The sequence below is a fragment of the Anopheles funestus genome, chromosome 3RL (assembly GCF_943734845.2).
Source record: "Anopheles funestus chromosome 3RL, idAnoFuneDA-416_04, whole genome shotgun sequence".
NCBI classification, from domain to species: domain Eukaryota; kingdom Metazoa; phylum Arthropoda; class Insecta; order Diptera; family Culicidae; genus Anopheles; species Anopheles funestus.
In genome coordinates, this window is record NC_064599.1 from 13,760,278 (window position 1) to 13,832,366 (window position 72,089).

At 39.5% G+C, this 72,089-nt stretch overlaps 2 protein-coding genes across 7 annotated transcripts; both read left to right on the forward strand.

The window, feature by feature from the left end:
* The first annotated feature begins 5,568 nt into the window (after positions 1-5,568).
* Positions 5,569-36,920, forward strand: LOC125769986 (glutamate receptor 1-like). 4 transcript variants are annotated; one of them, XM_049439110.1, is made up of 9 exons: positions 5,569-5,828; positions 6,130-6,572; positions 14,644-14,901; positions 20,790-21,043; positions 28,456-28,842; positions 29,564-29,906; positions 31,560-31,822; positions 32,084-32,536; positions 34,963-35,013. In XM_049439110.1, the coding sequence occupies exons 3-8, from the start codon at positions 14,676-14,678 to the stop codon at positions 32,183-32,185; spliced, it is 1,575 nt and encodes a 524-aa protein (XP_049295067.1). In that variant the 5' UTR covers positions 5,569-5,828; positions 6,130-6,572; positions 14,644-14,675; the 3' UTR covers positions 32,186-32,536; positions 34,963-35,013. The 4 variants fall into 4 exon arrangements, with proteins under 4 accessions (XP_049295067.1, XP_049295066.1, XP_049295065.1 ...); XM_049439109.1 differs by having other exon boundaries at positions 5,569-6,572; XM_049439108.1 differs by lacking the exons at positions 5,569-5,828; positions 6,130-6,572; positions 32,084-32,536 and adding an exon at positions 35,157-36,920 and having other exon boundaries at positions 14,303-14,901; positions 34,963-35,072.
* A 2,937-nt stretch (positions 36,921-39,857) lies between these two features.
* LOC125769990 (ras-like protein family member 11B) lies at positions 39,858-47,094 on the forward strand. 3 transcript variants are annotated; one of them, XM_049439116.1, is made up of 5 exons: positions 41,949-42,069; positions 42,154-42,283; positions 44,697-44,753; positions 44,850-44,923; positions 46,328-47,094. In XM_049439116.1, the coding sequence occupies exons 4-5, from the start codon at positions 44,873-44,875 to the stop codon at positions 46,754-46,756; spliced, it is 480 nt and encodes a 159-aa protein (XP_049295073.1). In that variant the 5' UTR covers positions 41,949-42,069; positions 42,154-42,283; positions 44,697-44,753; positions 44,850-44,872; the 3' UTR covers positions 46,757-47,094. The 3 variants fall into 3 exon arrangements, with proteins under 3 accessions (XP_049295071.1, XP_049295072.1, XP_049295073.1); XM_049439114.1 differs by lacking the exons at positions 41,949-42,069; positions 42,154-42,283 and adding an exon at positions 39,858-41,608; XM_049439115.1 differs by having other exon boundaries at positions 41,948-42,283.
* The last annotated feature ends 24,995 nt before the right edge of the window (positions 47,095-72,089 follow it).

A 72,089-nucleotide genomic window follows, 5' to 3' on the forward strand; every position in this document is an offset into this window, starting at 1 on the left:
TGGCGTAAGAAGACTTTGGAGCGAAAGGCCAAATGCCACAACCGTAGACAAGATGAACAAATTGCGGAAAAGCGGTTAATACGACAACGTGATGATTTGAAAGTCGTTTTCGGATGCCATTCGGCGGAAGGTCGGATTGTCAATGTAGATTCCCCGTACCGCAGCTGTACCGCTTGTGTAGTTTTTGGGTGAAATGGCGACAAAACACCAGGTAACAAATCACCATAAAAAGAATTGACGTGCTGACGAAAGATCTTAAATTGAACCGCAATCAAGCCGTAGTTTCCGATACCGAAGCAATTTCCGTTTTCATTTCTAATGTAACACCTTCTCCGGGAGGTTTGTAAAAGTTGAGTTTGACAACATTTTTATGGGATTTTTGTCAAAGAACTTTGTGAAAACACGATCCTGCTCTCAATCGATAACATGCAGCATGCATTACGAATTAAAACAAGTTGAAACAAAAGGTGCTTGAGAGTACAAATCCTACAAAAGTGTTGAAGATGACAACATATCCTTCATTGTATCACAAAAAATGGTAAAATATTGACCAAATCTATATTTTTGCTTTTTAAACTGTCTGAAAAAGCAATCAGTTATGTCAAATTCATAATGTTTTACACTGAAATCTCCTCAGGTTTTAACCAACAAAGAAGTTTAGGTAGAAGGCAGATGTGTTCATAAAATCCATTGGAAGGTAATAGCAAACAAACTAATATGTTAGGTTTTAATAATTGAGGGTTGTTTCCCTTTGAAATTGGTATTTTAGTAAGCATTGTTCCCGCTTCATCCGATGATCGTGTCCATTTTCTCGAAGGATATTCTGGGGAAGGTTACAATTCTGTTCCTCGCAGAATACTCACAGCTGCAGCTCGTGCGGGATTATTGCTTGTAGGTTTACGAATTTATTGAGTATGCAATGCGGATTTTCCCAACTAGACGACGGAAGGTTGATATTTTCTTTCCTGTTCAAGTGGAAAATTTGTATTTTTTGTCTAGCTGTCTGCTCAGAAATTAGAGCACACCTGCAGTCATTAAGAAGCTCAACCCTAGCGAACTATTTTAACTTGATAACCAAACATATAAACTTTCCAGGAAAACAATTTTATGCAGTTGCTTGATTGCAGTCTGTGTAATTCAATACTTTTTATTGTTATGAAATGTACATTTAGGAAATTCAATTCATCCATTTTGCAGTCATATTAATAAAATTTGTAGAATGCTACATTATGCAATAAATGGATCAATTGTAATTATATCCAACATGGTTGCCACCATCAATTCAATTTCAGCGTTAATCCATCTTTCAACAGGCGGCAAGTATGGTTATCGCGTCGTAATCCATTTAGCTGCTTGTTATTGATTTATTGCGCTTAAATGAAGATTTGTTGCTTCGACATGTGCATGCAATTAGCAAAACATTTGTTCATGAGCAATAATGTTATATTTCTTATCTCTATTAACTTCAAGCCAAACTTTATCACTCATGTGATGGACCGATAAATGAATGGAGAATATTGCTTACACAAATTAGATATTTTACCTACGGTTGGAATATAGTTTTTCTTTTAATTTTCACAACTTTTTTTATATTTAAAACAAATTGATTCAAACAGTACCCCAAACACACGTGGCAATTGATTGCTTGCCAACAGATTTTTTTTATAAAATGTTTGATTTATCAGTGTTAAAACAAGAGATGCCTTCAACACGAAGCAATGGTCATTTTGATACATTTACAAAAACCTTGTTCTACAACTCGAAAAACATTACTCAGTTGTATGGACACATTCACATTCTTTTCTCAATAGAACCCAGTTTATGTATAGCGGAAAAATGAGGAATGGACTTTTCATTGGGAAATTAAAAATAAACCTGGATTTCTTCCAACTCTTTTGAAAGAGTCGCTCTTTGTCTGGACGGTTTCAGTCACTGCATGTGTAGTGTATCATTTTGTGCATGACCCAAATAGGCACAAAAAGTATGAATTCATTCAACGAAACAACATCATTGACCGGACTGGTTGAGAAAAAAGGCTCTAATAGACAATCTACCCGAAACTTTTCAACAGAATGAAGATGAACTGAAGCAGAACATACAATCAACACAAAGCATGGCATGGCTGTACTCTTTTTTCATTGAATTATTTCAATATCCCGGCAGGTTTGATTAATTTCACTCTGCAATCAGCCTTGCAACATAAAGAATGTCTGTAAGGGAATCATTTAAACTTGATGCCTAAATAGCACGTATTTCATGTTTAATAAATCGAAACTCTCTTCCTGGGGTCACCATGTGATAAGGGTTCAAAATTACGCTGCAGTATCCATATTCGTTATGTGTTGGTTTTCGAACGGCTATTAACAGCACGTGTATATACCCCGATCGCTATCTATCGGTCACCGTGCACTTTGGTTTCCGAAATGGCACGTGTTTAGTTCCGGCATTTGAGGCGTGATTTTGTGTTGCATCCTGCTGTAGTGCAACAGCATTTTAGTACGTGTAGAAATGGCGTTAACGTGACTAACTTCAGCGTGACTGCAGTGTTGCACTCTTATCGAACGGTTAGCTTTAACTTTTACATTCACGGAAGAGGATCACATGTGATCAAATAATTTATTACAGGATAAGCTCAAGTTGATTAAATGGGTTGAAATTCATAAGGCCTTTACCGTATTTTATTTTAAACATTTTTTCGATGAAACTTTTCCTAAAGAATGAAACAATTTCTTTGAAACGAAATATAAGTAATATTTTTTTTTAACTTTGAAGCGAAATGAACTGATGTCACCATTTCTATCATATTCGCTTTTTTGTTGAATTGGCTAATATTATGTATGAATGAATGACCAATCGTTCTGGTATTACATCTACATTCTCATTTTGTGACGGTATGACCTGTGATGTCATTCAACGATGATATCACAGCACATCATAGCAGTGGCATTTGATGGCGGGTACTAGCATAATTATCATATAGATTGCATTTTTCCGATATGATGCCACCGATGTACCGAACATATTCTCTGTTGACTAGTTCTTTTCCCAGTTAACTTGGTTCGTGGAAAGTAATGCAAAGAGTTGAATTTAATGTTTGGTTGTATTTACTACCATGTTTCAGTGTAGCATGTAATGATTTCACTACAGTTTTTGCTGAAATTGTTGATAAATACAACTCAAAAAGCTTTTGCACCAACCCGGAAGTCCGTTTAAACTCCATCCCTCTCTTCATTTGCTTCCAATAGATCAACAACGGTTAAAATATACGAGAAATTTTAAGCGTAAATATCGATCAGTGTATGATAGCAAATAATGTCTCATTAAATGGTTCCGGACTGGGAACAATGGCAGCTGCATTTAATCATCGGGATTTACAATCAACTTCATGCATATTTTTCCACCGATTGACACGGCGTAGTTGCACGAGAACTCATTCATTTGCGAAATTTAAGCTCAACAACTGATGCAAACATATGGTAATCAATCCGATTGAAAAACAAAAACCCATCAAGAATATGGATGAAATTTGCTGAAATCTTTTAAAGGAGCTAATTGGATAAAAACCATAATGCAACCTTTGCTTAAAGTGTGTTCTGTTCTTGAAGGTTTTGTTTATTATTTAATAAGTTTAAGTATTTTGAAATTGGTATAAATTGAATAAAGTGTCAGGATACATCGTATTCAGAGGGAAAATTTATCAAACACCACGGAAAATACATATAAAATAGAAAAGCTTTATCTCGCAAGAATAAAATACCAACAAGCAAAACCTTTCCGTCGTAATGCTCTGTCCCAACAACGATTGTGTCTCATCAGATTCATCCTAAAATATCCTTCAGCAATCGCACCTCCAACATGCCAACTGTTGTTTTCAACAGCTTTCGTCGGCAAGCTGACCAAACAGAAACGCCAACAAAATGAACCCTTGTCAAGAATTATGAAAGCATAACTGGGATAGAAATCCGACGTGTCAACAATGCAGCCTATCACTCAAATCCACCCGAAACTCATATGTTATTTTAGTGCTTGCTATTGGCATTCAGTTATTAACGCGGCTTTACCACACATCGATATAATCGTTTTATGTATCAATGGGTATTTTCAGATAAGTCTCATAGACTTCTACTGAATTCGGTTTTTGGAGGATTCTTTTTTAATATTACCAAGATTTAAGCAATTTCTGGCGTTTAATTATCAGTTGGTATCGTATTGTTCGTTTCACACTCAAGATAGATATTGAATGCGACGAGTTTGGAGCGATCGGTATCGAACAGCCAAAAGGTGCACGGTCGCGATGGCTTCAGTATCGTCGCAATATGCAATTTCGACTCTACGTGCTCCAGAATGATTTTTCCGGTCGCATATGTACTTCATTCACATGACGGCAATCACAGAATTCACCTCGAACTGGGCCTTCCGTTCGTTTGTCTTTCACTGCACTTTCGGATCAAATTCAATTTCATCAGTAAAAGCCTATAAATTATTTCGACCCTTGATTCTTTCTGTGTTGAGAGCAATCGTATGCAATATCATGAAAACAAGACAACAGTCAAATGGTTCTCTGCAGCAAGAGCTTACAAAGACGACAAAAATGCGAAATAAAATCTTAAGTGAATTGATCGGTCAATAGATAAGACTGGGTTGTGCGCGTAATATACGTTATAAACATAACAAAAATGGAAAAGTTACTCTTTTGATACAAGCATTCGATCTTCCTCCTGCTCCTTTGTACATGCTGGAATATACATGCCTTGAAGATGATTTACTTCAAATTTTATAAAAATTAAATTTCAAGAAAAACGTTTTCACAGGGATAAAGTTACTTTTTAACTTTTTGCCGCAAAACTCACCATAACTAGTTTCACCATACAACAGAGCATTTGAGAAAAGAATTTCTTATTCTAAAAAGAACCTACCCAATCATAAGAAGAAACCGGAGCGAAAGGTAACCGTAAAGCCTTTCGCTCTGTTATGCAAATCGGAAAGTCATGTTCAATAAACAAGGGCGAAAAACTCTTTCACACTTCTTTTGTTGATTTTCATCCCTAATCCAAAGTCAAAAGCTGTGTAAAATCTCATCGTACAAGCGCGCTCGCTGAAACATTCTTTAAAGGCGCCCTTTGTCTACATTAATTGAACTTCGACGGATTTCCTTTCGAAATCAATTGCAAACCACTTTGGATGCAAACGATTATGCTAATAAGGGGTAGAGGAAAAGCGAGCTTTGATGGAAAAAATGGGTTTATATTTGCTGTTCAATCTTTTAATCCCATCTTGTTTCGTTCAATATTGGGAATCTTTGCAAGTCACCGATAGTTTATTATTATGCAGCAATATTATGATAAACTGGTGTAAATGTTGTCACACACTGCTTCACAATTTTATCAAATAGAATAAATTTATGAATTTTAGAAAAACCCTCACGAGGAAGCATAACCAGGCATGTTGCTAATGAAATGTACAATTCGAATTTAAATGACATTCATTTCACATTTACTTGTTAAAGCACATAAAATCAACATTCATAGTCTACAAACCCGGAAAATGTGAAAAAGATCTTTTAAAAATAAACGGTTTTTGATTTCAAATCTGGACAACTGGAATGTTTTCTCTTATTCTACCATGAACGTTCTCATCTCACTCAAACCATTCTCTGAATGAATGTCAGATTTTCTCACCAACATTCTCTCAGCGCATGGATGGTGTGCATGTGCCTCGTTCAATCAATATTGGATCTTTTTAGTACAACTCGATGCATGTTCGCTGGTTGTATGTTTTGTGTCGTATGAGGCTGGCCTACTAACCGTAACAGACGGTTGACATTACCGGTACGGATCATGCAAGAACGAGAAGTAGTGTCCTATATTGAGGAAGTAAAAAAAATGTGTGTTCTGTGATGTGTTAAAGTGTTCCAAAAGTGTGTTAAAAAAACTGTGTTTCGAAAAAAACTGTGCTGCTTAATTGAAGCACATGTGGTGAACAGGTTTAAACAAATTCAATTAGATGAAGATATAGTTCATTGAAATTTAAAAAAGTTCCATAGTTTTCATCTTTAAAAAGTTTGAATTTCCATAACATTTTTTAAATAATTGTACTAGAGCAATGACATTCTGTTCTATCCATATGCAGAGTACTCCCCTGAATATTATCCCTAATTAAGTGTATCTTCTTCTGTGCTTCATTAAGAACTAACTGCTCACAAAAGCATATCAATCAATGTGAAGAGAACATAAGCTACCGGGCTGCCCATTGCTACTGATCGTAAAAAACAAAGAAACGTTGTTTGGTATCGCTGTGTTAAAATCGCTTAATCAAGCTACAAAAAGCACATTGCTCACTGGAAACATGAGAAAAGTGGCCAACCGTTACAGAATTAATCACTACCGATGCAAGAAGCAACGTAAGTCGTACACAATTTATTTGCAATCCAATCGCAAAGGAAAAACGCGGGTAATTATGTAGCAATTAGCTACCGATGTACTTCGAACGACATTACCGATCTTTCACTCGTCTTAGATGCAATTAAGTAAAATGGGGCAAAGCATGATCACCGATCTGAAACACCCGTCATGGTACGTATCAACAAAGATTTATCTATCTTTTTATTCCTTGTAATGTTTGTTCCTTTCTTAAAAAAGGTCTTCTTTGCTGAACCACACCAAGAACAGATTGTAAAATAAATGTTCCTTTATCTCGATATGCAATACCAGGTAACAAAGCTGTCTACCGCTTTGCATGGGGAAGAAATGGATAACAGATGATTTTTCTCACCATTTTTAACCAACATAAGGCTTATTTCAAAACGCTTTCCCTCCTGAATGTGGTACAGCAAAGGATGTCCTGTTTAGGCATGTGACATTGCCTTTACCTCCAAAGGATATCGGTTGATTTATTTCAACCTATTATTTCAAATATTTCAGATTATAGTCCCGAGCTGTTGTAGCGAATTAACTTTTCCGTCACATTGTAAAATAAACGTGTTTTGTCATTTCATTTTATCTTTTCCTTTTTGCCTTTTTGATTGAGCACTCTTTATTGCTGGTCACCACTCAAATCTCATATATCATTCTTGTTGTTCGTTTTATTTATTTTTTCAGTTGTGTAAATTAGTTACAATCACTTTGTAAAATGATGATGTCCTACATCATCTTATCGTAATAAAAAATTTCTATTTGAAGAATGAATTTTTCGTATCTGCAAAAGCGTTAGAAAGCAAAAGCAACAAATTCTGCTGGCTACAAAACAAAATAACATTTCTGTTCACCAAGCTACTTGAATAAAAGGGCCTTCAAGATGTGGTGCTTTATCATCCCCGTTTAAAGTGCTTCATCTAGATAAAACGTGATTTATACTTCAGTAATCGGCTTAAATTCTTGAAAGCTTTATCCTTTCCTATGTGTTCTGTTTCCAACATGCAGTGGTTATTGCTGTTCTTCATTTGTACATTACGGTTAATCCTTCTATTTGTTTCAGTTTTTGAGCGAGTTCAGGCAAACAGTTTCACACCCATAATGTTGTGCAACGTACATACAAGCTTTAGTCCAGATACCTGGTTGATATTTTGATCCACGCCCCAAAGGAAATATGATACTAAAGCGAAACCTCTTCAAGCGAGTCACTTTTAGGCTAGCGAATATATTTCTTCTCTTCGCTTCTTGCTTCACATTCGCTCTACTCAGAAAGTATTTATATTTATATTGATTATGACTGTTGCAAACGCAACAGGGCAACAAATAATCCGACTACGAATTCGCGCTTTTTAATATTCTTTATTACACTTTTACAATTGTTTTGAGATAACAGCAGAAGCAGAAAATTAAAAAATTTAACGTGTTCATCTGTCGGTTGTTTCTTTGCTACAAACTGTTATTTTCGTTCGCGCCCGCTCATCGCCTCGGTCATCGCCTTCGCCTGTCGGTCATCGACATAGCACTCATCTTCCTGAGTGCATACCGGCAGGCGCACTCGGGTTTGGTAAATCGGGCTCGTTTCACGCGCACGGCTGTCACCCTCCTGTCAATCGTCATCGACGTTGCTTTTGTCAACACTGGCCCCCAGTGTTTCAGCTTGTTGAAACACTTCCTCGTTGGTCGATGTCGATAGCTGCTACTTTAACCGCCGGTCGTTCGCATGTTTTTCCGGTTGCCAAACGCACATGTACTCGCCGAACTGCTCCGTCTTTGGATTGTATCGCGCGGATTATCCGACCTTTGGGCCAACAACCTCGTGGCAGATTTTCGTCGATGATCAGGACTACGTCTCCTTCTTTCAGTGGTTGACGTGGCTGGTACCACCTCGTCCTTCGGGTAAGGGTAGGAAGGTAGGCTGCTACCCATTTTCGCCAAAACATGTTGGCGTAGATTTGCGACGTTTTCCAATTGTTGCGTATCGTATCTGGTGAATCGTCAAGTGTAACGAAGGGTTTTACTCCAGCCGACGACCCTAAAAGAAAGTGATTAGGTGTTATTGGGGCATCTTCCTCACTATCAACTGGCACATCAGTCAACGGACGAGCGTTCACGATGTGCTCGACTTCGATCAGCCAGCTGTTCAATATAGCGTCCGTCGGTTGCCTCATAAACTCGATATTGCGTAGAGTTTGTTTTACCGTCTGGACTAGTCGTTGCCAAGCCCCCCCGAAATACGGTGCCGCTGGCGGATTGAAGCTCCATTTTGTGTCCGGTAAGGCCATTTCGATCATCTCATTCATGTTTACCTCTTTTAGGGCCTCTCGGAGATCACTACTTGCACCGACAAATTCAGTCCCTCTATCAGACAAGATTTCGACTGGCGTTCCGCGATGAGCAATGAAGTTTCGTATCGCTATGATGCACGAACTGGTCGACAATGAGGGGACTGTTTTGATGTGTATCGCGAGCACCGTGAGGCAGGTAAACAGTACTCCCCACCACATGCCTAGAACCTTATTTGGTGTTGAACTGGGCTCCAAGGTGAGGTGATTTGTTATGCATTCTCTGAATCGATTCCTGTTGACGTTCTTCACGTATAGAGCACATCTTGGCGAAAAGGATGCTCCGAAGGTCATTCGAAGCGTAATGTAGTCATCCGGTTCGGCTTGCTCGTTACTCCATTTGCCAAGAATCGTTGGCTTTGAAGGTCTTCGTCATTGATACAGACCTGGTGATACATCTCAGAGATGTTTGCTGCGATCACAATTCTTCGTTCACGAAAACGTTGCAGGACCCATGCCTGTGAATAGTTCGAAAGCTTTTCTACAGGGTTTAGCAAGCGGACGTAGCCCTCCTTCATTTTGGTATTCATGACGTCACGGCGATTTTTGTCCCTATTCATCTTCTGCTCGAGGCATTCCATTTTCTTCAATGCTAGGGATCGGCCTTTTGGAAGAACTGTGTCGTCATATTGCCATAATAACCCCGTAGTGTATCTACCCCCCGTTAGTTTTGTTTTGTTGCTTAGCAGTTCCAAGGCTTGTTCATCGTCTTTGGACCGGATGACCTCGTGAGATACACCCCGAGGTTCTTCTGGGGAAAGCTGGCCCTTTAAAGCGTTATCGCTTCTTACCTCGGTATCACGGCAGTCACGAAGCCGCGCTCGGTGCGATGATATGATTTCGGGTCTCCCTGGAACATGTCTGTTTACGTCACATCGTCCGGATACCACCCATCCGAGGCGCGTTTTTGTGGCGACCGGTTCATCGATATAGCCTTCTACGGTTTTAAGAGGACGGGTTAGATGATAGTTATCCATACCTAATAAAATCCGTGGTGCTGCAGCATCAAACGATGGTATTGGCAACTGAGACAGATGCTGATATTTTTCCCCAAACTGATCCATATCAAGGCTCTGAGTAGGCAACCCTAAATTACGGACCGTGCGAATTGCTGGGACCTCAAACTGACGGTCTTGTTCTCCAATGCCCGAAATGTTGATGCTGACCTCAATGGACTCCGGCTCGTCGCGTTGCTTGCCTCCGGTCCAGCTAAGGGAAAGAGGTTTCGGCTTGCCGCTTATGCCGAGCTTCTTGGCTAGGGCGTGTTCCATCAGGCTAACCGACGATCCTTCATCTAGCAGCGCGATCACGTTCACCTCTTGGCCGGGGCCTCGTAGCGTAACAGGAACGTATCGGAGCAACACCTCGCGAACCGTTTCTGAAAAATGAGAATTGTTCGTTTCGTACTTGCCAGCCCGTTCTTCGCTGTGGTAGCTGTGGAGTAGTGTGTGATGCTTTTTCGAGCATCCTACCTTTCCGCAGGATTGCTGTAGTCGGCACTGGCTTTGATGTCGTCGTAGGCAGCACTTACACACGTGATGCTCTGTGACGTACTTCCAGCGATTCTCTGCACTCATGCGCAGGAATGCATCACATTCAGTCAGCCGGTTGCACTCTTCATCGCACGCACATTTTCTCGAACCACCTTGGCTCGATTCAGCTTGAGCTGGACTCGTCACCACAACCTTCTGTCGAGGCTGAGTCGTTGTTGGATTTTGCGAGTGAACGTTGACGTGTTTCAGGACCCGCTTTTCCTCGCGCAAAGTGGATCTAGGACTTACTCTTAACGCTCCGTTTCTCACCTTCGTCATCCATTGCGCAAACTGTGCCAGAGTGGTGCTCGGAAGGGTTTCGCAGTGCATACCCCAGTTCAGACGAAGTACCGCTGGGAGGCGAGCTACCAATTCCTCGAGCAGAGGACCATCATACGTGTTTTCCACGCCACTTTTCCTGACTGTTGCACAGATTTCCTCTACTTCGAGCCCATATTCAACTAGAGTCTCTAGCTTCTCCATTTTAGGTAACGGTGCATGGCGGATTTTATCGAGAAGCGTGCCGATAACGAGCTCTGGTCGACCGTACATTGTTTTCAGCGTCTCGAGAACCTCAGGCAGGTTGTCTCCGTAGTAGAGACGGCGCTTCACGGCCTTCAACGCGTGGCCTTTCAACGCTTCTCGCAAGCGTTGCATATTTTCCCCATCACTATAGCCGCAAAGCCGGGTTGATTCCTCAAATGATGCGAAAAACATATCCCATTCATCGGGATCACCTGAAAAGATAGGCAGCTTACCACTTACTACCTTTCTTGCGGAAGCCTGGCTCCGCGTCAGCTCTCCTTCGTTGGTGAAGTGAGTGTGGTCGTACACGGTAGAACAAGGGTGCGGAAATCCATACGCCGCACGTGGTTCAACTCTGCTGCGGTTCGTCTCTATCTTTCGTTCCATGGCCGACAGTCTCTCCATTATGGTGACGATCGTACTAGACTGAATGGGCACCGGCTGAGACGCGCACTTGGAGCACTTCCATCCTCTTCCATGCGTGGTTTCGTCGTTTTCGATACACGTTAGATGGATCTTCCGAGCACACTCATCACATTTCACCATCACACCCCTGCTGGATTGGTTGCACGCGTCGCACGTTTCGTCGATCGAACTGCTGCTCTGCGGGGCGTTACACTTTTCCATGCACGCCTTGATCTCTTCGAACAGCCGGCTGATCTCCTTCATCGTGGCTGGCTGGCTTCCAACCGCTGGGGACGCTGCTATACTTTCCTCGTTTGGGTTTGGTTTACAAACCCTGCACAGCCACTCGCGATTAAACACGGTTTCATCCTCGTTTACGCACCCGAGGTGGAACCAGTCGTTGCAAGCGTCGCACGCGACCATTTTATCGGTCGTAACAGCATTACAGATCGTGCAAGGCTGTTGGTTCTCCATCGTTGAAGTCTCCATTTTTGTCCGTTTTCACGAGCGTTCCGCGATTAGTAAATGTTCCGAATTTCCTCAGGAATCTTATAATCACTCGAATCGCGGTAACCAGCAACGCACACTACGCACAGAAAACGCGATTGTAATTTCTTCCGACTTTCCTCAAGAATGAAATTGTCCGTACTTCTATCGTATGTGTGGCAAATAGCTTCCACTCGTAAGGACACAAGAAGGCTACCGAACTGGGTAAATTGAGTTAAATTTTTTAAAATGTTGCAAACGCAACAGGGCAACAAATAATCCGACTACGAATTCGCGCTTTTTAATATTCTTTATTACACTTTTACAATTGTTTTGAGATAACAGCAGAAGCAGAAAATTAAAAAATTTAACGTGTTCATCTGTCGGTTGTTTCTTTGCTACAAACTGTTATTTTCGTTCGCGCCCGCTCATCGCCTCGGTCATCGCCTTCGCCTGTCGGTCATCGACATAGCACTCATCTTCCTGAGTGCATACCGGCAGGCGCACTCGGGTTTGGTAAATCGGGCTCGTTTCACGCGCACGGCTGTCACCCTCCTGTCAATCGTCATCGACGTTGCTTTTGTCAACAATGACAATTTAAAAGTTTTCCATTGATGAGCATTTGTATTTTGGAATAAAGTTCTCTTATTCAATTTGTAGATTATCGCATAGATAATCGCGTTGATAAAATTAATAAAATGCTGAAGAGCGAGTTAAAATTCAACCAATATTTCAAATTTCTTTTTCACTTATCAATGAGTGAGTGAGTGCAAGAAACGAAAAAGTTAAGTTAAAGGTTATTAAAGGCTATTATTTATTATAATTTGTTATAATATTGTTGCTAATAAATCATATTGATAAAAGTCCACAAGAACTAGTATGTTATGCTTCCTCTTTAAGTTTAAAGTTAAACATTAAGTTCAGTTCAATTTACAACAAAAACCTGTCAGCATAGAATAAGTAAAGCAAAACAAATAAAATTCATTTGCGAACATTATACACTTTTAATTTTCCCCGAGCGTTGGTGAACAGCAAATAACCAAAAACACTAATTTTGTTTGCAGTGATACTTCGAACCGCAATCTAAACACGACTAGACTAATGTAATGTTTGTGTCTTTGATATGCTGGAGGCATATCGAGGAATCTCATAGATGCGCTCATAAGTATCCTTTCTGAAGCATGTACTGTAATATCGTCATTCCTTGTTTAGAATACACTTCACAATATTGTTCACAAAATATTGTTCATGACTTACTCGTTAACATGAGTTACTTCGCATGCGATCCAATATTTCACAGTCGCTTTCGTCAGACTTATTTAACAGTCTACTCGTAGAATAAATTAGTTTCAAAAAAGGCATTCACCTCCATAGTATCCAACACTGTTACCAAAGATAATGAAAGGCGTAAAAGTGAATTAAAGGTAGAGAGTGCTTTCGGGTACCAATGTATCAAGCTTGACAAACAAAACAATAATATATAATGAAAATGTACGAGACAATTCCAGAAAAAAGGCAAATCAAACAACAAGCGCAGGAAAGAATCCGCCTTGGAACACTTTCTACCGAACACGTATCTTCAGCTTCATGTGGGCATACGCTTTGTGCAAATGTTTTGCCAAAAGAGCGAGGAAATAAATTGAATTTTTCAGTTCGTTCTGTGTCTTTGAGCGGAACCTCATCTCGTCATCGCTTCGAAAAATGGGGGAAAAAAGGAGTAGCGCACATACGAGCCCAGCGACATTTTCATGGCAATGAAAATATTGGATACCTTACGAGTATGATGAAATTAAATTTAGGCGACTTGTTTTGCATTAATTGAGTAACGAGCACATGAACAAAAGAGTTTCCGGCTTGCCGAGCAAAAGCAATTAAGGTTGTATAATTTATGCGGTCTCACTTTGTTCCACTTTAATGATGCCACAGTAAGAAGATAACAGGACTTGTTTAATTATCAGTCTGCTGGAAGTTATAAATTTCACGAATGTGGTATAGCTGTCCAAAAGACAATTAAAAGACAATTTTTGTTTAATTAAGGCAAAACTTTGGTATTCCCAAAACAAAGCAACAATATTCAGCCATATAACACACTCCCATTTTTGTTTAAACATATTTTTTGATCAGATCTTTGGGTCTTATTTCTTTATAAATTCTCATTACATAACGCTGGATTATTTCATGTTGGCTATGACCTCCGCTTCAATTAAATTCCTGCCGACAGCTTTACCATCATCTACCACCACACTCAACAGCTAGAGTTGAGCTTGCTAATCAAGCTGCCAAATTACGCTTCGCGACAATTCAATAAAATCGATCCAATCGACCTATGATGAAACCTCCGGAGGCATATAATATTGTTTCATCAGCGCATTATGTGGTGCGAAGCGGGGTTTTTGATGTTGCCGCTGACATTTCCAACAGCATCCAAAACACATCCGTAACACGGTAATTCCCAGGCATAAATGGCGGGCGTGAACACGGTAATGGGATTACTTTCTACGGCTTCAGCTCATGTAGTGTGCATCAATATTCTAAGCCTCCGAAGAAAAACAGCCTCGTGCCCTTTAGTTTCGATGATCGGTAAAAGTCGTACCGATGGGGGCCAACGTAATCATCCGACGTGGAAGAAACACTTCATGTGGGCCTATGTTTGGATAATAATTCAATTTGTCTTACAATATTACCAAACCCTGCGTCGAAGCACCTGTGACGCAGTTGATGAACGCTTATTTACTTAAGAGAAATTCAGCTCAGTTACGAGAACCCATTTCGTTCGGTTTTTATGTGTTTCCATGTTGTTTCATTTACTCCCTCAAAAGTATCGTCTGCTAACTTTTGATCATCCTTAACTGTCTCACGTGATGCGAAGTGAATTTATCAAACATCCAGCAAACATTGTATCATGTCGTCTCATGTCTCCTCTTTACCCGTTTCCGTTCACAGTTTGCAATCAATTTTCACGCGGCGTCTTCTCAATGCTTGGAGCCGTCTCGCCGGATTCCTTCGACACGCTGCACTCGTACAGCAACACCTTCCAGATGCCATTCGTGACGCCCTGGTTCCCGGAGAAGGTTCTCACACCGTCGTCCGGCTTTCTCGACTTCGCTATCAGCATGCGGCCCGACTACTATCAGGCCATCATCGATACGGTGCGCTACTATGGTTGGGATCGGATCATCTACATGTACGACTCGCACGACGGTAAGTTAGAGTTGGTTAGTTTTTTTTCTAGCCCAGGGTATCACCGACTGCATGCTACAACTCTTCTCGTCGTCGTGTCAAGAAGACGTGTCAAACGCGGTTGGTGTATGAGTCATGCTATTTCTACACCAACCTCATAAAACAGCGTGCATTGCGGCTTATGAAATACTCCGGAAAGGAATTTATTAGATTAACAATTTCACGCATATCATAATATGCCCTAAAGCTACGAGATGGTCTCTAGTGAAATTTCAGTTACAAAGCAAATTGCGCCACAACAAATGGGAATACTATTATTTTCAATTTCAACCTCATTCGTAATGAGTTTTCGTACAAAACCCGTTCTTCTGTAGAAGCTCAGATATTTTAAATGTAATTTGTATCATATTCAGACTTTGTCAAAACTCCAATTGAAAGACAAGACTCGCAGGTTCTGCACGCAAAATATGAAAGTTTTTGGTGGGCTTTCATTTATTTTTGTTTATTCATTTCACCTACTGCAAAAGTGCAACAAAATTTAAACATTTAGGAAATATCGGGCACAAATGCCTATTTCTTTTCTTGAAACCATGATACCGTGTTAAGACCTTAAAAATACATTCTCTCAATAAATATTCGAAAACATTGGTACAAACCAATCTTGCTACCATTAAATGAAAACTTTTCCCGATAACCAAGAAGCTCGTGCAGCATCTCCGAATATGTTGATTCGGATATATGTTGATTTCATAGGGGATGAAAGTTGATTCTGTCTGTTGTTTCTACGCAGGGGTGGAAAGCTGGGGATAGTGAAATCCGTTTAGGGGAGCAAATAATTCTTTTATCATTTCATGGTAACAACCCGACCATTCACCAACCGATATCCACAAAAAAAAACAATTGAAACCTTGCCTTTGGCCTAGCGTTATGGTACGCATAGAGTCAGAGTTTATGGATCAATGTTACCAGGTGTAGATCACAAATTTATCAATATCGAAAGACTTTGGCTTCTCAAGGGAATTGGTGCGGTTCATATTTTGCGTTGCTGAGAGTTAGGGCATTAATTAAGTTAGATTACTAACTTTTTTCATTCCCTTTCCAACATACAACTGCAAAATCAAACACAAACATTAAACTGGTAAAGTTTCTAAACATAGCAGTATTCAAGGAAATGCTAACAATAACTTGAATGTAATGCTTTTTACGTGTGTTGAGCGTCTCAAGACGCTTAGTGGTCTTTAGTGGAAACGAAAAGGAAGAGAGATAATATTTTGCTTGAAAGTATCCTTTCGTATCCTTTCACCGATCCATCCTTTTAACGATTTCGTGGAATAACGTTAACAAAGCAAAACGAAACCGACATGGACTTCATGGAATAGACTTTTGTGAGCATTATTCAGAAATAGCAAGCAAACAGCGAGGGTGGTGTTAGATTTTCGCTTACAAATCGTTAAAAAGCGAATTCACAAGAAATCCACCGTCCTAACATAACCCACAATGTAAACATTGAAGGCGAAGAGAGCGTAACTGAAATCCGTCCGATAACTCTAAATGTTTCTGCTGAGGATATGCTTCGAGTACTTTCTGGTATATGATAGGTTATTATTCAATTGACTAAAACTTGGATTAATAATGATGATGATGTTGGTGATGAAGCAAGAAAAAGCTACTAAAACAAGCCATTGCAATAAGAAATTGCTTTGCGGTTGGTGGTCCAATTCAAAGCGAATGTTAACAAACCATTTGTAGAAGAAAATCCATCTTTCAGCTGAATTCATTTTGATTCATATTCAAGAAAACACTAGGTAAAGAATAGGTGAAGGGGTAGCGAAATATAACCCTTTTTAATATGTCTTCGATTAAAATTTTAGCATTAACATATAAATGGTTTCTTTGTTTGTAAACTACAACAGATAACGATTTCCAGAAACTCGTTGTAAACACGCACTTCTAAGAGGCAGTCTGTGGTAGTCGGATGCCTCCGCGTTACTGGCCGCCATCTACCAAGAACCACCATATCTACGCATCGACATACATGCACCTAGTTTTGGTTCGTACATCATTTCCTAGTTTTATGCACGACAGCGCATCGAGATAAAGCAATGGTCCAAACCCTCTCCGGGATGTGTGGGTGCATTATGCAAGGGTGTACAAAAGCTTCCATGTCCAAGTGCAACAGAAAATACTATGTCTGCTGAGGATACGGTGTGAACACTCTTCCACAGCTCACACTGGAACACTGGAAAAGGAACAACTTTTCACACCGGAAACACCATTTGCAGACCGAAACACAATGGAACCGATGATCATGCGACATACATACAGACAAGTCCTCGGACCGAACTGACACACTTACACCTTGACGCCTCTTTGCTTAGTGATCTGACTGTTATCGTCTCCCTCCCGGGGGGATTGTTCTGCTCATGCGGTGTTTTCTCGCCTGATGTAATTAGTATGAGAATGTCGTCCAACCGAATAAATAAGCTCTTTTCCGCATTCATCCGTTATTTTCCCGACCATAATCCCACAATTCTTCTTTCTTCCAAATCCTCCATCCGGTTTGCCTCGTGCTCTATTCTCAACATACTGTTCTACAAATACTAAGCCCTCGTTACTGCGTCGTGGAAGGAAATTTGCGAGCAAAAACTTCTTCCCATCGTTTGATCGTGTGTGGTTTTTCTTTTTTGCTTGCAAGCACTTTCATCGAGCTTACATAGTACTATCTACGCTGTATCATTGACACCTCATACAACTATGTCAAGTGTGAGAACACTACTGCTCACTCCAATAGCTAGTGTCGAGGTGTTAAACGAAGTGCCAAAGCTGAAAAAGCCGGATTAGGGAAACGCACAAACCACTACTATCAGCGTTGGGAAGAGAGAGTTTTCCGAATTCCAGGATAATACGTATGAGACAATGTTCTCACTTTCCCCATCGAATCGGCGTTCTATCAAGAGACCAAAGCTGTAAAGGGAGATTTGCGATTCCAACGCTTTGAGTTAAGGGGTCCAAAGCCTGGGACCGAAGTGAGGTCAAATTTGGGATGTTCTTCGAATCGAGGTTGTTTACAGGATTTGATAAGACTAAACTCGTTGTGTTTGAGTTAAGTCTTCAAAAAACATTTCTGAAAAAAAAGAATTACATTCGGTGAGTTCTATATCAGTCAATTCAAGCAAAGTTTTAGAAATAAACCTTACAAATTATTTCTTATTAGAACTTTATTTAAGGAATTTTGATCAATTTTGTTTATCCAGAAAAGTTAGATTTAGATCACACTCAATAGACTTTTCTTAAAACGCGTTTAATTAAACACACAAGTCGCTTGGGTTGAAAATATACCAACGAGCATGTATTGAATTGACATTCGCGAGATAGACAAAGCATTATTATTAATTGCATATTTCACTCTGTTGGTAACCTTTACCAAGCATAGCAGACAGTGGATGCTGTAAGAAAATATTCTCCAGGCTCGTTATCTCGGTGCGGGATTCTAGTTAGAAAAGAATTTTTAAAATTAAATATCGTCAAAATGGACTTGCTACTAAAACTCATCAATCATTACGACCTTCAGGCTTATTGCCTACAAGAGCAAAGCGGTAGACTGAAACGACATGAAGGTGAAGGACAAGCGAGAGGGATGGTCGACCGAAACATCCAAAAAGTTTAAGCAAAACTCCACCGTTGGAACCAGTTTAAATTACTGTTCGAAGAAGACCGAACAAACACAAAATCCCCCATCTTGTGCAAAATATTCTCGTCTAATGTTTTTCCCATCCTTCCGGGAAGTTTGCACGTCCAAAACGTCCTTTTGATGGTTCCCGATTCAATCAATTTCATCTTAATTACGTCGGAAAAAAGGGTTCAAATGGGGCCGTGGGGGCTCGTTGCCATCGCTAAAAGAATGCAAAAAGTATGCCTGTGATTGATATTTTAAACCTGCAGTGTTCCTTTTTTTGTCACGAACCAACGCCTAATTAATCGCGAAAAACCTACATCAGGTAAATTATTGCACCTGCTTAACACAGGGAACTCATTTTCACACTCAATTTGTTTCTGGAGCAATAGTATCCAACAAATATCACAGCTCAATTCGATATCAAACATATTTGACACAACTTAAACGAAATATTCTCAAAATTCACTAAGAAAATCGAAAAATGTCCTTTAAAGGCAAATTATCTCTACCACAACAAAATACTCTTTAATCTGGGACTAAGCCACCACTCCTGGTGACACATTAAAACCCACGATTCCCACAACCCAAACACCGCAAACGGAACCACAAATTTATTTTTTATTCTACCACGTGGATGCCATTAAAGGAACGTTGTTTTGAGCAGCCGATTCTTGAGGTTGGTTTTTTCCTATTCTCATTTTGTGTTCTATTCTCCTTCTTCCGTTTTCTCATTTTCTATCTTTCACTCTGCTGATGTTTAGCTGAAAGACTCCCTTGAAAAGGTCACGCGCACCCTTTTGTGCCATTGAGCTGAGCAACTTTTAATTCAATTTAATTTAATTTATTTCATTTTGTCATGCACTAATATTACGTATGAATGTTGCTGTTACTTCCCTTGGAACGCGTTCAGTTCCGGAAGCAAACGACCGTTGCGGTAGACAGCGCCTTTTCATATCTTTTACACGAAGAGAAAACTCTTCCGCTCTTAAAGCTCTCAAGCAGAGCAAATTCTTTATCATCCCTTTCTGTTCACCTTTTTTTTCTTTAACACCACACGACGTCCTATGCTTCTTTGCACGCGCATCAGCTTTGGGTAATTCTGGTGCCACTTACACAAGCATACCTCAAAAAAATGGGTTCTTAGAGACACAACACATAGGAAGAACTAATGCTCGAATTTTTTTTGTAATTCTTTTATTTGGCTTTTAGTTACCAGCAGCGTAAATGACTTTATTTTCCTTCGTTTATTTGGGACCTTTTTCTATTCCAGCATACCTTACCAACATTCACACACTCGATGTCAAAAACTCAGACTCGTACTTCGAATTCAAGTGCAATATTCCGGATAGTTTTTCCAACTAGATATTCTCGTCCTTGCCCAACTGTTCAACTTAATAGTGCCGGCGATAATAGCACGAGCGAAACAGAACCATCATCGAGAAAGGATGCAGCAGTTTTGAAAGGAAAGACAGAACTGAAATTTTATTCGCCCTTGGTACAAGAATGCGCCTTACACAATTCAAGCACAAGTTTACTAAGCCCTTCTGGGATTCCTTTTGTTCCCAGGAGTCACCCGTCAGAAGCTCCATTTCGCCGATGAACACTCGAAAAGGGAGCTTATTGTGGGTCGATATCAAGGAAGAGGAAGCAGTCAAGATGCAACCAGACTCAACACAAACCCTGTTTTCCTCGATCTCGGTCTATCAGATTCTCCGGGGTTCTATCTACCTATTTGGTTTAACCGGTTTATCCTTCTGTCGTTCTTTTGCAGACTTGGCGAAGGAAACAAGAGTCGAAAGAAAACAGTGCCTAAGGCCTTAATTCAATACAATTTATTCTCTGTACGTATGCCAATTTTCATTTGTCACCCTTGAGCCATAAGCCCGAGTTGTCGGAGTAAAACCCATTTGTCCCACATTCGGGACAGAAACTAAAAGCGTCATGATTGGAAGGATACGTATCCTAATGGGCCTCGTGTAGCCGCACACGGAGAGGACACTTTTACCTTTACACTTGTCAATTAACATCACCTTACGTCGCCAATAGAACTATCCACCTCGAGACCATTTGCGGGTGTCTGTGAACTGTTGAGGAGTGAGTCGTCTGCCCGAATCTGCTGATACTTTTCTGTTTGTTGTATACAAAAGTAGTGTCATTGAACGATTGTACATGTATTCTATCTTTTATCTCTCTCTCTCTCTCTTTTCTTCTATTCTTCACACTCTCACCTTAGGCCTATTGCGGCTACAACAGATCTACCAGGGACTGCGGCCAGGCAACGAAACCTTTCATGTCGAGACGGTCAAGCGGATAGCGAACGTAAGCGATGCGATAGAGTTCCTGCGCACCATCGAGGAGCTGAACCGGTGGTCTCGGAAGCACATCGTCCTCGACTGTAGTACCGAGCTGGCCAAGGACATCGTGGTCAGGCACGTCCGGGACATCACGCTCGGCAAGCGTACCTACCACTATCTCTTGAGTGGGTTGGTAAGTGTTTCGTTCGTCACCATTGAGGTTGTTCTTTTCCCCTTCTCGATTCCTTCCACTCTATTTCTTCTACCCTCGTCGAGCCAAATGGCACATCCAACCAGTAAGAAACATTTACATACAAATCGAACTTTGAGTTTGCATTCGATTGCGTAGGTTGAACGGTCATCTTATCCAGCGAATTGTCTCCTGTTTCCAATTCGCAGCAGTTAGTGATTTGGTAGAGCAATAATAATAGAAAGCTGTGATTAGTTTTCCTTTTCCAGCATTTCCATTATTCTCTATGTACGGTTGAAGCGTAAAATTAATCTCATCTCCAAAGGGTTGTTGTTCGTTGGAAGTAGGCCAACAGCGAAGCGACTTCCCACGGGTTCTAAATGTAGAAATGCAACATTCGAGGTGGCATCGGTGATTGCTCTGTTGCTCTGGTGTGACTCTACATTTACAGAAATCCTCAACAACTCCTACTTCTCGTATCCAACATTTTCCACAATTCTACAAGCCGGCAATCAATGCTCGGAGCCTTGCAATGAACCTTTTTCTAGCAGTGAGCATGGCAGGGGGCACACAGTGGGCAGTAAAACTAGTATTTCTGATTTTATGCTTTTCCACATAAGCAACCTTCCTCAGCCGTACGACTTAATCCACAGCTCGAATTACTCAAGGGCACCTCACACAAACACAACTACTCTACGAATACATCCTCTCGGCTCTCTTGATAGCACCTTGATACGTCGCATGCTCGTACGAATGCATCCCCTGAAAGCCATCAAAATCAAATTTAATGCCCTTTTCACGCCCGATGACGTCATTGATGAGTGCTTTTCAGCAGTTTCTCCTTTAATGCGTTTCTTGCTAGTTTCATTGCCAGCTCCCAGATGTTGTAAACCCATCAGAAGGAAGGCGAGTAAGCTATTCCCTTTAGTAGCACTATCAAGCTACAGGATTGCACGAGGTTTTGTGTTGAGATTCTACCAGACAACGCAGAAGGGGTTGTCTGCTCCAACGTTCTGTTTAACATTGCATGAAATTACCTCCTATTTCGATGGAAAGTACATAAGCCTTGCCAAGAGAGCATTGTGATTGTGCGTTGTGAGGACACGAAATAGTTATTGTCCTTTCAGCCCTACTAAACCTTGGCGTGCTTACCGACAGTCAGAAGTAATTGCCCACTGTTTCAAGGAATACAAGTGAAACATTGAGGTGTACTGAGGCCTCAGTTACATCCACTGAAAGGTAGAACTGGCATCTCCTCACTAACGATGACTGTCGCGACGATGGCAGAAGGTGATTGGCTCAATCAAAGCACCAAGAACTACCGAAATTGTCGAGCAAAGGAGTGTGGTAATGAGAGAGTCAACCTCAACACTGCCACTCAAGCAACTTTGAGGAGCATCATAAGGATTTAAAGATTGACTTTGTATTTCTTAACGAGTTGGAAGCAAATTTCTATCGAAATCGAATCACATTTACTTACACAACTGGAAGACTAAAATAAAGCCACGCCTAGACAGTCGAAGAGCGTTGACAAGTTATCAAAAGGATTATGGCAACAAAATGGTCGCTTAAAAACAGTATTATTACCACGACATTGGACTAGTTTGATATATTAAACCAGAGATTCTCTTGAGCCTAAGAAGGATCATATTGATGAAAGATAAAACCAAACTACAATTGTTCACATAATGTAAAGTATGTTTATGCTTCGAATTAACACAGAAACAACCGCAACGCCATTACATCCACTTTAGCGTTGATTCATTTCACTATATCCCAAATCAGAACATGTCGACCTAAGAGAAGAAATCTCTTGGAAGCTGTTTACCGGGATATTAAATAAGCATAAACTTTAAATGCGTTTTGCATACATCGACACAGAAGGTGTGTTAGCTAAACGTTAGCCAACACGGCACGACCATGGTCGAGAAAGGGATCCGAGGGTCATATTGCCTGCGGTGGTTTATTTGAAGGTGGTCTCCAATTAGGAGACTTGATATTACACAACCACAAATACTGTGTGTACATCCTGGTGTTGGGCTTAGATGCGACTCCGGATGGACCTAGGGTAAGACGGTTCACATTATACCGTTCGTTAAATAGTTCAATCATCTGGAAGTGGTGGGCGAAAGCGGCTGGAATAACAACATCCGATAGCAGTGATGGAACGAAACCACATTGCCCTACTTCTGCTCATTAAAGTTAACGTAATATATTGGACTTGGAAGGATCCTGTTTGCTCTCCTGCTGAGTAAGAGCATTAGCGTGTGTGTACCGGTTCTGTACGTGCCTCGAGAGTCTTGTATGGAGCACATGCCTGCATGGCTCAAGAAAATTTATTTTAAGCCATCTTCATATTTAATATTTCAATTAGAGCGCATCATATTTCAGATAAAGAATCGTTTCCATATAAGCCACCTTACACTGTGCATGAATTATTTTAATAAAAATTATTGTATTGTTTCTTTGTATGCATTTTTCCTGTCTTCTTACAGGATCATCCGTTTGAGTTAAGGCTTATATAAAAGCTTTAACATCATTTCCAGCACAACTTCTCCATTGGTGGTCATAAAAGTAGATTCCATTTCATCTCGACTTCTCGGAATGGCGTTCTTTTGTTAGAAACACCAGAGTATAACGTTTGAAAAATGTTGGTTCCTGGAATAAGAGTAATTATTGCACCTCTCAGTATTTTTCTATACGTGTGCAGCGGATGTTAATATTTCAGTGTTTTTTGCAAAACCGCAAAAGTTGTCTCGCCCTGTTGCAAGAGATTTGTGGCAAAGGATGTAATGTATGAACACATTGAGAGATTCCCGTTGTGTTACCTTGTTGAGAACGGAAACATGATATACTTAAGCACAATGGAATCTATTTTTGGCTAAAAGTATGAAACATCGAAATTGGATCGGTTCACTCGTTCATTAACCGCGCTTCGGTTAGCACGATATTTCTCTTTCCTTTGCTCTGAGGTTACTGAAAAGTAGGTAATAAGCCACAGAATGAAATTCGACACTCATTAATAGTAGTCCGGCCTTATGCGTAGGAAATTTCATGAACTTTGGACAGAAAACAATGTTGCAAACAGACAAAAACCTAAGGGCAGGAAATTTAATTTCAAAATCGGTCTATCGTGTGCTTTAAAATCCATTAATGTACTCTCTATGCTACTACAGTTGGGAGCTTAAATCAACGCGACTTGGGTTCAAATACAGGTTCTGCTTAGCTGAACTCTTACCATTGTAGTCAAAAAACTTCTTCCTATTGAATCCTTTTTCATTTCACTAAATCGCAAAACTAACAAATGTGGATGCAAACCATAAGTCAAATCCCAAATAAATTATACTCCCATTTATTTCTAGAAACTTTGCCTTAGTGAGAAAAGCAGGGTGTCTACTAGTTCTCATTCCCAAATAATAAATACCACAAAACATATACGCTCGAACGCTCTCCCAACCACGCCTTTTGCGATCAAATCATTTTCATTGTTCAACTGTAAGACTACAATGATTTAAACCATGTCTGAGTGCTTCAAACAGCTGTATCTTATGTGCACGGGATAATTCCTCAGACCACCCAGTAGCACATGAAACAAATTGAATTTTATTCAGCTAAAAATGTCTATTTGAATTCCATTTCGAAGGCGGAAATTATTATGGCTCTTGACCAAGCGGATGTTTGCTCCAACTCAAGCAGAATGCAACAAACTGCACAAGGAACTAAGCTCAGCACAGCAAATATCTGATTATATTGATGCTTTCTCCAGCTGTCTATCAGCCTCATTCTGACGTGTTTCATTGAATCAACTATATGGTCACTATCAAGATACCCCCAACTTACACAGGATGCAAAATGTGTATTTCTATCAGTTCAATAATAGCAGTAACGATCATCTGTTGTTAGCCTGATGGTCTGCAATTACGTCAACATCCCTAAGGACGGCCCAGCATCATCATCATCAAGCTCGTCGTCATTATCAGCGCCGATGAATTTTGTTCGTTTACCTTGCACTCGAAAGGCTTTCCGAATTGGTTACCGCACTGTCGCGTTACGACGCCAGCAACAAAGCCAAAAGTGGTTAACCATAACAACATTCCCAAACATGCTGGACAGTAGATTCTGGCTTTCTTCTATCAGGTGTGACATGGTGGTAACCATGTTTCACTCAATCACCACGAATTGTTGCAAGCAAATGGTAGAATTTCTTCCCATGTTTCAGCTCAAATTCCAATCCGTGGATTGAGCTTTAGATCTAGAGCGTTTGATGGGAAAGTAATACATTTAACGGCTACTTTCTCTTTGAAACCAAAAAGCAGCTTATAATGTATCCTGTTGACCATTAGTTTGTTACATGTATTTTGCACGTTTGCTTCAGCCACTCTGGCTGGAAAACAACACCTAAATCATCAGTCAAACTCAAGCAGGCAAGCGGGAACTCTACCATCGTAACGAAAGGCCTTCTCCATCATTATCGGAATGTTGCTAATTGTTTCTTGTTCACCATCACTGGTAAACCACGACCAATATATTCGTACAATGTAACGATATAAAACAAGCTTGTTGGTACCTTGTTTGTTCATACGTTTGTTATACTGATCGCTCTTACACACGACAGGCTCACACGACTGGACGTTGCTCCAGCTTGGACGATCACTGAAGCGAATGAAATTCTCTTTGTCGCTTGAAATAACACTAAAGTGCGGGATGTTTAAGCCATCCGTTGGACGAGTTGGCCTGGCAATGGCAAAATCTTTCTGTTTAGGTTCTTCTTGAAACCACAATTACATACAAATACGAGAATGTGCGTGTGGGCAGTTTTCAGACACTCCCGTAGCATTCAAAAGGAAAAGAAAAATCTCACACATGTGATCCCTTAGATGTGACTCTAAACCGCAAACAAGGGATACCAGTATTGAGCTTACATTGCTCAATGCCTAATGACATAATGAAACTATAAAGAAGGAACGAAGTGTATTTTGAAAACTTTGCAATTAGATTTGATGACTATACTAATATTGGATCGAATCAGGTGTCCCTACATGAAAGAGAAATTTCGGATTTATCCATGTGAATTCGATTGGGTAGGAAAAATTTGGAAATTTCTACCCATTTAAAGTTCAACACTTGATTCTTTCCTGCAGATTCTAAAATGGAGGCGCCTGGTTGTTCATGATTTTGCAATAGTCGATCAATATTTTATGATTTGATTGTAAAATATCAACAAAAACATTAAAAGTCTAACATTTACTGCCTAACACATCGCTTGCATCCATATGAATTGGATTTGGTAGAATCACTAGGCCGATTTCAAGTTATTTAAAAATTAACAATATGTTCTCACAGATTCTTCAATGGAGGCGCCTGGTTGTTCACGTTTTTATAGCGGGCGAACAATATAGTATGTTTTGACTTTAAAAAACCAACAAACCTTTCGTGATACAATATTTACTGCCCAACACATCGATCGCATCCAAATCAATTGAATTTGGCGATTTGGTTGAAAACCCATTTAAAGTTCAACACACGATTCTTACACAAACCTTTCGTGATACAATATTTACTGCCCAACACATCGATCGCATCCAAATCAATTGAATTTGGCGATTTGGTTGAAAACCCATTTAAAGTTCAACACACGATTCTTACACGAGAATTCATCAATGGAGGAGGCGCCTGGTTGTTTATGATTTTGCAATAGTCGAACAATTTTTATGTTATGTTTTGAGCGTAAATTACCCACAAAAATATTGAAAGTGTAACATTTATTGCCTAGCACAATAATCAAATTCAAATTACATCGTTGTGATAGGAACAAAATGGAAATTTTAATAAAAATTATAACACAACACAAGGATTTTCACGCAGATTCTTCAATGGAGACGCCTGGTTGTTCATGATTTTACAATAGTCGAACAAAATTTTATGATTTTAGTAAAATATCACAAACAACTCTGACCACAGATTAAAGAAAAAAAACATTTTTAGTCCAACATTTACTGATAAAAACACAACGATATATTCAACACTTTGCGTGCATCATGATACGCCCTAGTTTCGTTAGCATTACCAAAACGACCATTACTAACGACCTTCGGCCGACCCATCTCGTTGATCATGTACCGTTTATCTTGTATGCTTATTCCATCTATCACTTACCATCTTATCTAACTTTTACGGTTCCTCGCTTTTTATCACAACCTTGGTCAGGGTTTCTAACCTTCACGTTCTCTTTCTATCACCAGCAACGATATTTTGGTGAGCGCTATGAATGCTCATCTCGATCGATCGGACCTCACTTCGAACGATTTCCAAAAAAGCCCTTCCATCGCTCATTCTCCTGCTCTCCTCTGTGAACTTCATCTCTCGTTCCTTCCATTTCCCGCCCTTCCATGAACTCAATTTATTCGATCGGTGTTTCGTATTTCACCCAGTGGCCATCAACAAAGGGAACATAACTCGTCAGAACATACGCACGCTCCTCTGCTTATCCTACCATATGGTTCGTATTATTGCAAGTAAAACCGGAACCGAAATCAAAATGCGAATCGAGTGCGTATTCGCAAAACATGCGCTTCCAAGCTTCCCCGGTGGGCTTACATCAATTCAATAGAATCGAGAAGTGAAACTCAGTACAAACTTGCCACCAGTCAATTTATATGATTTATCATAAATAGACTGTTGTCGATCCGTTCCACTATCTTACCCTTGATGTTGTTACATTTACCAGTGACGCTTGACGGCTAGTCGGAGTATCAGCTGCCGGGTTTTGCAAGTCACATCCAAGCTTTGCTTTCTCTAAACTCATGCATCGTTATTATGCTGAAGGATTCATGCATAGGAACGGTAACAATGCTCTTGTTATAGCTTGTACCACTGCAATTTTGATTTCAATAGTTTCGGAAACATTGGGTGGAGAGGCTATCTAATGGACAAATATATGTCCGATGTTTAATTTCAGAAACATATTTCTGTGAGTCTGGAGAATTGAGCAATATTCAAAGCTTCCTAAACAAAGTTTAAGCAATCGCACCATAAACATACAAGAAGCAAAAATTTTAAGTAGAAGTATATATGAGTTTGAGATAAGTATTAAGTCATAAAAATTCTATTGCATATCGATGATGTCACCTCAACCAACTTTCAATACACGACTGCCATAAATATTGAACAGATCCCCCAATCGTTGAAAAGTTTGTGTTTGAATCACAGTTTTAGTTGTTGTTAAACCCAAATTTCCTCAATGAACATAAAATCATTCCTTAAGCATTCAACCTCTTGGTGCATTGCTTTCCCATTCCAACATGCCTCATCCTATCCATTGCGTGCTTTCAAAACATTATCTATGTACTCACCCCTCGGTGTATCTTTCTGTTCTACTTACTATATGTTTTTCTCTCTTCCTTTCTCCCCTACAGGTGATGGATGATCGTTGGGAGAGTGAAGTTATCGAGTACGGGGCAATCAATATCACCGGCTTCCGAATCGTCGATACGAGCAAAAAGTACGTCAAGGAGTTTCTTGATGGATGGAAGCGATTAGATCCGACCACATCGCAGGGCGCCGGTAAAGAACTGATCTCGGCCCAGGCTGCCCTCATGTACGATGCCGTGTTTGTGCTGGTCGAAGCGTTCTCCAAAATTATGCGCAAAAAGCCGGACCAGTTTCGGGCGTACACAATGCGCAATCGAAACCAGCCGTTTAACCTTCCCACCAACGGAACGCGAACATTGGACTGTAATACTTCCAAAGGGTGGGTCACCCCGTGGGAACACGGTGATAAAATTTCACGCTACCTGCGCAAGGTAAGAAATGTATTTTTTTTCCTTTCATCCAACCGATCTGGCACCTATTTTTGGACTACATATTGGGAAAATTGAGCGTCAATTTAATGGTTTTATTTAAATTTTTCATTAAAAAAATGTTCAAATATGTTTTACTAGGTAAATAAACAACTCGCAATACTATTATTTAACAACTTTTCGGAAATTCAACATTACAATCAGCTATTACGATTTTCAACGTTGTCTCACCATGCCAACTACATTGGGTTGTTTTGAGACTCTTTTCTCAGAATAGCTTGGCTCAATATCTACCTGGGTGTGTTCCTTAGCCAAATCGAGCCAAGATTTATGAGCCCATGATACATTATTATAGCTACCGGTCTTTATTTATACCATCACTTGCGCTGCGTTTGTTGCGTAGCAATATTTGGGTTTCTTTCTCGAGAAATGCAACCCTCGTGTCGGCTAATATCAGTCCGTTATTTCTATCCATACCATCAAACTCACTGGCTCTCTCTGTCTGTTTATCGTTCTTGCAAATGGCACAACTTTTACACCTTCCCGACTATTGGCATCATCACCGCTACTACAATCGCCACAATTGCACGGTTGGCATTGGGCCACCAACGGGGAAAAAATCCGCTACTACCACGATTCACGACACAACATGTGACTGCTTTACGGCTGGGTACCTTCAAACCCACGGGCCGGGTTTTTACGACAACGTTTTCACCAAGAACAGGTGGAAATATCGGGCCTTACCGGTGATATCAGATTCAACGAGGACGGCAAACGCCAGAACTACACACTGCACGTGGTCGAGATGACAGTGAACAGCGCAATGGTAAAGGTGGCCGAGTGGTCGGACGAAGGCGGACTGGCGCCGGTCGTCGCAAAGTACACCCGGCTCAAGACGGACATGCATTACGAGCGGAACAAGACCTACATCGTGACGACCATCATCGAGGAGCCGTACATCATGCTGCGACAGCCAGAACCGGGCGAGACGCTGGAGACGAACGAGCGCTTCGAGGGCTACTGCAAGGATCTGGCCGAGCTGTTGGCGAAAAAACTCGGCATCAACTGTACGTATGAGTTCCTTTCACTTTTACATCCTTACCTGTATTCCCTGCGCTTTCTAGTGAAAAGGTACCAAACTGACACAATTTTCGACTGCTACAGCCTTAGGTTGCGGTGTACAGTGAATGTAAACTTTAGGATCATGTTTTTCTATTGACTTGACCATGTTTGCGAGTCTACTTTGGAACCCAACCTAGCCAAAGTTCACTTATGCCTATATTATTATAACCTATATTCTAGCCAAAGTTCACTTTACAAGGGAAAGTTGTTGTTCTCTAAAGTACATTTAATCCACAAGAAGGTCCTATTAGAAGGTCTAGAAGTTTGTTGATATGTAATTAGCTTTATAACTTTTGACTCACAAATTAATTACTCTATTCTTCAACATAAAGTACTTATACATGATACTTTCTCATGCGTGATCACTTCATCCAATTCATAGCAATTCTTTTTTCAATCATTTCTTCAATCTATCGACAAAGCTTAATTTTAAGAATTGTTTTTTATATCTAATGATATTTTATTTAATAATACGTAGGAGCTTACTATCACTCAGATACATTCTAGTTAATTCTCAAGCTTCTTTCCGTTTTGCAAACGAAATACCCTTTAATGAAGATCTTTAATCGCTCCCTATTGGCAAAAGGGGATGAATACATAATGTTGGTTCCAATGTCAATAGGTCCTTTTACGATAGGCCGCATTATCCCAAGGCATTGAGTGGTAAAGTGTCATCATGGAACCAGCTAATGCTCTTTCACGCTGTTGATAGTGCTTTCCTATTATTACCGCATTTTCCCTCGATAGTAGTCGTGGATGAATGTATATTATTCATGCGGATGGTCTGATAACATGTGAAAGTACAACTAATCATTTATGATTCAACTCCATGGTGTAAGCATAATATGGTGATTGCGATATACGTTTTGGTTTTTTTTATTAAAGGTTACTTGTAGAATAGATTCGTGTTGATAGCTGTTTCCATTTTTGAGTAAACGCTCAAATTTCTCGAATATCCTTAAAGGTTCTCATTCCATTCATCATGTTTTCATACCATTTTTCATAGTTTTACTTATTCCCTCCCCAATATATCACTCGAAGCACTGAATAAATTGCAGCAATAGATGATAAAAATATCATTACAAAATTGAAAGCTCTAAATTGTTTCCATCGATTTCCACACTTAACAGAATTTCCCTCCTAACGGAAACCCTAGTCCAACATTCGTTTATTGCTCTTCCCATGTTCCACAGTTGACCACAATTGTACAAACCACCTTTTGGAACCCTTTTTCCTATTTCCTCATCAAGGCCAAACCTTCCGAAAGCAAAAGAAGGGACAAGAAAATTCCACTTACGGTATCTTCCGACGAAAGTTTATATTTGAAAACTTTCAAATTAGCCCCTAAGATGCGGACACGATCCTTATTTGATGTCTAGTAGGGTAGACATACTTTCACCAGTCTCCCTTTTGGTTGCCTTTTGGTCCCTTTTCATTAGAGTTTTTGTCTTGTCAGTTTACTACGCCGGAAACTGCTTTTGCGCTTACAAACTTTCATCCAAATTAAATGTCCACCATGAAAGAAAGAAGTAGCGCAAAAGACAAAAACTTCAAATTGAATCTTTTCCATCCTCATTCATTTTTCTCCCAACAACCAGATGAGCTGCGGATAGTAAAGGATGGTCAGTATGGTTCGGAAAATCCAGACGTCAAGGGTGGCTGGGATGGAATGGTCGGTGAGCTGGTGCGAAAGGAGGCCGATTTCGCTATCGCCCCTATGACCATCACGTCCGAGCGCGAGCGCGTCATCGATTTTAGTAAACCGTTCATGTCACTCGGCATTTCCATCATGATCAAACGGCCGGTCAAGCAGAAGCCGAGCGTATTTAGCTTCCTCAATCCACTCTCCAAAGAGATCTGGGTAAGTAGTGGCGTATGCGTGCAGGAGTTAAGGACGGACTAATGAGTGCTACCGAAAACCATGACCCGTGGCAACAGGAACACGAGCTTTCGGTGGTGTTCTGGTTGTCCTGCATCAGCCTCACGACAAACTGTCATACAATCCGTCGTGTTTGAAGTTACCTCCTGAGGTGGTCAATAATGCATCTCCCTCACCGAATGCGTTATCTAATACTAATGCTGTGTTTGCGAATCCTTCGCTCGCTCTTCCGTCCTACCCTAGGTTTGCGTTCTGTTCAGCTACGTCGGTGTCAGCATCGTCCTGTACATAGTGTCACGCTTTTCGCCCTTCGAATGGCGACTAGTTAATTATAACGGTAATTAATTTCTCTGTCCAAAGGAACGGACACCATTTCACCTTTTCGGAAGTGTGCTAGCCCTAGGGGATGCAGTGTATTTCCGCCCTTACGCGGCTTCTACGTCCAAAGTCGTCGGCATCCGATGGGTCGGCACGGCACGTACCAATCCGCTCGCATTCGGATGAGTTGTGAACACTTCCGGTGGAAAACACTGCATCTCTCGCATGAGCGCACAAAAGACGTAACTTATCTCATATGTTTTCCCTATCGTCTCTTCCTCCCGAAAACCGTCCCGGGGCCGTGACACCTTTTGTGTACCGAAATGATGGGTGTTTTGCTCGCCCAGGACCATCTGCACTGTGGTAGAGATGTGTAAAGTGAGTAAAAGTGAGATAGAGAGTGGTAACGATGTATTGAACGAGTTTCGTTCACTCACCACGAGGAGTTTTAGCAACTCTTTTTTCACTTACTCAATCATGAGAGTAAGCATGTAGCCGCGTGTTTTAATTAAAAACGTGTTTTAATACCAATTGGTTGCAATGTGTTTCTTTTCACTCAAGTAATGCTTTAAATAAAAAAAAGGTAAAAAATAATAAAAAAAATCAAAAAATAAAAAAAAAGAAAATTGACTAAAGCTCATTTTTGCAACAAATTTTGCCTATAACTCGGTCGGTATACAACAGATCGCCAATCTTTAACCTGTGGTCGATAGATGGCACCATTGGCTACATTTTCTTCTTGGACGGCCATGCCCTCAGATGTCTGTGCCAGAAGTTATGCGAGGAACCATGTTCCATACCCTGTTTGAGAAAATGTAAAATTTTCTTCATTTTTGCATCAAGTTTTGCCTATAACTCGGTCGGTATCCTACGAATCGCCAATCTTTAACCTGTGGTCGATAGATAGCACCAATGGCTACATTTTCTTCTTGGACGGCCATGCCCTCAGATGTCTGTGCCAAAAGTTATTCGACGAACCAAGTTCCATACCCTGTTTGAGAAAATGTCCAATTTTCTTCATTTTTGCACCAAATTTTGCCTATAACTCGGTCGGTATCCTACGGATCGCCAATCTTTAACCTGTGGTCGATAGATGGCACCAATGGCTACATTTTCTTCTTGGACGGCCATGCCCTCAGATGTCTGTGCCAGAAGTTATTCGAGGAACCATGTTCCATACCCTGTTTGAGAAAATGTAAAATTTTCCTCATTTTTGCACCAAATTTTGTTTATAACTCAGGCGGTCTTTAACAGATCGCCAATCTTTAATCTACGGTCAATAGATGGCATCAATGGCTACATTTTCTTCTTGGACGGCCATGCCCTCAGATCTCTGTGCCAGTAGTTATGCGAGGAACGAAGTTCCATACCCTGTTTGAGAAAATGTAAAATTTTCCTCATTTTTGCACCAAGTTTTGCCTATAACTCGGGCGGTATTTAACGGATCGCTAATCTTTAACCTGTGGTCGATAGATGGCACCAATGACTATATTTTCTTCTTGGACGGTCATGCCCTCAGATCTCTGTGCCAGTAGTTATTCGAGGAACCAAGTTCCATACCCTGTTTGAGAAAATGTAAACTTTTCCTCATTTTTCCACCAAGTTTTGCCTATAACTCAGCGGTATCTAACGAATCGCCAATCTTTAACCTGTGGTCGATAGATGGCACCAGTGGCTACATTTTCTTCTTGGACAGCCATGCCCTCAGATGTCTGTGCCAGAAGTTATTCGAGGAACCAAGTTCCATACCCTGTTTGAGAAAATGTAAAATTTTCCTCATTTTTGAACAATTTAGCAAAATTTATAAATGTGATATATTTTAATGCGAATTCGTTGCAATAAGTTTCTTTTCACTCAAATAATGCTTGAAATTAAAAAAAAGAATATAAAATCAGAAAAAAAATTAAAAAAAAAATCAACTCAAAAATTTCACAGGGCTATAGCCTTACCTTTTTTTGAGTAATTTAAAAAAAAAGATTTATTTTAATGCGAATCGGTTGAAATAAGTTTCTTTTTACTCAAGAAATGCTTTAAATAAAAAAAAATATAAATAATAAAAAATGCTCTAAATTTGCCAATCTCTTAAGCAGAGACGGATCATGCCCTTGCCTATCAGACTAGTCCGCTTGTTCGCTAATACAGATTTTATAGTTAAGCAGAGCGAGCAGTATATTTATTTGTCTAGTTTGTCTAGTATCAAATGTTTCGTTTTAACTCATTTTCGTTTCAACTCACCCGCACATTTTCGTTTCAACTCTCGTAAGTATTTACGCTTTTTGCAACTCGACTCACCACGGCTACATGCTTACACTCATTACTGAGTAAAATGACCGAACCTCAACTTATACGTTTATGTCGGATTTTTTATTACTTCGAAATGAGTCGTTAAACGAGCCGACTCCTTGTAACCACTCATTCACTCTGAGTTGACTCACTAAAAAGAGTTGTTATTCTCAACTCTACACTGTGGGGCAACACAATTGAATGTGTTTCGCGCCCTAAGTGTTATTAGGCGATCATTTTTACTGTATTTTCTTTGCTTTTACCTCGGACTGAGAACAAAAGCTTGTGCGAAGCTTTTACAGTACACGCTTTCCACATCAAATAAGCTTGAAACGTAAGCTTTAGGCATGTATAGAAAAAGGCGTATAATTTAGTAATTATGATTCAAGTTTAAAAACACCAACGAAATTGAAGTTTACTAACACTTTAAACACAGGACGTTTTAAATATGTTTTTCAAGTTTTTCTTGGTTTGTTGGTCACATTTTTAATTCCAGTTTTTACAAATTTTTTCTATTTCAGATAAGCTGCATGAATTGGTTCGAGTTTGCAAGAATGCAAGTTTGACATTTGCAGTCGTCTAACTACAATGAGCAGGTTTCTTATACAACAATCGTACTTTTGCATCAAATGTTAGTTACATATTGAATTTATCATAAAGCATGTTAAGTAAGGAGGAAATTATTAAACAATTTCTTTTTCTTAAAATTTTTCAGCTTGATGTCGGCGCGGTATAAAAGTTTCTTTAAGAACAAAACTCAGCTTCCTGGAGATTTCTTTCTCGGCTGCATGGAAAGAAGCACAATTATAGCAGCACACAGAAATATTCAGTGAAGAACATAAACTATATGTTTAAAGTTTAAAAATACATTTGTCGTCAACTTTTTGTCATTATTTAATTTACAACTATTCGAAAAAATCTTTATGGTGGGCAGAAAAGAATAAACAACCACATACTACAAAATAACAGATGACGAATTTAAAGAAACTGTTCAACTTAGCTGAGTTAGTTATAAAGTTATTCGAAAATTAAACATTTAATTGTTAGATACTAATGCTTTCTGAAATAAATAAGTTTAAAACGAGCAGGCCAGAAAATGTTTCCATTAGGGTTTACAGAAACTTATGCTGCAATTGCGATTTTCTTGTGTTTGTATTGTTGAAACCGTGTACAAATTTATAATTTATTATAAAAATCTCTCCACACTCAAACACTGGAGAACATTCAATGACAAAACAGGAGAACTGATCATAAAATTACAACTAAATGTGTTCCATCGACAGCCTAAACTACCTTTAAAATTACTCATGATTTTGATTAGCTACAGCAAATCTTTTATACTTTTTGAATAATAAACAACAGTGAAGAAATTTATATTAAATAATGTTTAATCCAGATGTGTCAAACACACGATCAGCTAGGTTTATACCTTCATCAATGTTAATACTTAGCAAACAAATAAAATTATTTCTAGGTAGATTAAAACATGTCATTCTCTCGAAACGAATTTCCATTCTACATTTTCGTTCCACACGTCAAGCAGCTTGAGAGAGAAAAAAAATAAGTTCGACTTCACTGGTTGAAAGAGATCAGCAAATGCTACCAAATAAAAAAATATCGAAAACCAAAATGAAGGATAACTTCCAGACACGGTAATCAATCTGTAAACAGTGCGAGTTTTCCAGTTCGATGATTATATTTTCCGTTAACATTATTGGCAGGATTTTTTTGCGTGGTTTTTGTGCTGTTATCTTTTCGTGCTTTCTATTTGTGGATGGTTCTCTCACCTTTCGATTCTTTAATCGTGGTGTGGTTTTGGTAAGGGATATTTATTATTTTTCGCATGCTTGTTACGGTAAACTGTTGGCCACGTCTCCGGTGAGGTGTGAAAAGAGCTCTGTGTCGTTGTTGAAACAATTTCCATTCCATTGCGTTCGTGAAGGGATGGAGCGTAGAATGTGATGTTATTACAGCTGCACTGTTAATTACAAACAGATTGTAGAAGCGGAACAAGATCTGCCGTATATCCTTTGGCAGGGAGGATGGCTTGCCTCGGGGTTGTACATCGTAACTCGCAAGTGGTGAAAGAATCGGCCGTCGGTAAGCTTCGTGTGAAAATGAACAGTGTGTTTGTACATTTTACTTTTCCATTCAAGTTTCCCAAGAGGACATGTTAGTCTAGAGCGATTAAGCACATTCCCAAAAATCATAACTTCGAGTGAATAATAATAATATTTTTTGAAAAGTATGTGACGTCCGAAAAATGATTTTGTTTAAGGTTTTCTTATGTAGAAATTTTTATATTTTTGGCAGCTGTTGTCATGTTTGGGGTCATTAGTTATGCTCGATTAAAAGCTAGAGAATTGATTCTGATTTTTGATAAGTTTTCCTCCACATGGTCCTCTCAAAGAGATTCTTATTTTGTGGAATGAAAGTTTAATGAAAATTTCCTATAATTCGTATAAATTAAAATACTTGGTTTATTGTTTCAAATTTGGCTAACACCATACCTTAGCTAACATTCATACAACAATATTTACAAAAACAGTTGCAGTTGTTTTATCGTATGTTAACTATCTCTATAGTTTGCAAAATTTACAGATAATAACTAAATTTATGTGGGGGCGGCGGTGGTGCAAGTGAAAAACGGCGCCCGTTCACACGGCAGTGACCGGGTTCAAATCCCATCCGGACCGTCCCCCAGTAGCAAGGACTGACTATCCTGCTACATGGTAATATAAGTCTTGATACGGCCAGGCCGTTCTAACCGAGCAAAAAAAAAACTAAATTTATGTTCTGTTTCGTTAATTAAATATCATCAAACACAAATATTCAAGAGTTCTCGTAAGTCCATGTCAATGATTTCATCTAATTTGTTGATGTTTTTTTCCGAAAAAGTATTGAAGCTCCTCGCAAACGACTGAAAGTACGCACTTCTTAGAAACAACCCAGATAGCGCCTTCCAATTCATTGCTGTACGTAAGTAAGTGATTGCTTGACAATTTGCTGCTCTGAACCAAGCAACTGGCTTTACTAAGCTATTCTTGCAACGTTCTTCAACAAACACTGTCATTTGTTGTAATAGTAGTTCGCAAGTAGACGGATACTACCACACTGGCAAGATTTCCGGCGACAAATTCAACCATATCCTCCGATACAAAAGCAAAGCAAAGATAACAAAATCCGTCGATGGAAGTAAAGTTTCCCAGAACCGCTCAACGACCAGATTCGTTTGTTCCGGACGTTCGTACGACGCACAGTCGAAGTGTAAATAATTACTCAGCGTTCCTTCCCTGTGGCAGCGTTTGACAAAGTGCTTCTTATTGCAAAGTTTCAGTTTGTGGTTAATGGTACAATACGTTGGTTTTCTTGGGTTCTTTTGCTAAACGTGCCATCTTAACACTCCCTGCATCGAATAAACCGACAAACTTAATTGTTTTTGCTTCAGCTAGCACCTCCGGCATTAGGATTCGGTATTGTACCGGCAATAGGTAAGGGCACAGGGAGAAAGGGAAGAAAACCCACGATTTTCACAAAATGAAAGACCATTTTTCATTTTCTACCTTCCCCATCTGGTGGTACCTTTGAGCAAAGTCCAGTCTTGTATTACCAGTTATGGTTATTCGGCAGCGAGTTCTTTTCGCCCGATCATTCATTTGATTCGAACCTTGGTGTGCTGGTGCAATGCTGTTTTTTTTTTCTTCTTCTTTGGTTTGCCTACATTTTCCACTTAAAATGTACATGCTGCACATAACAAATATCCATGGTCTGTGGTTGAACAGTTTCGATTTCTATAGATTTGATCGTTTGGGCTTCAGAAGTGGTGGACAAATTTCAAATAAGAAGGCAGAAACAGAAAACGAGTAGAGAAACCCAGCAGATCCTTGCCGGTACAAAATAGTTATGAACAGTTGTACGGGGTTCGTGATGGAACACGAAGTTCCGAACACCACAAACCGCAACCGTTCTTTGGGAAAGCATGCAACAAAGCAAAATGTGAAAAGTGATTTATGATCCACAAATGAATTCAAACGCAAATAGAGCTCCACCATTTTGCTCGTCTGCAAGATAATGGAATGGTTCGTCCAAGGGAAGGAATCGTAGCCATAGTATTGATTGACTCCGATGATTGGTTGATTTGTGACTTTGGAATAAACAATGTCGTGTTTTTTTTTTGTGGCGTAGAGAAGAAAATCGAAAACAACAATTTCGATTGAGGGTTGCAAATCAAGAGTAAAGAGGTCAACTTTTTTTCACATCCTTTATGGGGTTTCTTTACTTCATTGTTTCCTTCCAGGAATTATGTTTCTTTCGTTTAAACCAACGGCATAAGCTTAGTCGAATAGGGACTACAAACAATCTCATTTCTTCAGATCATGGAAACTGTTTACTCTCACCCCTAATCATTCAACAATGCTTCGACCTTCAGCGATCAACTAATAATTAGCTCAAATTCACCACCACCACCTGCATTGTAAAAGCATCAAAATAAATCACCTTTTTTCCCCGTTCGCCTTAACAAGGCGAACAATAATGGAGCACTGAAGGAATTTCTATTTCGACGTACGAGCATGTTTCGACGCACGACTGCGCTTCACGTTCACGGTGGCCGTAGTGAAAATAAACACGATAAATAGCGCGCTCTGGAGGCTGATCCGACGGCCATCTTTACCCAGTAGTTCAAACACACACTCAGCCAGGTTCAGATTTTCCTCCTACCTCGGGTCCGATGAAACGATGCGTGGCATCTTAACACTAAAGTAATTTACCTTGGGTTGTTGTTCTTGTTTTACTGTTTATCATCTCTAAAGACATGGCGGTGACCTGGCCGGGCAGTTTCATTTCCCACGCGGCCAGTTTATTCTCGTTTGCCTATCCAGATGGTTGCGTTTCGCGATGCATGCACCAAAAACAAATGGCCAATGACGAACCCATAGTGTAGTTATTTTTAAATGTTTCACTCTCATGCGATCGCGTTCGATCGTAACGGAGGCGAGGCAATAATGGTGTTGATAAGGTGTGGTAGGTGTGTTGTGTTCAAGTGTTTTTCCTTTTTGGTTTGCTGCATATGAAATATTAAGATATGAGTAAATTTTTTTTCTGATAGGTATTTTCTTGATCTCTTGCTAAATTTAGCAAAGACATCATTTGAAGATGATCGTATCAGCTCATTTTTGTAGCTTCATGGCTAATGAGCGGCCTCTTCTGAAGACTCTTAGGAAAACAGTCGTAAAATAAAATACGGTGTTTTTAAAACTTATTTAAAAGGTTTACGTTCTATATCGGTGTATCAGATAGAAGAAGAAATCGACATTCAGGGCGCCCTGATTATTTCAAATTTTGATTCGTTGAAAAACATACATTTTTCTTACATAAAAAATGAAAAACAAAAGAAAGAACTATTTTACCTTTAAATTTGACCGATCTTAACAATTTCGGTACTCCACTGTGAGCAACTCTGAGCAACTGCGAGATCACGGCCAAAGTGGAAAGATACGCTCAGCACGATCGTTCTCAGTAGTGGTGAATTTTCACCTACCGAAGAAAGACGCATGATCTTTTGGGGAACACAAGAAACTACCTTACCGTGCACATCAGTTTGGTGGCGATCGCGTATTTGTTTTACATTTGTACTTAATTTTTCATCCACAATAGTTATGGAAAACAATCAGCATTGATTGGAAATGAGCAAAGAGTGGTTAGTGTGGTAGAAATTCTAGTTGGCACACAATGCCCAAACTAGAAGAGGGAAGCAAAAAACCAGCATCACATACATCGCAACAAACATGAGCAAATAGCTGTTGATTCGACGATCGACTGTTGACAGAGTAGACTAATTGGAAAACCGATTCCAACGCGTGAAGTGGAACGCGTTGTGCGTTTTGGGGAAAGTGAATATTGTGCGCGATTTCCGGTTGAATTTAAGTTTGTGTTGTGCGCGTGGAAGAGGGTGTAGGAAAGCGAAATGTGCAGCAGGACGTATGAAATTTGCTGTGTCAATGGCACCGAAACCCAGAATCGTGCATAAAATTAAGGTACACATCCGGTGACAGCATTACGCACTCTCGCAATTCGTTCGCACCGCAATGGTTATTTTCCGGTCAGTTTATTTGTGTGCGAAACGATTGTGAACGTAGCAGCCCTGGAGGCCAGACGGAAATTCTCGTAGTATTTGGGTATATGGCATGTTTCCGTGCCGTTTTTTTTTTCTTTCTTCCACCCGCGTGCACTATTCCGCACAATGTGTACCCCCGCTGTGGAACCGCTGGGGGATGAGTGTAAAACAATTAAATTTTCATGCTGGTGATGCGCGGTGATGTGGAAATCAGCTTCGTTCCGTGCGGTTTGGCGGAGTGAAAACAACGGTGTGAAAATGGTTGCACACTTTGGCAAAAATTAAAACCAGAGAAAAACCAGGAACACCCGGGTTGAATGCGTGGTGCCAAACGGGGAACCGGAGAAATAAAATCAAACACCAAACAAAGTCAGCAAAGCCACGGCTAACGTGTGTGTGTGTATGTCTGTGAGTGTGTTGGTGTGTGTGTGACGGAAAATCCCTCTTTTCTCGCCGCCCCCCTCAAATAGTACGGGAAAATCAACACTGCAACATAAACACACAGGCGAAAATGAAAACGAATTTCCTTTCGGCTACAATTCGCGTGCTGCACGGATGACGGGAGTGAAATAGCGCGTGCTGGTATTGTGGATGGCGCAAGTGAGTGAACCGCAGAGTGTATATACGCCGGTGAAGATTCCGACGCTCACACTCAGGCTATTGTCACCGTTAAAGGGTGTGTTTGTGCCATTGTTTGCATGCTGAGGTTAATACATTTAATGCTTCATTAAACAACAACTGATTGCTGCTGGTTGCAAAGCCACAAACCTGTTTATTGGAACGAAGGGAGCCAACCGACTCTGTCCCTTCGTCCGCCGTCCCGGTATTTGTGGGTCGTAGAAAATCAAACCGACCGAACGCAACCGAACTTTGGGTATACCACCACCGGACACCTACCTACCTGGAATATCGGTTCCGATTTGTACTTGTTATATGAAGGTTTAGGTGTTTGGATTAGTTCATCATGACCACCAGGGGTATTAGAAGGAAAAAGTCCTACTTGGCGGAAATCAAGGTGGCGGTCATTGGAGCACCGTGTGTTGGGAAAAGTGGTAAGTGTTGTGATATTTAGCTGCTTTGTTGTTTAATATAAGTGGAGTGATTTGAATTTCTAGGTCTAATAAATAATAAGCTCTATTGCTTATTTCCTTTTTTTTCAAAAGGACAATTTTTTTTTGAAATAAAAAAATATGTATCTTGAATAGATCGGATTTCTGTTTAAGTGATCAGTTACAAGAATTGTTGGATAAAGAGATCAAGTACCCTAATCATCCGATCGGTGAAAGTGGTACATGAGCAAAGTACGTAAGCAATGACGAAGTCCTGGTATTTAGACGTCACCGAACGAATCGTTTACAGCTGTCCAAGAAATTAGTCTATCGTTCAGCTGTCACCTTGCTTACCGATCCCGTCAATTACTGTCTCGTTTACGGCCGTTTGCTCCTTAACCATTAGAATTTACATTCCGTTCAATGTTTCCCAACTGGCCAAAGGTTTCAAACAGGCGTCAATGGTATGTTACGTATCTTACGAGCTCTTGTACGTTTCTCATTTTTGTGTGTTCTTGTTCACTGATGGTTAGTTTTCATCTTCACAGTGAAGGAATTTGCTTCGAAGTTAAACCACACAGCTTCAGCAACACTAACAACAATGTGCCCGATACGGTTTGTGCGGCTAGCTTGAAGGCAAAAATAAAACACCTGCATATCGTCTCGCTGTGCGAGATGGTAATATTCAATATGGACTATAACTTTCTTGACCCAGGCTTTCAATCATCACCTTCTGGACAGATTTGAACGTTCAACAACCGAACTCAAGGCGATATGTTTCGTCTCCTTAAACCCTGTACGCTGTTCACGGTCACCGCGGATCTCATCCAATGATAAATGTTTGATCCGAAAATATCTCACACCTAAACGATTCATCTACTACGGTTGAGCTGAACGCTGAGCAGTCGAGAGAGTACAGGCGTGAAATGAAAATCTTTCCAAATGCAGAAGGCGTCCGGTCGGTAGTATGGCGTGTGTGTAGAGATGAATTAATTTTAAAAGAGCGTCAGAAGAAGATGATTGTTGTACGAATAATAATGAGCGTTGATGCTGTATACATATGAAAATGTTTATTTGTTCAGAACAAACCGCTTATTTATAGGAGGTTTCCGCTCAAGCTAATTGGAAGAACCAATATCGCAAACCATATCGCGACTTTCTTCATGGAATGTGACAAATTTACGATCTACCAGACAAAAATCATCTGTTTATTGGTACCCAAAAGTGTTGATGCGTTAATTTGGAAGGGTTTTTTTTTCTTTCCGCTTCCTCCACTTGATTGGTGCTGAATTATATGCGTACAGCGTTGGCACATAATTTGACAATCATGTCACTAGAAACAGGCGTCACATTCGTCTCATACTTACATTTTCATTTATGGAGCAGATCGTTTCATAAATGACACCGGTTTCTTCGGTTTGTCCAAATGGTAAAAGAGTCGTAAATTTATGGCTCCACAAATACGACAATATTACCCTCACACTATAAAACGTCCATTAACCTCAGGGCGGGGTTGTGTGTTGATTGCCTGTGTTCGAGAAGGGATAGGTTTCCGCGTGAGGTTACAACAGGTTCAATGGGAATGTTGTCTGGTAGTGTTTCATTTTCCCGACGGTCGTTCTTGGAAGGCAGTCAAACTAAACATGCTGACAGGCGCCTGCAACATCATGTCAGAGCGATGTGACGAATGAGATCGACAGCTGCATCTGATGCTGTGCGTTATTAATTTAACGCTTCCTTCATCATCATGAAGTCTTTCACCTGCCGTAGAAATATTCTACAGACGCTTGTACGGTCTTTTCGGCACATTAATTTGCTGGTGGTTTATGGTTATGTTTGGACTCCTTTTATTTTTTAGAAGAGAAATTAAGGTGAAGTTCGAATTTAAAGTTTTACAGATAGATTTCAATAATCGTTGAGGTGGATGCTCAAATTGAAAAACATATCTCCATAGCTATTACGTTAAAAGATTTAGGGCAAATAAGAATTATTTTGAAGCTAATTGGTTAAGCTTAATTCGTTTTGCATGTTTGTTACTAAAACAGCAAAAGGACATTCTACAAAAAAAACCACAACATCGTTACAGAACATTCATTAATATATATTCAATTACCTGTTAGCCTCAGCGAAATGCGGTATAATAGAAAGAAAATACGCTAGTTAAAATCACGTCTTGCTCCAACCAATCCTCTTCAGAGGCTCTTCTTGGTAAATGGATCATACTTGAAGAATAGTACTCGTCCTGCACAGCCAATCAGTTTGATCTCTATTAAAACGATAGCACCGCAAACATGGCGAAAAAAAACCCAAAAAAAATCCAAAAAAAACCCCGAACGAATGTCCGTGTGCCATTCCGCTGATTCGTGATTCAAACATGCAAAAATTCGCCTTCGATTTATACATTATTTGCGTAACAGTGCAAAGAACGACAGTCGAACCGATTGGCTTGATGGAAATGCTTCATCTCATCAGTTTCGGTTCTTTTTCGGGGTTGGTTCCTTAATGCCGTACACATCATTATCATTTTCGCTAGTGGCTGTGTTACCGGTAATTGGCTCATTGAATTATGCGAATCATGGTGGGGCAATGCAAGAATTTGCCAGCAGGTTATTTGGATTCCGCTTGATGTTTGCTGCTTGATTTCGTCTTTGAGTAAAGAAGGAGAAAAACGCAGTTATGAATTTCTGATTCAAAGCTTTTCTCAAGGTTTTCGTTATGTATTAGCTTAACAGGTGAATTAGGACTTTTTCGTATGAAATTTCTTTTTCTTCGTGTATTAAGATATTGGGTTTTTTTTGTGTATTTCATCTTTGAATTAATGATGTAGTAAGAAAGGGATAGAAAATATTTAAAAGATCTGTACAGCACCAATGCAATTTAAGGACAACGGTGTCAAGTGTGCCTTTTTATTGCCTTTTATATGCTAGTTTTTCTCTCTAGATTCTATTTTATAGACTTCGAAGTCAAATTTGAGCAAGCGTTTAGTGTGATCAGTTATATCAACAGAAGTTTGCTTATTTAAATATTTGATTAGAAATGGCATTATTACGTTGTCTAATTCTCGTTGCATAATCTTTTTCTTTTTTTGCAGCCTTAACAGTACGATTTCTCACCAAACGCTACATAGGAGAGTACGACCACCAGGCAGGTAACTAAAAACGAAAATAGTCTGTTGTAAATTATTTCCAAGAACAAACTCTAATGAGGCTTCTTTTCAATTGTTTCCTTGTTGGCCTGGCTTCAGAGAACCGGCATAAATACGAAATCATGGTCGATGGTGAAGCGGTCCTGTGTGAGATATGGGATACATGCCCAAAGGTAATATCGAATAGGGCAGCTATCCTTTATAATGGGTTTCGAAACTTCATGTAAGCAGGTATCTCACCCGGAAGAACGTTCCTGCAAACTTATCGAAGCACTCCATGCCATGCCCGGTAGCTGACACGAACAGAGGAAAATAAGCATCCTAGCAGTCTCATCAAGCACATCATAGTTTCCATGGCGCTTGGTAACTTTGTGTTCTGCCAATCTGTCAATCTCGTGCTCAAGTTTACTGTCTTTGTGTGACTACACATCGCCCGGCGGTTCAATGGAGAGTGACGCGAAGCTAGGCGGCGAGCAAGAAATTGCCTCTCGGGTTGGGTTATCTGGCGTACCATCGAATGAGCAATTAGAGCAAGGATTGATGGGAACGATAATTACCCTCTCGAGTACACTCTACCAAGCAATAGCCGGCGATGATGGAGGGCCAGAGGTGTTGCTGCAATCATTATTACCAATACGAGAGCGGTTGGAACGAGTGCTACTACAAATCGAGTCTCAAGAAGCGAAAGTTCATTGTTCTTCTGGCCGGTCGACCCGGACGACGATGTCAGACCGGTCTCAAAGGCCGCAAACTTCTACGAATGAGCCCAGCACTATTCACAACGGGAACTTTGCACCGCCAAGTTCCTCCACGGAGCAGGAAACTCGACTGAATGCTGATGCGAGTTTCAAAAGCGCAACAAATCTTGCCTCAGCTGGCGATCCATCGTTCGTACCACCACCGGGATGGCGTGAAATCACAAATCTTGATAGTTACATGGCGGAAGCGAGTGGTGAGGTGGACGACTATACGGTGCTCACGGATACAACACTGGGCGATACATCGTACGAAGTTTCGAATCGAACGCAGATAATTGATCGCAAGGTGGACAGGTCCAATTTGGACCGATCTTTCGAACCGACACTTGCACAAAGCAGTCCAATTGTACATGGCGATGGAAGAAGCAAGAAATCCGGCGGTGACACGTTTACAATTCCGAATCCAAAGCGCACGGTGGACGAAATGTTGAAAGGTCCGAATCTAGCGGGTACGTTCGCTATTCGAGAAACGACCAATTACGCGCTAGCGGACGGAAGTTTCCAGCGCAGCACGAAAACAATTGCCGGGCCGGATGCGTCAGTGTTGGCCCGATGCACGAAACCAATGCTATTACAAGATCCCTTGGGATTGGCCTTTCATTCGCGAACAATCGTACCGCCGAGTGCACCACCCGAGCAGGAAGCTGACAGTCCAGTTGCATTCAATTCTCCAACGAACGAAAATTAAGATGACATTTCCAACCATTTTGTGTTTGCTTTAAATTCAAATCATTTCTTGGATAATATATAAACAGATAATTTATTTAGCTTTTTCGTACATTGATAAAACATAAATTATTTAACTGTTTTTCTTTCAAGATCGAAGAAAATGCCGAAGCCCTTTCGTTAACTGCAAGCTCCGAAACCGTACAGTGGGCGGACGGTTTACTGCTCGTCTATTCAATAACAGATCGCGATTCCTTCAATTTCATACGTAAAGCGAAGGAAGAACTGGCCGGTGATATGCCTGTCGCGCTAGTGGGCAATAAGGTTGACATGGTGCATCTTCGGCAGGTCAGCACGGACGAGGGTGAAATATTGGCGAAAGACTTTGAGTGCAAATTCTTCGAAATATCAGCCGCCGAACATGTGTACCAGGTGGCGGAAGCATTCCTTGAGCTGTGCCGTGAGGTGCTCACGGGGAAGCGGAAATCGAAGCAGAGCTTCATCGACAAGATTGATCGTATGTTGAGTGGTTCGCGTACTTACAGCCGAGGGAAGAGTGATAGTATTTCACCGAAAGAGTAACATTTCGTTGCGTTGTGATAGGGTGTCGAGCAGCAACAGAATCGATTTTTTTTTAAGTTCATTCAGGAACTTCTTTTTGTCAAATTCAATGTTATTTGTAACAAAACATTTCAGAGAAATCAATGATATTCATTCATGGTGAAAATGAAGTTAAAAGCTTTTTAATATTTTCCACGCAGATCAGTTGAACAACATTTTAAAATTTACTAAAGGGAACACTCAAACGATACGTAATATGTAATTAAATTGTTGAACTCAACCAATAAATTTAAAAGAACGTTCAATTGATTCTACCGCTTTATAACCACCATTTAAATAAAATTGTTTGTCACGCTTGATTTGTACGATTGCTACGTAAAGTAAGAATGTAGGCATTGACCTATGGAAAGAAACATGTTTTTGTCACCACCATCAATGGAGCCGCCAGGTGGTTTACTGAAAGCCACACACACCCAAAAAAAAACCAAATCTTTTCGGTTGAATTGATTGGAAAAGATTTTTTTTGCAGATAGCAGAACGGTGAAACAACACCATCGCAAGAAACTTCACGATTTATCAATCGAATGGACACATACTCGAGTTGCCGAAGTGGAAACGCGTCACGCAATGACCTGAAAATTTATTTCAATATGCTTCACCAAACTTCACCTGACCGAGGACGCGTCACGCGTGCTTTAAAGTGATATTCACGTTCCCGATTGCGTTTTTCGCACAGACAATAAACTGCAATTGAAGCGTTAACAAAAAAAAGAAATAGTGGTGGTTATGGTGGGTTGGAATATAAAAATACTCACAATAAACACAAACACACACCGCATGCAGTATGGCCGCACAGCCAGTACTCGTTTTTGGGACGCTCATCAATACGATCACAAGTGCCCGGGGGGGGTGACGTTGAAGCAATTTTGGACTTTGCCAAATGGGATCTAGGATTGAAATTTTCCACTTCTAATGGAGTGAAAATATTGAATAATTTATGGACTGCGACTCACAACAAAATAAATTGCGTGTAGGTATCAGATTGAAACAGGCGCTGCGCAATCCGGTTTGGCAATACGTACGTCCAAAAGACAGTGTTGCCAACCCTGGGCTGGGAAAAAAGGAGGAAAATAACAAAAAAAAAAACACCAACCGACGCCAAGCCAAGTGTTGGTATAGCCTTGGAAATTGATAGCTTCGCCATCGTTGCTTCGGTGGCTTCGGTCGTGTGGTGTGGTGATGGCATGCTTTAACGTTATATTATGCATAACCAGAATGTGAAAATTATACCACAGCAATAATAAAATAAACTCGGAACCTCCGAACGGTGTTGGCCTATCTGTTATCGGCCGTTGTGTCTGTCTCTGTGCGTGTTTGTTCTGTGCTGAAATTGGATGCATCTTAAATATTTTATTTTTTATTTTATGCTTTACCGCATACGATGTTATTTGGTTGTAGATTGCCACTGTCTGCTAATTAATCAAATGATTATGCTTCACTTTGATGGATGTTATGCACGCAAAGCTTCAGTTTTATTTTATCTTTTTTTATTTTAACACATACAATGCTTGTTTTTAATTGTCCAAGAAGGTATCAAAAAGCTGCTTTTTCGGTAACATAAAAGAATGGGCCTTTTGGTATGGGAAAACTAGTTACCATTTATTTGTGTGAGCTGAAAGTTGATTAAATTTTATTTACTTTAGTGCGATTTACTGTTTGTTATAAAAAAAGGATAGAAAAACATTTTAAAATAAATATGATATCAATATTGCAAACTCAATCTGTTGAAATGTATCCTCTTCATTCCATTCATCATAGCAAAGCTCTTCAAAGCGAATCGAAGCACGGAAATGTGTCACAAAATTGATTTACAAGTAAAAACAAAAAAGGGGAAAACAAAACCGAATGAAATTTATTGCTCAAAATATGAAGAGTAAAATCTGAATTTCCTAATTTGATTAGCCGTTTGTTGGAGATAGAAATGCATATTAACTTATTTCCTCACGAAAAAACCCGGGGGCATCAGTGCAGCCAAATGCTGGTGCATGATGAAAAGGAAAGCCAAGCAAATATTTTCCAAATGGCATTTTTATGTTGATCGTATGAAATTTAATAAAAATATGCATACTTCCTTTGTTTTTTTTTTCTTTGTGTTTTTTTTTGTTGTTAAAACTATCACGGCGACCAACAAAAGAGTCCGTCGTGGTTGTTTCTCGCTGTACTATTGTACTATTATATCCAATAAATACGCATCGCTGAGCAGCTAGGGGAAAAAAATGCTATCCAGTTCCGAAAACTGTTGTTACTCATCCGGTACAGGACGTCGTCCATCCGGGCCTGGTGTTCCGTTTACCATCCATCGTGTTCTGCAAGTATTTCTTGTTTTGTTTTTTTTTTTTTACTTTCTCTGTGTTGGCTTTTGTTTTTCGACCGTATTGTGCCCTTTTTTGTCCATAGCTGCTCGTTTTATTCACACTTCACTCTCACCCGGTTGCAAATGCATCAGCATATGCGCTTTTACTTTTAGCTTTTGTTGGCCAGGTTGATGCAGATGTCATTCCGTAGCCATCATATCCTGTCAATGACAACATAAAACATTTCGCTGATTTTGATGGTGCAAGAAACGCCGTGTACCAATAGAGAGAGAGAGAGAGCGCGCGTTTGGACGTTCGCCCTTCGCCTAGATTGTTCGGTGGTGGTTTTGTTGAAATGGTCATTTATTTTTTCTGAGGGTTGTTTTTGTCCACCACCTTTCTTTTTGTGGTACATGCATGCACCTCAACGTAGATGGGAATTGTTTGTCTGCGTTGTCTCCGGCGGAAAAGCCATCGTAAATAAATTATGAAATCAACGCTTTCAGGAACAGTTGCAATAAATGTGGCGGGCCAGCAAAAACTTGGCACTTTTTGCATTTAAACCTTGTGAGCCTCGTCGGTCATTATCGTACGTGTGTGTGTGCGTGTGAGCGTGTGTCCTTTTCGGTGGTTTTTCAATGATTGGCCATTGGGTTGCGTTTCGGAATGAGTGATCATGGTGCAGTTTTTTGTTTGTTTTTACTGCCCCATTTGCTAGAGAGATAACGCATCATTTTTATTCCATTCTGTATTGAAATGAACATCAAAAATGTATGTGCCATGAAAATAGATGTCTTCAATGAATAATTCTGGACGAAGTTAGCATGACCCGTGTGCAATGGATAGTTGGTTTTGGCGGGGCATATTTTTGTTTGCTTGTTTGCTTGTTTTTGTTCATACTTCAGGGCGTTTTATTATATTTGCATGCATGTACTATCGTTGCATCACTTTTTAGAAATGCAATCGTTTGACAAGCTTTATTGAATTTATTTATAAATTACTTTTTTATTTTTTTTTTGTTATTATATTAATTTTATTTAACAATGGAATAATAAAAGTTTTATTTTATAATTTAATTATAAATTTTGTATAATTTTTATTTCAACGAACGTAAAACTCAACAACTTTAATCATTTTGTACAACCACGAAAATAGTTTCCAAAACACGCTTCATCGATTCGTATCGATTCCCCATTCGAATCCACCAAGAACAACACCGATTGCCGAATTTTATCAAACAAATGGTAGAGGAAATTGTTATTATCAATTAAATGCACATTTCTAATTGAATTTAGATAGTTATGCTCGTTTCAGTGTGAAATTTCATCCCCTGCCACTGATGTACGAATGTATTTCGCGTGTGCACAGGAGTATCTTTTTTTATTATTTTGGTTTGTTTCGGTAACAGTGTCAACCGTGGTTGCGGTTAAGCGGAAAGGCATCGATATTGGCAAATGTATATTGATTAGTTTGATGGTGCGGCATGCGGTGTACGGTCCAGTTTACGGCGTATCGATAACTGTTAGAGACAAATTAGAATAAATGAAAATGCAAACAGACAAATGACTATCATTGGTGCGACATGCTACACAAAAGTGGAATAAAGCTAAAAACAAAAGCAAAAAAAAAATAAAATAGAAAACAGCGTTAAAATTGCATTACGACTTGAACCAATGAAAGGGCGATAGTATGTTGAATAGTGTGCAAACGTACAACCAATTTGTAGGTGTAGAAAGTATAAATAATTGATGCATTTCTAATTGCCTGTTTGGATGGTTTCCACATCACCAGTACCGGGCGTAGCCAGAACGGGCATCGTGCGTGGGAACCGTAATGAGCTGTTTTGTTTTTGTTTTTAGAACCATAATTACGCTGGTGGGTTTGTTGTGTGTGTGTGTTGATTTTTATAACCGATTTATTTGATCGAGAATATATGCAGTTGGAAATTAATTATGTGTGCCCCAACAATTAGCAATCCCGGTTCGTCCTCGGGTGATAAAACTGTTGCTGCGCGGGGATGGGCAAAAAATAGCATAAAAGTGTTCTGGTCTAACAATCACACGTTTGGGTAGATCGTAATTGAACTCGATCGGTTCAATCAATGCAATACGAAGCAATCAGACAACACAAGGGGAAATCCGATGGTACCCCGATGGATTTTAGCTCTTTGAATCCGGTATTGGCATTTATGCCTTTTTTATTATGAACCTGAACGTTCATGGGCGCCGCAGGCTAGCATGGTTTTCTGATATGAACCCTCGCTCAGCCTGAGGTCCGCGTGCCAGTAGAAAACATCGACACATCAAAATACGTTTCACGCTAATGGAAATCCGGCATGTAGTAAGTTCATGAGGCACACTTTTTAGTGGTGGTGTAAAATCAAGCCACTGACCGGCGGGCACAGTTGCGGTAAACCAGCATACACCATTGCCAACACTCCTGCACTACGGCGGGGGAGCGAAACGAACCCGAGGTTCGTGGAAATGGTTCTGATATATGTCGTTTTTTTACTGCTACCGAATGGTAACACAGGGCCAGAGCGAGTCACTTATGCCTATGTTTAGGGTACGTAAGCTGTAAAATAATTCTACACTTTGAACACCTGCGTAAAAGGTTATTGCGTTTTCTATCCTTTCGGGCATTTTAGAACCCCGTTTGTAGCTTTGCCAGTTTAATGTAGCTTCCACGTTGTGTGAGTAAAACGCAACTCTAGTAATAGTTAAGGTTGTAACCAATCAAACTGAAATAACTTTAGCTTTAACTTTTCACCACGCTAAGGTACTGCTACAAATGCTTCAATCTTATATAATACTATACAAAAAAAATCGTTAAATGAACACATCTGGACCAATTTCTTTTAGTTCTTAAAGAAACCACTGAACCCCCGGTAATGATTTCACTTGGAAAAATTAGCTAATGGATTGATCATTTAGCGGGTTAAGTAATTTATTAGACATCGTGCTACGATCGATTCAACTCGCTGGCCGATCTCAATGTTGAGACGATAATTTCATGTATTTTGTGACAGGAGGTTAAGCTTCACCAAGCGAACAAAACGTATGCCAGCACGCAAAAGATCCAAATCGTCTGATAGCGGTATTATAGCCCACCGGTAGCCCACCCTGTCCGTTCGATCAACCGAGAAAGTGTTCGCCCGAATGCACGATTGATGGAGGTTATAAACGCCAGAATTTATTGGGATTGGATATCGAAATCATTAGGCGGGGTGATGTGATCCGTACCATCCGGGTGCTAATCGTGTAACCGATTGCAAAGACGGTAGGCTTTTTTACGCTTAACGCTGGCTATCGCAAATCGACTGGGGAGAAAACGCTTCCGGTGCATGATCCCTACAGTTGGATAATATCCTGGCATTAGGGTTGGGGAAAAAAGATGTTAAAAAGGGCACCAACAACTGTACCGAAATTGAGTTGATGCTGGGCTTAACCAGACACACGTAAAACGTCCACACGGTGAATGTAGATAAAGCGGAAATTGGTCGCAAATGGAGGGACTTTCCTGTTAACAGCGAACCATTAGCAGGTAATGTTTTCATGTTTGTTACTTTTTGGTATGTTTTTTTACTATTTCTCTCTCAAACCTTGAATACCCATCAACCTGTCCACGGAAGTGTTGGAATGTGGCGTTTTTTTATCGAACTCCGGCCTATTAGGTTTGATTGTTATCAGTTCCGAAGCAAACCTCCGGTGTGAAGCCGGTTCGAAACGAGCGTGTTGGTCAGCGAAGTGGATTAAGAAGTTGATAAAACGCCGCTGGACATTGGATGTCAATGAAGGGAATAACTTTCATAAAATGTTATTATCCTTAATGACGGTAAAATTGAAAACACATTCAACTGATCTAGGTAAAATGTTTCGAAACTTTGTAGAATTTTTTATCAGGTCTTTTGTTGTAATATGTTTTTTTTGTCAATGTCTTCTGCGATGTTCTGGTGTCATTATTGTCAAGTATTAAATTCTTTCATTTGATCTCGATAGATGTCATGTAGGAATAAACTCGATTGTTGTATCAGTAAGCATTTCATTTGTCTACCAAAATATTAAATTAAATCGGTATCTGTGTCTCATAGATTTCTTGGAAATCTTGAGGAAATCAAAAAGCATTTCGTGATCGCATGCTAAATAATTCTGGAGGAATTTTTCGCTAACGGATGCATGTTTTTGGAAACAGATTTTAATGTCCATTTCTCGTCCAACATTTCCTGCATTTTTTTTTCCTTCAACTTAGAAACCAAAGAAAACAACCTCACAAAACCCCATTTAGTATCCGGCGAAATTAAAAACCATTTTCAAAAACGCACGAAATGAAGATGTTGCGTTTGGTATTCGTTATTTTCCACTTCATGTCTCCCCACCGACGCACGGTACCGGAACCTGTCAGCGTGCGGAACATGAGCCCAACATAACCTTGGCTACGTTTAATGATGCACGGTGGAGCTTTTTAATGATGAATACTTGAATGTGTGCTAGAAATAAATAACAAGAAAAAGCAATTATTTTCTAATTTTGCACTTAATGATAATGACGCACAGGTGATCCTCTCAGCTTTACGCGGCAGATAGATACGCGCGATGCTCTTGTGGCGGAGCGGTGGGTAGAATATGTTCGTAAAACTTCAAGCAGAAACCCACCATTGCACAATGATACTAATTTTGCTGTCGGGGAAAATTTTGTTTTCGCTTTCATGTTGTGCTGAAAGTCGTTAAGGTGGTGGGGGAAGAGTGAAGAGAAAAAACCAAAAAAAAATTGCTATCAGAACGCACAAAACCCTCAAGACGCTTGGAACGGTAGCGGCACAAAAGACGCGTCGGTAGATTGTCCATACCGGTGTCAGTCTTTAGGTGTTGTGTCGCCGTCATTTTCCGGATCTTATCTCGCTGTTTGCTACTGGCAAAAGCGATGTTTATCTAGCAAAACTTTTTACTTTCAAGAGTTTTACAGAACAGTTTGTCTGGATGTGGTGAAATATGGGTGTGGGTGGATCTGCGAGTAATTCACCTGGATCGTAAGATTGGTTCAGGGAGTGGGGGATTTATTGTTCAATATAAAAAATCATGAGTAGGTTCATATTTGGCAATGGTTTTTTTTCCTATCTCCCTATTCTTCCACTTCCATTTGGTGTGGTTTTGGCTCAGGTTTTGCTACCGAATCCAGACACAAAGTACTCTGTCGCAACCGTGAAAGGAAAGTTGAAGCTACGGGCAAAACTTTTCCAAACCGTGATGAGTGAACAGGTAAGAGTAGCGTAAGAAATGGTTTAATGGCTTACGCTGAAAAGCACTCAGTGCTAAAGAAGTTTTGTGGAGGTTGTTTGAAAGGTAATGAAATATCTACAAACTAAAAGTAATTGTAAATGGGAACCGGCGTGGTGTGGATAATTTGGTGAATTTCCTTTCCTAAATGTACTACTATCTTTTGATTGGGCTTTGATTCATGACTGACCCTTTTTGGGGGTTGAGACTTAAAATATTAATACATTAGAAATCAATTTAATTAGTTATTAAGAATAATTATAATATTAATTAAAACACCGACCCGATACCAATATACCCGACCCAGTATACCGATGTATACCGACCCTATAACAATATCTGCTACATTAAGTACGTTAACAATCTAGGCCCTCATTCTCGATGGAACCCTCGAGCGCTTTTTAGTTTCATCAACTCCAAAAGGAAATACTTCACTTATCCAAATTGTGTCAGATACAATGGACATAACGGGAGCTCCCCTTCTGACGCTTGTGATATCTTCGCCACGTCTTTTGCCAACACGTACCTTCCGGAGTTGACAGATGAAAGGGACATAACGAATGCACTAATAAAAGTTACATTAGATGCTATGGTTCCTAGCTTGCCATATCGAGCCGTCATCGGTTATTTGGGCAATTAACCAATTAAAACCTTTGGTCGCTCCGGGTCCATTCCATCATCCGTACTAAAACGCTGCGTCACCGCTGTTGCCCCAATATTGATTGCAATTTTTCGGGAGTCTTGGAGGTTGGGTGTCTTCTAAACCTGTTGGAAAACCTTGTGGCTATACCCGGTGCACCAAACGGGCGACAAATCCAATGCTAATAACTATAGCGGCATCACATCGCTCCGCGTCAATGCAAAAGTCTCGAACTGCTCATATATGTACATCGAATTACGTTCGACTTCCACCAATCTTGTGGAGTTTGTCAGTCACTCCCATAGGACCATCGACGCAGGCTTCCAGGTCGATGGGATTTATACAGACATCAAGGCAGCTTTTCAGAGTGTTCCGCATTCGTTGCTGCTCGCCAAGCTTCAAGTTTTTGGTCTTCCGGGACAAATGCACAACCTGAAGGAGTATAAGGGAGCAACTTTGTCCCGCTTCTCTTAGTGATCTTCCTGAATGATGTCACACGTGTGCTTCCTTCTAATAGCCCCCTACTTTACGCGGATGACGCACAATTGTACCTTTCAATACGATCGAAGGTCCAAGAAGATCAGCTGTGTCTTCAGAATGCCCTGATTGCGTTCCAGTTCTGGTGCTTTTCGTTCGCCAGTATACATTAAACGGTACTACTCTTGACCGAAAAAGCTGTGTAAGGGATCTAGGAGTGCTCCTTGCTGATAAGTTGAACTTCCACGACCAGCTTGAGCACGTCGTCACTAAGGGCAATCAGCTAGTTGGCATCCTAGAAAAGCTTGCGCGCGATATAACTGATTCGACCGCCGTTAAGATGCTGTATTGCTCCTTAATTTGGCGCCTCTGATCCATTCCTCGTCATGTGCCGTGAATTCAACGCGTGTTCTTTAATTGTATACGAGCAGTGCGTGAAATGTAAAACAATATAAAAATGTATATAAAATTTCAAGGGCGTTGAATTCAATAAATAAAATAACAAATAAAACACTTGAAGGATTTTGAGTATCGTAAAGCTTTCGCTTCAAGATATCTTTCAGGTGTGGATTTATATCACACTCACGCATTCAACTGAAATTTAATTCGGTTCTAGTAAATTATTCCCATACGCCAGCATCCCCATTTGGTCAGGTTCAACAGCGAGTTAAGGTACACTATTCTAATGGGACATTTATACATATTTGGTTGCTAAAATAGCAACTGCATCCCGACACCTTCATCGTGCGGCTCTCTGTTCTACGCTCTGTTTTATTTTCCCCTCTATTTGCTCACTTGCCGAAAGATCACGGTTGAATGTTGTACGTGACGATGGTAGCGGTGTGATTGATTCAGCGTCCGTGGTAGTTGCGGCGTGGTTTATTTCAATGCAGCAATACCCCGGTGCCATCAGTGACCAAGCGCTGGTGGGTCGCGTTCGTGTTGGCCCTGGTGAATAAATATGAAATAAGCGGCTTGTGCATATATTTACACACCGTTTCACACAGCGCAACCGGGTGCTCCATTTCATACTGGTTGCCGTTTTGCACGGTACAGTTATGCGACAAAAAGAAGTTTGCACGGCGAGAGGCAATGTAGCGCCGGCATGAGGCGCATGGTGAATTTTTGAGAACTTGATGAAATGAGCTCACTCACCTGTTTTATTTATTTATGTTGTATTTTAAAAAGCGAAATAGTTTCACTCTCATATGCAGGCTTTCGGAGCAAAATACATCACCTATGCAAGTGCATTCGGCCCACTGCACACAATCGTCCTTAACTCCCCCTCCGTCCATCATGGCAATTTGCAAAAGGAGTATTTTCCGAAAAGGAATTGCTCACTAAAATTCCTCATGCGCACAGGGAAGTACCATTCCTTCCCTAAACCGGGCGGACGGACATGAACGACTACCGTGGCTCATACCAAGCAGCAAATGCATATCGAAAAACCACGCACTGAAGACCACCATTAACGGGTGTGGTGGCGTAGAAATGTGCATCGTTTCCACGGTTTTGTGCAAACGGTGACTGAGTCCGGAGAGGTCCGCATGCGGGGTATGCAGCATCATGCCACATCGCGTTCCTTTTAGGGAATATATTTGAATTTCCGTAGCAATTTTCAAATTTCAACATCAAAAGGATTCCCTTTTTACGCCTCGTTAAATTCACTTCTGCTGGCTTGCGAATTTTTGGCCAGACAGTTGAAAGCGCGAAAATCGTTTGCTGGCAGGAAAGTAAAAGAACTCAAATCAAGATTGAATTGTCAGTAGTATGTTACATTCTTTTATAAAGATGTAAGTTTTTTTTTCAATTTTTTCGCTTAATTTATGTAAAAAGTTATCAATTTTTAAACCGATCACAACAATATGTTTTAATTAAATGTAAAGTTTCTAGAGTTATTTAATGAACTATGAATTAAATTGAAAATATCGTGAATCTTTCATTGAAGCGTTTTTGTGAATGAATAAAGCTTTGCAGTAGTTAATGCAAAGGGAATAAAAGAAATGTAAATGAAATTAAGTAAAAATTAAGTTTTGGAGAATAACACTTCCATGCGTAATAATTTCTACCTCACACGAGTATGAAAAGTCAACGCTTGTCTATGGTACGAATATTTCAAATGGTCCACATTGATGCACCAAGACCACTCATGGATATAGACATCGTGCATCCATGTCAGCAAAATTCGATCTTGATGTTGCCAACTGGGAGCTCATATTTCACCGAAACCAGAGTGAATTTCACCTTCTGCATCATTCTTGTCCGAGGCTAATGTTTTTCCCAGGTTATACTAACCGATGCTAACCGTGCCCTTATCGGGATGTGCTCTTTTCATGTTCCGCTTTTTGGGTTTGGTGAGAAAAGAAGATATGGCACACGTGAGAACACCAGTGCGGACAACGCGTTTGCATCATCATCATCATCATCATCATCATCATCATCAGCATGGTGGTATAATCTCCAACAGATCGTCAAGTCAGCGAGAAGCATTCGAGGAAATCACACACCCGATGAAAATCTCCAAGGAACCCAAACTTCGTACCGTATGGAGTCATTTGCTGTGCTGCTAATTATTCGGCCGGCCCTAACGTATCTCGTTTTGCTCGGGACGTTGTTATCATGTGCGACACGGGTACACCGTACTTGCACAAACTATCGTTTTATTCGATTGTGGGACGTTGCTCACAGAGTCCACGCGCTACAAGAAGCTTCATCCGGGAGTGCATCGAAACAACTCCCCTGACAGACTCCATTTGCGGCTATACTGCATCAGAAAGAGATGGCGCCAGTGTAGACTTGGCCAGCGCATCATGATCTATCGTTTGTCCGAGATTTGGTAATTTGATCTACAATACCTCACTATTCACGCAATCTGGTCGCGGACATGGGCCATGCTCTAGGCTTCTCTGGTGCATCAGTGGTTCCCATGGGAGGTTTCGTAAAACTTTGTGGTCATCGAACCCATTTTCATGAATCGAACAAATGCAGTATTCGTCGGTTGGTTAGCTGCTGGTCGGCTGTTGGTACGAGACTGCCGAAAATGCATCATGGCTTTTTGGGGGGTGGACGCTAATCCAACGTACCAAAGTAGCGTAGTAACATGTGGCTCACGACAACCGTGTGAAGAGATGGCTATCCGGCTGTTCCATCCACCAAACAGTGTTGTCGTTCGGTGGTACAGGTTCAGTGGCTAAAATATCAGGAGCAAACAGAAGGACAAACATTCCCATGTTGTGCGGAAACGAAAACAAATTCCGGCACCTTCTGCTATGACAGTTGATGACGCAGGAACATCGCTGCCGCATGTCTCGCGCTTCCACTTGCGTACAGCGGATTTTGAAACATCCGATGTGGGGAACGATAATTCTAGGGCACTTATTGTTTTGCATATGTGTTGAACAGAATGCTGGACGATGCAACCATCTGCATGTAGGATATGCGTGAAAGGGAGACAAATTACCACTCTCGTTTTGCTTGATACGTTCGTTTGTCTCTTGCTACAGTCTACATATGGACATAGTAGGACGTACAACATTATGTTGTCCGGTGCGTGACATCTAGCTTCCATTCGTTATCAATCTCGAATTTGACAGCAGCTTTCCGTCCTGTTGGCCCTGTAGATTATGTTTTGTTTGGGAACTTAGTATCAAAATTGCGTTTGAAAAGTAATATTATTTACTTGGTCAAGATAATCAGGCATTGTATTTGGCGAAAACAAAAACTGTCTTATGTCACAATTTTAAAGGGAATTTTTGTTTTATTAAATTTTTTTGGAATAATTATGCGATTTTTTTTTCTTTTAAAAATGTAATGCCCTGAGTTGAATGGTTTAAAACAAAATCAGTTAGTTCCAAAGTCCTATTTGCAACAGCATTAATAATGTTTTATTTCGCAACAAAGTATTTCCCTGTTGTTTTTTTTTTGTAGATGACTCGAATTGAAAATCTGAGCCAAGAAATAAGCTTACTTTAAGTTTACCTTCAAATAAAAACATTCCTGCTTCCCAGCTTCCACGGAACATCAATCACACAGGGGACTAATAAATGTTCTTTATCTTTGCTTTAGCAAAACCCGATAGTGGTAAGCAGCAAAAGCAAAAGAGAGATTTAGTTTACAGGTAAAGTTTTTGTGTACACGATGCTTTTTTAGAACCGGACGGTGGAATGTTTCGTCTTCTCTTATGCTCTGCTTTAGTTCAATCGGTCTTCTGGGATCAAGAAACTGCATTAGATTTTTCCTACTATAAGGATGTTTTTTTTGTTCTTCGTTTATTCGAGAAAAAAAAGAAACAGAAGAACCGGTTGGCGATTTGTGTATTCCGTAAACGATAGTTAGTTTCAACAGCTTCAGTAATCCAGCATAGTTACCGGGTCCGTTGATAAAACAAAAGCAAACAACAACAAAAAAAACTGCAATGCCAAATCTGCACTTAGCTGCACTTCAGAGCGGAGCAAATGTGGAGCCAGTGTCTGTTTCGGAGTTTCTGGTTTCAAATGTTTGCCACTTTTTAACACGTGCAACACGTAACAGAGGAGTTGTAAAGAGTGAATTTATTGCTTGCTAGGAACATTTTATCGAATTGTAGCTGATGGCTCTTAAATTTAATGGTGCAAAGGATGACCAAGCCTGTAGCCTGTGTTTATATTTCTACCGAAAGAAAGGGTGGAATTTTGTATCATTTTCAACATTTTTGGTCATTTCCACGAAGAAGAATGTTAGAGAGCTTTTAAAGGAAAATATTGAGAAATTAAATTTAAAAAAAGAGATTGAGGGGATCGTTACACTGTCATGAAAATCAGTCAGTTTAGGAATCGCTTAGCCATCCGTAAATGTTTCGATTTTTCAACTACAGTGAATCATTACATATATTTCAAAGTTTATTAGTTCCACGGAAACAACTCACATGTGTTGAATAAATGTAAATGGAAAAGTACATGAACCGAACGATTGTTAATTTAGTTTAAAAGCAAAATAAATCCCATCGTAACGTTGCCAACTTAAAAGTCGTTCGACGGTTTTGAAATAATTTTTACAATTACACCCTCATGCTCATAAAATACCGCCATACACTTGTTTATGATAGATTGTCTCTGTTGTATAATACAGATTTATCGATGGCCAGTGAGAGCATTCCTTGTTTCTTATCGCTTCCGAATGCAGCATCGCAACACCATCGGTTGGAATGTTAAATTGGCTTTATAGTTCGATCTACTGTAACGTTGTTTTAATAAAAGCGTATTTTCGTACTCTACTCGCAAACTCGCTGCCGAGCGTACGTTAAGCCCACCATTCGGTCCACCTAGCAGCAAACGGGGAAGAATTACATTTTGCGACTAGAAAGTCGCGTGCCAATGAGCAATTGCAATACGTTCAAGCCATAAATCGCGCCATACCGCACCGTAAGCTTTCCCGAAAACGTTTCACCGAGCACAGGCTTCCCGATGTTTTACGTGCATCGAACAATTGAACAGGCAGTAAAAATCATCCCGCTGGGAGGGAAAATTGGCGGAGCTGGTCATTTGATCGGGTCCAGCATTTCGGTGCACTGGTGGCGTAATGCAATAAACGAAGATCAATTGTTCGACGGTAACAAACACGAAAATGCTATCGAGTCGGTTACAATTGGCCTGATGGGGGAGTGTTGTTATATCCCAGTTTAGATATATTGAGTTTGGTGATGGTAATAAATATGCAGAACGTGCCTGTATGCACATACTTTCGGTAACACGGTGTAAACGCTCTTGCAGAAATGAGTTGCTATTTGAAAAGAGGGAAATATAAGGTTTATAATTTAAATGGAAGGAATAATGAGAATACATCATGAACGATGCAATATTTTACAACTTTTTCTTTTGCGTTTTACCGAATTGTCTGCGTTGAAGACAATAACAAATATGAAACAATTTATCTTTTTACGAGTGTGTGCAAGTAACGAAACGAGAAGAAGGAGGATTTCAGCGAAGAAACAATACAATATTTGTGGGATGAAAATTTCGCATTATTTTATGCTTTTTCAGCAACAGACGGTGACGAATATTTATTACAATTGATTGAACTTGGTTCTACATTTTTCGACGGAAAAAACTTTGGAAAGAAAATGTTACAAATGGCTCAAATTTTTATTCAATTCCACCTATCATCCATGGTTTTCTCACACATTGCGGATCACAACATTCGTAAGGTTTTATTTTTCGTCCAGCTGTATAAAAACAATTCTTTGGAATTGCATACAACGCAATGTGTGTATGGAAAACTTTATGCGAAACTCTTTCTCACTTCGCATCAAATTCTCATTAGCCAGTTATAGTCCAGATGGGATAGCTTTATGTGACAGCGAAACAGTGCGCAATGCACCCTATTGCCAAGTAGCCAAAGTTGTGCCTTAATCTACCAAACATAAACCGAATGTGCTGCAACATTTTCCCCATTCAAAGGGCTTACTGTTTGTATCTGGTAGCGTCAGAAGCGCGGGGCAAAATATGAGACGTAGTTCAAGTGTGAAGTGTATCCGCCTAGACCGTGTGCAGTGTTGCACCGTTTGCTTACAGATACCACGTTAAACGAAACCTTACAGTATACAGAATAGTGTGGCTTTTATCGTAAACTTTCTTATTGAAGCATTTCTTACATAATTTCCAGTTTTCCCGCTTACGGTAGATCTTAAATCTGTCCAGATCGGTTGCATGGTGACTGTTTCGGGGTGATGAAAAAAGAAAAAGAAGTATGGACAGATGATTCGCCACAAAACTCTCGTTGTCAACTTTGTCTTCGTTAGCCGTACGGTTCAGCGCTAGGCGGTGAGTTGCACAAGTTTTTTTGGTCGGTTTTTCAAAAGCCTTTCCAATATTTTGCATCCTAGCGTAAAGTCGTTCATAAGGTCGTGTAAATCTACCACAGGCTGGTTTTTCATCCCCGCCAGCGGAACCATAAGCTTTGTCACAAAGCACAGTCATATGAAACGTTGATGGAAACAATGTGAAAACTTTAATAGTAAGTACCGGGAAACGTGAAGTACAAAATTGTCCACAAAAAAAACTTTTTTTGTGGCATAGCTGGTTTCGTTTTACTTTTGTAGTGTTTTCTAGCGTTGGTGGGTTTTGTAAATTTTGTGATTATTTCTTTAATTCAAAACTTTAGTTCAAACCACAAAAACAAGGTGGAACACGTGATCTTCGCCTGTGTTTGCATTTCTAGCCATTTTATTATTATTCATTTAATTTGTATATAAAATTAACAAACAGCAACATACTTTTCAGTGATTTTAAAACAATAACAGATGCTGTTGAGAACTGCAATAAGATATAAAGTTAGTGAAATATTTCTTATTAAATAAGTATTTAGGCACATGAATATTTTATTATTTATACGCAAAAATTTAAATGCCGATAATGCAAAATCGCAAAATAAGATCTGACGATCTGACGGGCTGCAATTTGTCCGATATTTAATCCCTTGTGTCACTGGTGTTTTTAAATCAAGTCCGATCAAATCACTGCTGGTGACGGGTGATGGGCCAACGTCCTTTTGAATATCTCATGAATTCATGAGCATTTTTTACATCAAAAGAGCTCAAGCAGAAGTTGCCAACCATACAAACAACACTCTTTTAGACCAAACTTTTCAGGTCCAAAATAGACTGGGATAAAAAAAACAAAATACGCGCTGGTTCAAACAGCATACTAGCCCTGAAGCACTTTTTTGAATTACTAAATTCAAAATATACTCTAACGAGTCAGTACTAGATGATCAAGGCTGTTCGATTTACTCCAAGAACACGAACTGTGCGATAAAACCTCCCAACTACACATCCATCTTTTATGCTTGGGCAATCATCACAAAAACCTGACAAACACACTGGACTGGTATCAATCACATATTCACATGACTTATTAAAACCTCCACCGCAACATGGGATGATCTTGACCCTGGCAATGATCAACGAGTTCTTTCCAGGCTTCAGATTGGCCACACAAACCTGAAGCATAGCCACATCCCTGGACGTAGCAGTCCTCCAGTTTGCATTTTAGTTACTCCCCTCATTTTATCCCCTTAACCTCATGAAGAGACGAATGAAGTAAAAATAAAAAAAATGAAAAATTATAACTTATCAAACAAACTCTAGACATCAGCTGTCATACAGTTTTTGCAATGGCTCTAACAAATTAGATATTTTTAAAATGATTTAAGTAGTTTGTGAAACATACCTTACGGTTACGTTACACAACTTTCCACCCCTTCTCATCCCATCTTAAGTATCAAAATGTTATGCTATCTGTAATCATAATATTTGAATATTCTCTTAAATTATCCTCAAAATTGAGCAATAGAATGAAGTGATAATTTTTGAATTGCTTCAATAAATGTGTCTTAAATATTTTGCAAATTCTTTTTATTCTTTCTTGATGGTAATCGGTGTTAAAACAACAAAAACCAATAAAAAAGTTTGCAAGTGGTGTTGGTTCAGTGTAAAAATTAAACAATAAAACAAACAGAAAACATGGCGAAAAATGATAATCTGTTGTGGAAGTAAATTACACACCTCGCAGCACATCACACATCAGTTCCATCTAAAGGGAACAGCTATGAAATAATCCATACTGCGGGGAAAGCTTCCTTAAACTCAAACCATTCTAAACATCAAACCAAGAAAAAAACCCGTTTTCAAAAATATAGTGAATGAATGTTGAAGAGAAGGAAGAAAAAAACGCAACCCAATCGAATTTTATGTCCCGTGTCGCAAGAAAACGCAAATGATAGAGTCGCCGCGATTGGAAAATAGGTGGATCCCGATGTATCGGGCATAGAAATTTGCATAGTAATTGAAAAAAGACGAACCAAAAAAGCTAACTCCAGCGATGGGACAACGTGGCTGGGGTGCTGCTAAGGGTGGGGTGGCGTAAAGAATCTATGTGGCACGTAAAAATGTGTCCTTAGTTGTGTATTTTTGTGCTTGAACGTGTGCTTTGAATGGCTCGTGAAGCTAGGGAAAAGTTTTTCACAACGCCCCCCTTCTCGGTTTTAGTCGATGTTCGAGCATGGTATCGCACGTTCAACTACTACGAACGCCCCACAGACACGATGAACGTTACGCTTCACAATAAAACCGAACGTCGCCCGTCGTGTTGGACGTCGCATCAATAAAATATCCTAGCTGACAGTGAATGAAATTCCATTTTCAAAGAAGAAAATATTTCGATCGTTGCTGAATGGCAGCGCCACCGTGCCGATCCATCGACAATAGTTTTGGCAACTGCACCTGATCGATTACCCCGGTGTTGAATTGTTCGGTTTTATTAAAGCGTGCGCACAAGAAGCTACAGACTTTCATTGGTAATACTTCAAAAGTTGCAAAACGGGTTTTGCGGGAGTGCATCAATAGGAAGGAAATGTGTGCGGGCAATGTTACTGTGTAGCTTGAGTTGAAAAATGGTTCAATGATTTGAGGAAATCGTGGTTTTGCCGTCCAGCTTCCCATGCATTATTGGTGCCATGAATGCTATGAAACATATCTCAATTGAAAAGCGAATGTGAAGCTGTTTTGTTAGAGTCTATGAGGCAATCAAACATCATTGAAGGTGGAAGTTTCCCATGAAGAACTGACTTGATTTGCTTTTACCAACTTTTAGTACATGAAATATTTTGAAGTTAGGTAGCATTTGTAAATTAAAGATTATTTATTTTTACAATTTTATTGTTTCAAATATTAATGTCTTAAGTTTTTTTGTCGTACAACATTTTTGTTGCTCTGCTTTAAGACGCACTTCTATGTGTTGGTACCTTCAACAAGTAGTTAACTGTTTTCCTCCACCATTATGAATGGCATCGTGTGAAGAATACGAAGCAAAATCTACATTAAAATAATCAAAGGGCTTCTGGCGTGAGTTACAAACGCTTCTTTTCACTTTACAAACCCCGTTCTTTTGCTTCCCACAAAAACCCGTCCCGTACAGTTGATAATGGACGCTGTGATGCTGAACAGGAAATATGGCCATGTTTATGCGCTATAATAATATTTTACGACGAAAAAATATGGACCAAGTAATGATAAAAATATCTTCACACACACACACACTCATGTGGTAGGTATCTGGCACAAGAAACCACCAGCAGATAAATGGCGTTTCCCGTTTTCTGTGTGCGACCAATGAAAAAAAAAAGCCAAACAACGCCAAAGTCAAGATGACCAACTTACTGCATAACAAGAAAGGGGGAATTTCCGTTGCTTCCATTTGGCTGTAGTTGGGTTTTTTCTTCCTTCTTTCTTTTCATTTCACAAATCTGCCCTTCAGCATCTATCACCGTCACACTATTATTCGACCCTGAGAAACGAAAACCACTAAGTTTCTTCTCTGTGGCCTAGGGTACATTGAAAAGCAGTAGGAAAACATCACTTTAAGCTGGTTCGCAAAGGGGGCTGGGAGGGAAAAAAAGATAAAGAATAAAAACCAACCGACTGAGAAAATGGTGCATCTTGGGGATAGCAAGTCGTGAGTGCTGCTGCTTATAAAAATGCAAATGCATCTTTAGTGTGCTAGTGGCATAGGAATGTGAATGTGAGTGAAAGGAAAATACTTCTTCGTTAGAAAGAAACTTGTAGTACGGCACATAAATAAACCTTCACTATCATAACGAGATGAAAATGGATGGCAACGTACAATATGTTTTATAATGCTTAAAAGAAAATCTTTTTCAACCATTTTTTTTGGTCATGATGGAAAAATGTTTAAAAAAATTTACTTTAAAGTGTTATCAATTTTCTATAAATAAATAACATAATAAACCAACATAAATAAAGGTGTTTTTTCGAATGTTAATATACTTGCTTTATAAACCATACAACGTACGCCATAAAAAAAACCCGCAATGACCATGTTTCGCTAATGCTGTTTGAATTATTGACAAAACGAAACATTATTTTTGTCACTCTTTTATTCATTCGTGCGCTAGCGGAAAAGTAATGACCTGCACGGCATGGTACCAAAACTCAATAAAAACCAAAAACTCAATCGCACTGCGAACTGTTTCACCCGAACAGTGAATTACGTTGCTATCGGGGATGTAAAGATGAAGTTATCTGCCGCGAAGCAGGAAGCACGAAACGGGGGGAATAAAAAGTGTCAGTGCAAGGAGATAGTCCGATAGTCCATAAAATGCATGGACAGCAACAAGGATAAGCAAAAGACCATCGAAGTGCAAACCGATCGAGCGAATGTAATAAAATGACCGAATGATGCAGTTCCGGTTAGTTTCGCCGGTGCAACGAGTTCGAACCGAACACATTCGTTAGTTTGAAACCGGGCACAACATTTGTCCAGTTTGCCCATCGACTAGGGAAAATGGGAAGAATGCAATTAAGTTTTACTTTGACTTTACGTTGTCCAGTGAAGAAAGTGCTACGGTACGAAACTGAGCGTTGGACTAATGGAACTTTTGCAATCGACAACCGATCGGTAGTGCATTAATGGTGTTTAAAGAAAGAGGAAACAAGATGATCCGAATAGCATTGCTTGAAGAAGAAAAATATTGTGACATTAACATGATTTTAAAGTTTAACAAAACATATCTTACACATCAGACAACTCAAAACGAAAACTTTTTGCCTTTTCTACCCTTAATCGTAACGAAACATAGCGCTGGAAGCATCCCGATTTATTAAGACAAGTCAAGCGTTTTAAGCGTTTTTCGTTCTTGGTTTATTTTTAAAACAATTTCGAAGAGTTGCAGTAAATTTTATTGTTGATTGAAGGTCCTACTGTAGAATATACATATATGTAAAATGCATGTTTCAACTACTTTAGGATTGTTAAACCAAAAAAACTAATATTTCGAAAATGAAACGTTTCAATAAAAATGGCTTGTCCGATAGTGCTGGTGTTAATTACGCAATAATTTCTTATATCATTTTGCAATGAATTTTTAAATAACAATAACACCCTTAAGAAACTCTTAAATTTCAAAATCGTTGTCAATCCACTAAGGCCCATTTTCGCACCAAGTTTTGCCTATAACTCGGTCGGTATCTAACGGATCTCCAATCTTTGCCTGGGGTCGATAGATGGCATCAATGGCTACATTTTCTTCTTGGACGGCCATGCCCTCAGATGTCTGTGCCAGAAGTTATGCGAGGAACCAAGTTCCTTACCCTGTTTGAGAAAATGTAAAATGTTTCTCATTTTTCTGCAATTCAGCAAAATTTTTAAATGTGATATATTTCATTGCGAATTTGTTGCAATAAGTTTCTTTTCACTCAAATAATGCTTTAAATTAAAAAATGAATAAAAAATCAGAAAAAAATTTCAAAAAAATTTTCCACCCGAAAATTTCATAAGGGGTACCCCTTGCCATTTTTTTTGAGAAATTTAGCAAAATTTAAAAATTTGTTTTATTTTAATGCGAAATTGTTGCAATTAGTTCCTTTTCACTCAAACAATGCTTTAAATTAAAAAAGGTAAAAAATAATGAAAAAAATTAGAAAAATTTATAAATTTGTCAATCCACTAAGGCCCATTTTCGCACCAAGTTTTGCCTATAACTCGGTCGGTATCTAACGGATCTCCAATCTTTGCCTGGGGTCGATAGATGGCATCAATGGCTACATTTTCTTCTTGGACGGCCATGCCCTCAGATGTCTGTGCCAGAAGTTATGCGAGGAACCAAGTTCCTTACCCTGTTTGAGAAAATGTAAAATGTTCCTCATTTTTCTGCAATTCAGCAAAATTTTTAAATGTGATATATTTCATTGCGAATTTGTTGCAATAAGTTTCTTTTCACTCAAATAATGCTTTAAATTAAAAAAAGAATAAAAAATCAGAAAAAAATTTCAAAAAAATTTTCCACCCGAAAATTTCATAAGGGGTACCCCTTGCCATTTTTTTGAGAAATTTAACAAAATTTAAAAATTTGTTTTATTTTAATGCGAAATTGTTGCAATTTGCTCCTTTTCACTCAAACAATGCTTTAAATTAAAAAAAAGGTAAAAAATAATGAAAAAAATTAGAAAAATTTATAAATTTGTCAATCCACTAAGGCCCATTTTCGCACCAAGTTTTGCCTATAACTCGGTCGGTATCTAACGGATCTCCAATCTTTGCCTGTGGTCGATAGATGGCATCAATGGCTACATTTTCTTCTTGGACGGCCATGCCCTCAGATGTCTGTGCCAGAAGTTATGCGAGGAACCAAGTTCCTTACCCTGTTTGAGAAAATGTAAAATGTTCCTCATTTTTCTGCAATTCAGCAAAATTTTTAAATGTGATATATTTCATTGCGAATTTGTTGCAATAAGTTTCTTTTCACTCAAATAATGCTTTAAATTAAAAAAAGAATAAAAAATCAGAAAAAAATTTCAAAAAAATTTTCCACCCGAAAATTTCATAAGGGGTACCCCTTGCCATTTTTTTGAGAAATTTAGCAAAATTTAAAAATTTGTTTTATTTTAATGCGAAATTGTTGCAATTAGTTCCTTTTCACTCAAACAATGCTTTAAATTAAAAAAAGGTAAAAAATAATGAAAAAAATTAGAAAAATTTATAAATTTGTCAATCCACTAAGGCCCATTTTCGCACCAAGTTTTGCCTATAACTCGGTCGGTATCTAACGGATCTCCAATCTTTGCCTGTGGTCGATAGATGGCATCAATGGCTACATTTTCTTCTTGGACGGCCATGCCCTCAGATGTCTGTGCCAGAAGTTATGCGAGGAACCAAGTTCCTTACCCTGTTTGAAAAAATGTAACATTTCCCTCATTTTTGCACCAAATTTTGCCTATAACTCGGTCGGTATCTAACGGATCTCCAATCTTTGCCTGGGGTCGATAGATGGCATCAATGGCTACATTTTCTTCTTGGACGGCCATGCCCTCAGATGTCTGTGCCAGAAGTTATGCGAGGAACCAAGTTCCTTACCCTGTTTGAGAAAATGTAAAATGTTTCTCATTTTTCTGCAATTCAGCAAATTTTTTAAATGTGATATATTTCATTGCGAATTTGTTGCAATAAGTTTCTTTTCACTCAAATAATGCTTTAAATTAAAAAAAGAATAAAAAATCAGAAAAAAATTTCAAAAAAATTTTCCACCCGAAAATTTCATAAGGGGTACCCCTTGCCATTTTTTTGAGAAATTTAGCAAAATTTAAAAATTTGTTTTATTTTAATGCGAAATTGTTGCAATTAGTTCCTTTTCACTCAAACAATGCTTTAAATTAAAAAAGGTAAAAAATAATGAAAAAAATTAGAAAATTTTAAAAATTTGTCAATCCACTAAGGCCCATTTTCGCACCAAGTTTTGCCTATAACTCGGTCGGTATCTAACGGATCTCCAATCTTTGCCTGGGGTCGATAGATGGCATCAATGGCTACATTTTCTTCTTGGACGGCCATGCCCTCAGATGTCTGTGCCAGAAGTTATGCGAGAAACCAAGTTCCTTACCCTGTTTGAGAAAATGTAACATTTTCCTCATTTTTGCACCAAGTTTTGCCTATAACTCGGTCGGTATCTAACGGATCTCCAATCTTTGCCTGTGGTCGATAGATGGCATCAATGGCTACATTTTCTTCTTGGACGGCCATGCCCTCAGATGTCTGTGCCAGAAGTTATGCGAGGAACCAAGTTCCTTACCCTGTTTGAGAAAATGTAACATTTCCCTCATTTTTGCACCAAATTTTGCCTATAACTCGGTCGGTATCTAACGGATCTCCAATCTTTGCCTGGGGTCGATAGATGGCATCAATGGCTACATTTTCTTCTTGGACGGCCATGCCCTCAGATGTCTGTACCAGAAGTTATGCGAGGAACCAAGTTCCTTACCCTGTTTGAGAAAATGTAAAATGTTTCTCATTTTTCTGCAATTCAGCAAAATTTTTAAATGTGATATATTTCATTGCGAATTTGTTGCAATAAGTTTCTTTTCACTCAAATAATGCTTTAAATTAAAAAATGAATAAAAAATCAGAAAAAAATTTCAAAAAAATTTTCCACCCGAAAATTTTATAAGGGGTACCCCTTGCCATTTTTTTGAGAAATTTAGCAAAATTTAAAAATTTGTTTTATTTTAATGCGAAATTGTTGCAATTAGTTCCTTTTCACTCAAACAATGCTTTAAATTAAAAAAAAGGTAAAAAATAATGAAAAAAATTAGAAAAATTTATAAATTTGTCAATCCACTAAGGCCCATTTTCGCACCAAGTTTGGCTATAACTCGGTCGGTATCTAACGGATCTCCAATCTTTGCCTGGGGTCGATAGATGGCATCAATGGCTACATTTTCTTCTTGGACGGCCATGCCCTCAGATGTCTGTGCCAGAAGTTATGCGAGGAACCAAGTTCCTTACCCTGTTTGAGAAAATGTAAAATGTTCCTCATTTTTCTGCAATTCAGCAAAATTTTTAAATGTGATATATTTCATTGCGAATTTGTTGCAATAAGTTTCTTTTCACTCAAATAATGCTTTAAATTAAAAAAAGAATAAAAAATCAGAAAAAAATTTCAAAAAAATTTTCCACCCGAAAATTTCATAAGGGGTACCCCGTGCCATTTTTTTGAGAAATTTAACAAAATTTAAAAATTTGTTTTATTTTAATGCGAAATTGTTGCAATTCGTTCCTTTTCACTCAAACAATGCTTTAAATTAAAAAAAAGGTAAAAAATAATGAAAAAAATTAGAAAAATTTATAAATTTGTCAATCCACTAAGGCCCATTTTCGCACCAAGTTTTGCCTATAACTCGGTCGGTATCTAACGGATCTCCAATCTTTGCCTGGGGTCGATAGATGGCATCAATGGCTACATTTTCTTCTTGGACGGCCATGCCCTCAGATGTCTGTGCCAGAAGTTATGCGAGGAACCAAGTTCCTTACCCTGTTTGAGAAAATGTAACATTTTCCTCATTTTTGCACCAAATTTTGCCTATAACTCGGTCGGTATCTAACGGATCTCCAATCTTTGCCTGGGGTCGATAGATGGCATCAATGGCTACATTTTCTTCTTGGACGGCCATGCCCTCAGATGTCTGTGCCAGAAGTTATGCGAGGAACCAAGTTCCTTACCCTGTTTGAGAAAATGTAAAATGTTCCTCATTTTTCTGCAATTCAGCAAAATTTTTAAATGTGATATATTTCATTGCGAATTTGTTGCAATAAGTTTCTTTTCACTCAAATAATGCTTTAAATTAAAAAAAGAATAAAAAATCAGAAAAAAATTTCAAAAAAATTTTCCACCCGAAAATTTCATAAGGGGTACCCCTTGCCATTTTTTTGAGAAATTTAGCAAAATTTAAAAATTTGTTTTATTTTAATGCGAAATTGTTGCAATTAGTTCCTTTTCACTCAAACAATGCTTTAAATTAAAAAAAGGTAAAAAATAATGAAAAAAATTAGAAAAATTTATAAATTTGTCAATCCACTAAGGCCCATTTTCGCACCAAGTTTTGCCTATAACTCGGTCGGTATCTAACGGATCTCCAATCTTTGCCTGGGGTCGATAGATGGCATCAATGGCTACATTTTCTTCTTGGACGGCCATGCCCTCAGATGTCTGTGCCAGAAGTTATGCGAGGAACCAAGTTCCTTACCCTGTTTGAGAAAATGTAAAATGTTTCTCATTTTTCTGCAATTC

What these genes read in the sequence shown, in the direction of transcription:
- LOC125769986 (XM_049439107.1), top strand. Translation starts at nt 14,562, where the DNA reads ATGCGAAGTGAATTTATCAAACATCCAGCAAACATTGTATCATGTCGT. An exon ending in TTTCACGCTACCTGCGCAAG is followed by an intron (nt 28,843 to 29,563) that starts GTAAGAAATGTA and finishes CACCAAGAACAG; the next exon opens with GTGGAAATATCGGGCCTTAC. An exon ending in GAAAAAACTCGGCATCAACT is followed by an intron (nt 29,907 to 31,559) that starts GTACGTATGAGT and finishes CCCAACAACCAG; the next exon opens with ATGAGCTGCGGATAGTAAAG.
- LOC125769990 (XM_049439114.1), top strand. Translation starts at nt 41,521, where the DNA reads ATGACCACCAGGGGTATTAGAAGGAAAAAGTCCTACTTGGCGGAAATC. An exon ending in ACCGTGTGTTGGGAAAAGTG is followed by an intron (nt 41,609 to 44,696) that starts GTAAGTGTTGTG and finishes CTTTTTTTGCAG; the next exon opens with CCTTAACAGTACGATTTCTC. An exon ending in TATGGGATACATGCCCAAAG is followed by an intron (nt 44,924 to 46,327) that starts GTAATATCGAAT and finishes TTTTCTTTCAAG; the next exon opens with ATCGAAGAAAATGCCGAAGC.